The sequence below is a fragment of the Medicago truncatula genome, chromosome 3, assembly GCF_003473485.1.
Source record: "Medicago truncatula cultivar Jemalong A17 chromosome 3, MtrunA17r5.0-ANR, whole genome shotgun sequence".
Taxonomy (NCBI): Eukaryota; Viridiplantae; Streptophyta; class Magnoliopsida; order Fabales; family Fabaceae; genus Medicago; species Medicago truncatula.
This window is the reverse complement of record NC_053044.1, coordinates 11,745,203-11,812,461: the sequence shown is the minus strand read 5'-3', so window position 1 is coordinate 11,812,461 and position 67,259 is coordinate 11,745,203. Positions and strand designations below refer to the sequence as shown.

General features: G+C 34.4%; 2 protein-coding genes across 4 annotated transcripts; both read left to right on the top strand.

The window, feature by feature from the left end:
- Positions 1 to 50,171: 50,171 nt before the first annotated feature.
- Positions 50,172 to 56,720, top strand: LOC11408421 (putative disease resistance protein At3g14460). Of its 2 annotated transcripts, XM_024778397.2 has the most exons (6): positions 50,172 to 54,084; positions 54,596 to 54,711; positions 54,996 to 55,055; positions 55,474 to 55,620; positions 55,707 to 55,805; positions 56,055 to 56,720. In XM_024778397.2, the coding sequence occupies exon 1, from the start codon at positions 50,675 to 50,677 to the stop codon at positions 53,864 to 53,866; it is 3,192 nt and encodes a 1,063-aa protein (XP_024634165.1). In that variant the 5' UTR covers positions 50,172 to 50,674; the 3' UTR covers positions 53,867 to 54,084; positions 54,596 to 54,711; positions 54,996 to 55,055; positions 55,474 to 55,620; positions 55,707 to 55,805; positions 56,055 to 56,720. The 2 variants fall into 2 exon arrangements, with proteins under 2 accessions (XP_024634165.1, XP_024634166.1); XM_024778398.2 differs by lacking the exon at positions 55,707 to 55,805.
- A 4,636-nt stretch (positions 56,721 to 61,356) lies between these two features.
- On the top strand, positions 61,357 to 66,377 carry LOC11415446 (putative disease resistance RPP13-like protein 1). 2 transcript variants are annotated; one of them, XM_039832266.1, is made up of 4 exons: positions 61,357 to 63,311; positions 63,426 to 65,325; positions 65,771 to 65,885; positions 66,174 to 66,377. In XM_039832266.1, exons 1-2 carry the CDS (start codon positions 61,454 to 61,456, stop codon positions 65,282 to 65,284), a joined length of 3,717 nt encoding a protein of 1,238 aa, XP_039688200.1. In that variant the 5' UTR covers positions 61,357 to 61,453; the 3' UTR covers positions 65,285 to 65,325; positions 65,771 to 65,885; positions 66,174 to 66,377. The 2 variants fall into 2 exon arrangements, with proteins under 2 accessions (XP_039688200.1, XP_003599519.1); XM_003599471.4 differs by having other exon boundaries at positions 61,357 to 65,325.
- The last annotated feature ends 882 nt before the right edge of the window (positions 66,378 to 67,259 follow it).

Here is a 67,259-nt window from a genome sequence, read left to right as displayed (position 1 = left end):
CCATGATTAATTGCGTAGGATAGAAGTAACCTGATTGCTTCCAATCTTGCAACTGGAGCAAATGTTTCAGTGTAATCAATGCCTTCTTGTTGACTGTATCCTTGTGCAACAAGTCTAGCCTTGTTTCTGGTTACCTCTCCTTGTTCATTCAGCTTGTTTCTGAATACCCATTTTGTTCCAATAATGTTCTTCTGAAAAGGTTTGGGTACCAGATCCCACACATCATTTCTTTGAAACTGATTTAGCTCTTCTTGCATAGCTAATATCCAACCATCATCTGAGAGAGCTTCTTCAACAATTTTAGGCTCAATTATTGAAAGCAATCCTATCAAAGATTCTTCTTGTCTGAAGTGTGATCTTGTTCTTCTAGGACTATCTCTGCTTCCAATGATTAGCTCCTCAGGATGTGAAGATTTATGCTTGAATTTTGGTTGAATAACCTGCTGAGTGTTATCTTGAATGTCGTCAGAAGCATTTTCATTCTGTACTACTGGACTAGGTTCTGCTTCTGAAATAGACTCAGCTTCTGGAATAGGTTCAGCTTCTGGACTTGATTCAGTTTCTGAATTTTTTTCAGAATCAGAAGGTTGATCAGATTCTGATGCATCTTCAGAATCAGTTGTACCTGCATTACTTTCACTTTGCTCTGGAGTTTTACTTCCAGGCTCTCTATCATCAAATTTAACGTGCATAGATTCTTCAATACAATGTGTTTCTGAATTATACACTCTGTACGCCTTTGACCTTTCAGAGTAACCTAAAAAGATTCCTCTTTGAGCCTTGGCATCAAATTTCTTCAGATAGTCTTTAGTGTTTAGAATGTAACAAGTACATCCAAACTGATGAAAGTAAGAGATATTGGGTCTTCTTCCTTTAAAGAGTTCATATGCAGTTTTCTCCAACATAGGTCTGATATAGATCCTATTTTGAATATAACATGAAGTATTAACTGCTTCTGCCTAAAAATGTTTAGCTAAATTGTTTTCATGGATCATGGTTCTGGCCATTTCTTGTAAAGTTCTGTTCTTTCTCTCTACAACCCCATTTTGTTGTGGAGTTCTAGGAGAAGAAAATTCATGGAGAATCCCATGTTTTTCACAAAAAGATTCAAATGGCTCATTTTCAAATTCTCCACCACGATCACTTCTGACTTTCAAAATTTTCAATTCTTTTTCAGATTGTATTTGAGTGCAGAAGCTGCTAAACACTTCACATGCATAATCTTTACTTTTAATGAATTTTACCCAAGTCCATATGTTGTAATCATCAACAATGACTAATCCATATTTACATCCATATAAGGATGCAGTGTTAACTGGTCCAAAAAGATCAATATGGAGTAATTCTAAGGGTCTGGAGGTTGATACAATGTCTTTGGATTTGAAAGTACTTTTCACAATTTTCCCTTTCTAACATGCACCACAAAGTGCATCTGAATGATAATCAATGTTGGGCAATCCTTTGACAAGTTGTAACTTGCTAATTTTACAAATTAATCTCCAATTAGCATGTCCAAACCTTCTATGCCAAACCCACTTTTATCATTCATTGACAGAAGGCAAACTACCTTCTGATCAGCCAGATCAGAGAAATTAATTTTATAGACATTCTTAACTCTCTTTCCCTTAAATGTAATGGATTTGTCATCCTTGTTGACTAGTGTGCAGTTGGTCTTACTGAACATGACATCATACTCATTGTCACAAAATTGACTAATGCTCAATAGGTTATGCTTCAGACCATCTACAAGCCACACATTATTAATTGAAATGGAGGAATTACCAATAGTACCTGTACCAATGATTTTTCCAGTTTGGTTGCCACCAAACTTCACTTCTCCTCCATCTTTCATGGTAAGGGTAAGGAACAAATCTTTCTCTCCAGTCATATGCCTTGAACATCCGCTGTCTAGGTACCATGACTTTTGTTTCTCTCTTGCCCTTAGGCACACCTGCAGTTTTAATCAATTCAGATTTAGGTACCCATATCTTCATGGGTCCTTTTGGGTTAGTTCTGGAGGTTTTACTTTTCCTCCCTTGTACCTTGGGGTGAGTGCTGAGTAGCTTCTGATCATTCAAGACTTTAGGTTTAACACCTTTGGGTATTGTTTTCTCAGAAGCAGTAACTGCTTTGTTCTTCTGATCCTTTGGCTTTGGGATTTTAGATTCTGGTTTAATCAGACTCTGAGGAACAGGTTCTGATCTTTTCAGAATTTTAATCTTTTGAGTCTCAGGATCAGATTTTGTCATAACCTTAGACTTGAGGTTTTCTGGCTTTGATGTAATCTTAGCCTTAGAACCAAAAGCTTCAGGTTCTGACTGAACAGCAGTTACAGCATCAGTACCTTCAGGGACAAAGGTGGATTTCAATCCATCCTTGATACAATCACAGTAGCTCTTGAGACTGTACTCTTTGGATTTCTCCTCAGAACATTGAATCCCTTTGCCATTGTTTTTGTATGTGCTGTAGATCATAGAAGCAACTTTGCTTTTGTCTATGCCAGCCATAATAAAATCATCCAAGGCAATTTCATGTTTATTGCCTGAACCTTTATCACATTTTTCTTGTAGCTTCTGACAAAGAATCTTGAGTCTATCTTCATATGTTGTTGATATGAAGTTAAACCCTTTGAGTTCTTCTTCAGAAGCTTTCAGTTCCAATAGAGTTGTTTCTTGTTGTTTCATTAAATCAACATATTTTTCTTTTAAATCTGACAACTCATTGGTTCTGTGTTCAAATAGTGATAAGAGTTCTTTTAGAGAATCAACAAGTTCTTGTCTGGGAATCTTGGAATATACCTCATTTTCAATTCTAAATCTGATTCAGATTCTGATACTGCTTCTGATGATACTGTTGCCACTAACCCCATGGCTGCTTTTGCATCATCATCTGCTTCTTCTTTATCAGAACCAGATTCACTATCCAAATCTTCCCAGGTCGCCATCAAGCTCTTTTTAATTTGCTTTCTGAATTTACTGGAGCTGAAGCTTGGTTTCTTGGGTCTGCTTTTAGACTTCTCCTTCTGAAGATCAGGGCAATCAGCAATGAAATGACCAGGCTTCTTACAGTTGAAGCTCCCCTTCTGATCTTCTTTCTTGGAGTTCTTGTAGCCATTCCTCTTGCTCAAAAATTTCTTATGTTTCCTTGCAGAATACTCAAACTTGTTAGACAGCATAGCCATCTTCACAGAATGATCTTCATCAGAATCTTCATCAGGTGATTCTTCTTCAGATTCACTGGCCTTGTAAGCTTTAGAAGATTTGGAAGACTTTCCTTTAGATGGTAGAACAATAGATTTACTCTTCTTAGAGGACTCATGCTCATTCAGACTCATTTCATGCACTTTGAGGGAACTGACAAGATCTTCAACACTCAAAGTGTTTAGATCCTTAGCTTCCTCAATAGCAGTTACTTTGGGTCTCCATCTAGAAGGCAAGCTTCTCAGAATCTTACTAACATGATTAGAAGTGACATAGCTCTTCTTCAGTATTTGCAGTCCAGATACTAAAGTTTGAAATCTTGAGTACATCTCCTCTATACTCTCATCATCCTTCATTTTGAACAGCTCATACTGATGACCTAGCATTAGGGCTTTTGCTTCTCTGACCTTCTTGCTTCCTTCGTAGTTGCCACAGAGTGATGCAAACATTGCCTTAGCAGTGGATTTATCACTCATCTTCATGTATTCAGTACGAGGAATAGAAGCAACAATAATCCCTCTGATCTTGTGATGCTTTTTGTAAGTCTTCTTCTGAGCAGGAGTGTGTATTCTTCTGTCTATAACAACTCCTTCTTCATCCAAATCCAGATCATCAACTCCATCTTCAAGAATATCCCATAGTTCTTCATCCAATCCCATGATATAGCTATACATATTGGTTTTCCACCATGAAAACTCTTCTGGATCTCCATTGAACTTTGGAGCTTTTCCAGAATCTGATTTCCTTTCAGCAGTATCATAGTCATGTTTGACACTAGTGTATTTTAAGGATGTAGTTGATTCCTCTCCTCCAGACATGTTTTTCTTGGATCTTGATCTGTCACATGGTTAAGTGCTTATGATAATAGAGCAAGCTCTGATACCAATTGAAGGTGAGAAAAACACAAGAAGGGGGGGGGGGGGGGGGGGGGGTTGAATTGTGTTTTCTTTTTCTCTCAAAAAAAATACTTCTTCTGATAATACTTCAGAAGCAATTTGAGAATGCTTCTGATGTAATGATCAGAATCAGATATGCAGCGGAAAAGATCAAAGCAGAGAAAAGAAAAGCAAGACACAAGCAGTTATCCTGGTTCCTTCCACAAATCGGAAGTAGTCCAGTCCCCCTTGCACTTCCAAGGAGATTTCACTATAATCACAAAGATTACAAATGCTCAATACTCTCTAAGTATGAGACTTCTCAAAAATGCTCAAGCACATACGCAAGAGTCTTCCAATGCTCAAGCACTAAGCAAGAGTCTTCTAATACTCAAGCACGCAGGCAAGAGTCTTCTGATCAAACAAAAATACAATGAAATAAGTTTGACTTGAACACTTGATATACAATCAGTGGTGTTCACAATACAATACAATAAAGACTCTAGACTTTTGAATTTCTAAGATGTAGGAATAATAAAATGAAATAATAAACGATCACGATCATTAATGTGCTCTTCTTTTTGCGGATTTTGGTAAGGAATAATAAAATTGTAAAAGGTAATTAAGCGTAGGGTAAAACTGAAAGAAACAATCTTATAAAAAAATACAGTAATTTTTTACATAAAAGTCTAAAAATAAAGTTTTTTTTATAGTATATAATAATGTTACTATTATTGTAGATTGTTTCTATATTAATTAAATTGAACAAATATTTTTTAATTGATAATTTTTTTTGGTAAGTTTAAGAGTAATTTTTTTTTTGTCAAGTAGCCTAGTGGCTAGAGCTCACACAATTTAACTGTGGAGAAGTGGGGTATCCGGGATTCGAACCCCAACCTCTACATATAATATGCAATATCCCTAATAACTGATTTAAACACACGAGTATTAATTTTTTTTTTTTTATAATTATAAAGATTATAAGATAAAAGTCTTACCATGCATTGTATCAGCATGCAAACTCGTAATAATATATTAAAAAGAGTAAATTACATCTCCCACCCCTGAAAGATGCTGCTTTTACATTCCCCTCCCATTCTATATATTTTGAAACACACATTATCCTCCCTTGAAAGATGATTTTTGATACATTTTGATCCATTTTTTTATTCTTCCGCTATACCTGGATGTTAACCACCGTTAAATAAATTTAGTATTACTAAAATAGCCTTTATTAACAACTCTCTGTCATTGCTTTTTCTCTTTCCTTGATGTAAATCATTTATGTAATTTCAAATGTATGTAAACAAAATTAAATCTGGTTACATTTATTTTTCTCTCTCTTACATTTGTGCAGGAAATAAAAGTGGAGGAGGAAGTTTCATATTCAATTGAGAGAAACCTTAAGAACGAAACTTATCATTGTTTCTATTTGGTTCATCACTATTTTTAGTTGACTATAACAACATATTTAGAACTTTATTCATTTTACTTAACCTAATAATCGGATTCTTTAAATATTAATCTACTTTTTGACATATGTATGTGAGTGAATACAAGGACATATAATATCATGAATGAAATGCATGATGCATCGATCTTTATCATGCTCCCAAAAACAAGATTTATAGATTCAAAAAATTTGATCCTAAGAATTAATAGATTCAGTCGATTAATAAAAAGAGAAAGGGCAAAAAGGAAGAGGCAAAGTCAAAGATGGAAGAAATTGGGCATAAAAAAAATAACACTTGTATAGAAGTTTCAACCTTTATGCACTAGCCACCAGATTAGTAAGAAACGTTAAAGAATAAAAGTTAGGGCTTGCGATAGGTAGAAGAAGTTAATGAAATGAAGAGTAAAATATTAGACTGAAAGAAAGGATATTATTGTCAATTTAAACTTATTAAATAATATTTAGAAAGAAAAAAACTTCATTAACAATGTTAAGTTAAATGGATCCTTAAAAAAAATGTTAAGTTAAATGGACTAAGTTGACACTACCAAAAAAATGGATTAAGTTGTATATTTAATCATAAGAGGGGAGGAAAATGTAATATCATAATCTCTCATGGGAGGGGGTGTAATTTACTCTATTAGAAAAGATTTTTTTTTGATAAAAGAACAAAAACTATGAGGACATAACATCTAACCTAGTAATTTACTCTATTATTTTTTGATAGAATATTACACTCTTCTCGTAATTGATTAATTTTTTATTTATTGTATTTTAATATTTTTTGTAATACTTATTAGTTAAATTTAATCAATTTTCAATTTTAATTTTTAGTACATTAATTGTTATATTTTGCATCAAATCTATGATTTTACTGTGTTGTTATAATATTAATTTTAATAGATAACATCTTCATGAAATTATAATTTGGTTATCTGAAAATCGATCTAAACTTGACCAAATAATTAATCATATCAGGATATTTCTTTGAAGTCATCCAAACCAAACCTTGAGTATTTAAATTTTTTGATCAAATGCCTTTTTATATCTTACCTAATCCAAATCGTACAAACATATCTTTGTTTGCATATTTTTTTTGGTTACAATGCTAAGAAATCTTTGTTTGCATATGCTAGCAATAATAAAAATATTTTTTTTCCTTTAAAAAAGTAATAATCTTTTTTGAAAGGGTTCCTGCTTATGCTAGCAATAATTATTTTAATTAAAATAATTAAAATAATCTTAACTAACATGATTTAAAATTGATCGATTATCATCATTTGAAGGGTTCCTGCATCCAATTAAAATAATCATCATTTTTCTAACTAACATGATTTCAATATTATGTACACTTACGTTGGTTTTAAAGCACCTTTCAACATACTCCAATTGTAAAGGACAGAAGTGTTATGTGCAACAATTTATTACTGACATGTCACTTTGCAGGAAACAGAAACAGACAGGTGGATGTGGTTGCCGGATCAGATTTCTGGTTATACTGTTCGTGGTGTATATGATTTGTTGACATCACAGGAACAACCTCATGTTCATCAAAATATGGAGTTAATTTGGCATAAACAGGTTCCTTTAAAAGTTTCTATACTTGCTTGGCGACTGTTGAGGGATCGTTTACCTACTAAATCAAATTTGGTGGAACGTGGGATTATAGCTGTGGAAAATCGGTTTTGTGTAACGGGATGCGGGCAGGTTGAAGATGTGAATCATTTATTTTTGTCTTGTCCAATTTTTGGTTCATTGTGGCCTTTGGTGCGGGCTTGGCTTGGTGTCGACGGGGTTGATTCTAATACCATCTCAGATCACTTTGTGCAATTTATTGAATATGCAGGTGGTTTGAAATCGCGTCGATCATTATTTCATTTGATTTGGTTTCAATGTGTCTCGGTTTTATGGAAAGAACGGAATGATAGATTATTTCAGAATCATCAAAGTTCTATACCACTATTGTTAGATAAAGTAAAATCAAATACCTTGTGGTGGTTGAAAGCTAGTAACATAGTCTTTATTTTTGGTACACATAGTTGGTGGTCGAGCCCGCTTCTATGTATGGGCATTGACTATCCTTGATGTAATTTTGACTGTGTTGTAATCTTTATGTGATTGTTGTGGCACGTCTTGTGCTTCAACAATTACAGTGTTTATAGTAATATATTCCATTTTTGTTTCTTCAAAAAAATAAAAAAATTATTATTATTATTATTATTATGAGTCAGAATCCGTTGACACCAGGTGTCAACAAATTCGTTGAAACCAAATCACAAACCTTTATCTCATTTAATCCAAAGGCTCTCATTATTTCACTTATTACTGCACGTAAGCCTCACCTCCTATGTCAATCTCTCGTCTACTTTTGTTCTTTGTGGTTTTTCTTCATCTCCTTTTGGTTCATCTAATGTTCTAATGTGCTCATAAAAGTTCAAAACTCCACAATTCAACTAGTTTTATATTTAACCTATTATCTTTCAATGCCTTTTTTCCCCTTTCAAATGACGAAGAATCACAAGTTTTAATCTGCAATCCCTTATTCTTCTTTTCCTCCAAAAATCTATTGATTCTTCCTATTCTAATTTTGGTTATGATTATTGCTCTCATTAAGACAATAGAATCATAAAGATTCACCAACTCTCATAGCCAATTTCGTTAGGGTTTTCTCCATTGTTGTGGCGTTAGGGTTTTCTCAATTTTGTTTGATTATATTTATTCTAAAAAAATTAGTATGAATTTTAATTACATTAATCTAAATCCTGAAGTTTTAGTGGGATAGTATTGTTCCTGGTTAGATAAGAAATGGGTAGAATGGAAGATGAACAGAAAAATTGAGATCTCATTTTGGGAAATACCGAAGAATAATCTTGTAATAGTAGTTCATCTAACGCCCTCTTTGAATTATTTGATTTATTTGTTTGTTTTAATAGGTTTAGAATATTTTTATATGATTATGTGATTTATTAATTAAGTGGCTTATTTTAGTATTTAATAGAATAAGATTTGAAAATAGAATAAATATTGAGATGGGGGCTGTTTTGTGAATTTAGAGAGTTTTGTGGAATTAGAGGAAATAAGATAAAATAGATGGGAAGTGATAAATGGGAGAAACTAGGTTTAAAATTATTTTCACGTACAACCAGTTTTGGAGAAAAGGGAGAACAAAAGGAGAGAAGAACCAAGAGAGCTGCTGATCGATTTTCTTAAGGTAAGGGTGAGACTAGCATTCAATCTTCTTAAGTCTATGATTCTGATAATTAGATTTAACATGTTAGAGGTGTAGTTTTGGGAATTGAAGAATTAGGTTAAAAGTGAGGAATTGATGATTAGATGATGAAAAAGTGTTAGATTGATGTAGAAAATGTGTACAGACCTTAGATAATCCATAGGATGATAATTGGAATCAGTTTTAAGGTTAGAACCATGGGATTTGGTGAATTTTTGAGACAAACTGCAATCTGTCTGAGCTGAAATTCATCGCTCGCCCTCGCGAGCAGCATGCCTCGCCTCGCGAGGGATGAAGATCATCGCTCGCTTCGTGAGCATTCATCCCTCGCCTCGCGAGTAAACCCAGAAGTTGCTCGCCACATCGAGCAAGTCACTCGCCATAGCGAGTTGACCAATGAGGAAACATGATTTTGTGATTTAACTCCTTTAGTCGAGCTTTAGATGTTTTTGAGGAAACATGATTTTGTGATTTAACTCCTTTAGTCGAGCTTTATAAATTCTCTTTCCTTGATGTAAATCATTTATGTAATTTCAAATGTATGTAAACAAAATTAAATCTGGTTACATTTATTTTTCTCTCTCTTACATTTGTGCAGGAAATAAAAGTGGAGGAGGAAGTTTCATATTCAATTGAGAGAAACCTTAAGAACGAAACTTATCATTGTTTCTATTTGGTTCATCACTATTTTTAGCTGACTATAACAACATATTTAGAACTTTATTCATTTTACTTAACCTAATAATCCGATTCTTTAAATATTAATCTACTTTTTGACATATGTATGTGAGTGAATACAAGGATAATTACAAGAATAAATAAAAAAAACACCAGAGGTTAATGATTTCTCGCTACCCATAGAAATATACTACCCTTAGACTGAATAAAAATCTCCCCTTACCTCATTGTTTAGCAGCAATGGTCAATTCTACGGTTCAATCTCTCACGACACAAAAACACTAATCGTGATCGGCGCACGAACTAGAACATTCTAGCCCGGCAAGCCTATTGCTTCAACTTGGCAAACTATAAATTAAAAACAATTCCAATTTGGATTTCACTTTAAAAAAATATTCACTAAAATTTCGACAGTGTTTCCTTTGTATTTTCAACATTTCCAAGATATGAATCATGTTTTAAAAACTTGTTTTATCAGCCAGTATCTCAAATAACATTTTTTTATATTTATACAACTCAGAATAAAACATCTTAGACTACCAAATAGTTGTAGATACATCAATTGACACTGTAGTATATATAGACAAAAGTGACGCCAACCAAGAGGCCTACCAAAAGCGATACTCCAAAAACCGAGTCTGCTATCAATTTACTACTCAACTGCTTGCAAATAAAGAAAAAAAAAAAGAAGATTAACAAGTAAGTCACAAAGACTTAGTGAGAGACAATAACCACCACGAAGTATACCATGAAAATTCATAAAACTTTGTAAATTTATCAAACCAAATAAAACTATATCAAAATTCCAATGTCGTAAAGAGGTGAAACCAAATCAATAACTATAAAGGAAATATATAAATCGAGTATAATGAAAAAGGAATCAAACTCATCAAATTATCTTAGAATATAAAAATCGGATATGATGAAAAGGAATCAAAATAATCAACTTCAAATAGAATATAAAATCATATTCAATTTAATCATACCAAAATAATCAACTTTAAATAAAGTACATAAATTCAACTTTAGTGAAAATAATCAAAATTTGGTGAATCGAGAACTAGCTCCATCTCATTGATAGTTCTTTCTTACTAAGAGTGGTATTTCTCTTAGTGGTAGCTCCATCTAATGGATAGCTCTTTTCTCTCGACTCAAAACAAAACGTAAATAATTTTCAGTTAGGCAATTAAAATCTCATTGATGGCCCTCTCCTCCTAATGGTGACCTTTCCATAGGGGCATTTTCATCTAATGCAGTAACTCTACCTAACTGAAATCACATACTAGGTGCACCTAGTTCGTCGTTATTATAAGTGCGATTTTCAAAACACAATTCTCAAAATACATATCTAAAACCATCTTTCACAAAAAATCGAAACTTATGTCAAAATATTTACCGTCAAAACTCAATTGAAAATTTACTACTTATAATCATAAGTCCAAATCCAAATCCAATCCAAATCAAGTACATATAAATATCAAATTAAATCTTCGAAAAACACAAATTTCAAAACCATGCTTTACAATATATCAAAACTAGTCAAAACTAGTTTGAGGAACATATGAATACTAGTACACTCAATATGTGCAATCAAATCTCCATTTCAAATCCAATACTTTATAAATCATAAGTAGCCTCAAATATAATATATATTAACATCGATGACTTTGACAATAAATAATGTTGACGAGAAAAGTATTCAAAGGGTGTGTTCCCTATTTTGATAAATGTAACACCCTATTTCTATTAAAGCAAAAAAACATGCGAATAATATATTTATTCAAGAAATAGGTGCTATGACATCATTCAAAATTCAAACTCAACATGCATGCATATAAATCTCAACAGTCGCAACGGAATATAAACTAGAGTACTCCAAATATACATGTCATGAATCAAATTATTACATCAACATAGATGAATCTCAAAATCCCAACATACGGGTTAATCTCCAATCATGAACAAATAATCCAAAACAAATAATCTAGACTACGACGGACGCCTAGATCAGAGTCATCCTAGACTCTACAACACCGATACCGGAGATAGCTCCCGATATCCACCAAGCACAAAGAACTCACAAGAGCAACTAATCATGCACAACGTCTACTCATCCATACAGACAGGTAGGCGGTCAAAACCACTGGGGGTAAGTATTACATCATCATAATCCACATAACAATTAACATGAACAATTCAATTTAAACATCATGTACTTGATCAATAATAATATTCACATATATATACATATACCATCATTCCAATATTTCACATCAATTAATCACCAATCACATGTGTCATGAACAGTCATCAAATCACATTCATTCATGCACAATCACCAATCACATTTCACCAATAAGACTCATGCATGATGTGCACCTAGCCCGCCACATATATGCATGTGGTACCATTTCACTTCAAGGTCGTCACCTATATCTAGACCATCAAGGTCTCTGCAAGGCCGGAGCCCAATGATACAACAAAATATCATATCAAATCGCAACACGACTATGATGCATGGACATGTAACAAAGACTTGATAATGCGACATCAATCCACAATTTTCACCACAATATAGAGGACAACTTCCAAATATATTGATCATCTCCACAACATTTGCATTATCAAGAAAACATGTCCATACACAATCAAATCATAAGATTCATTATCACAACATCAACATGATCATCAATAATCAACAATGTCATTCAACATTAACTATCTCATATAGTTTTACCATTTCAAACATTTCTTACATTCTAAGTAAGAGAACATACACATCTCATGATATTCATCATATCCAACATACAATCATTCATTCATACAACCTCACTTAGTCATATAAGAATAGTCACGATAAATCTTAAGACAATTGACTTAAGGAACATTTCTGACTAAAAACCGTATCAAGTGGCAACCGGTCAACATTGATAATTCCCAAGACAAACAACATAGACAAATTGAAAGTTCTCAAACAACCTTAATCAATCATATGGTCGTGAACTTAAGCCGCCTCCAGACTATTATACATTAATCCAAGAATAACATAAGTTCGTACGAAAAATCCAATTTCACAATCTTTCACATTCCCACCCGAAATATCACTTTTGACATGATTAAGATGTTTGACTACTCTTACAAGTCTTACCTAAGTCTATATGAGCTGTAGGTTCAGCTTGTAAGTTCCATTGTTTGCAAAAGTTTGTTTTCGACAAAAGTCTAGACACTACTAGAAAAGTTTCATATACCGACGGAATTTAGAGACAGATTTTATTCCGTCTCTGATAGAGACGGAAGTTGAGACCGATATAATGAACAGAGACGGAATTTTATTTTTAACATCGAGACAGACTTTAGAGACGGATTGTACCGTCACAAAATTATTCTGTCTCCAATTCCGTCTCACACAGGTCAAATTTCTTTTTTTAATTAATTAAAAATAACTTTTTATCCATTCGCTGGGGCCATATCTCATTTTCACAGGCTCCAAAATCGAATTTCACTTGGCTCCAACCCAAAACCCCCAAGAAATTTACCTGCTTGATGGAATTTTTTTTAACAACTACTTGCTTTTACGATTTGGTTATTTGAGCATGAAACCATGTTAGTAGAATAACATAAGTCTATGTCTAAACAAGGATAAGAGTGATTGTAAGATCTTTGCTTCTTTTGCATTCATGTTACTATATGCACTGTTTTTAAAATATGACTTATAGGATAATAAAGAAAAATGTAATCCCTGTAACTTGTATTTCTTACTTGCTATTTGGTTTTCACTATTTGAATTTTTGGATATGTCATGAAATTCTAGCAATATTAGTTCAAGCTTGAGACCAACATATATTTTAAATTTTGCAGGTTGGTGGAAGTTATACCTTTTCAGCTTAGGTGTTATTCTCAAGCATATGTCAAGAGCTTGAGATAATGATAATGACAATGAAGGAGGGGACAATAACACAAATTTGGAGATTGGAAAGTTTTAGATTTATTATCGTATTAATATTATTATTAGGTAATGGTTAGTTTTACTTTCAATAATTAAGTTAGTTGCAAACTGCTTGTATTTTTTTTAGAGAACTTTTCTCATGACTGTTGACTAACATTAATATGTAGATCAAAATTTGTGTCTTTTCAAATAGTGAATAGCATAAAATACTAAATTCAGTCTTTTTTTTTTTTTTTTTTTAAATAATTAAATTAGAGACGGAATTTATAGTCTGTCTCTATTGTCACGGAATAATCCAAGCCACAGAGACAGAATTTTGTTTCTCATAATCCAACTTTAGAGACGGAATTAATAATGCTATGACGGAATATTTCTGTCTCTAATAGAGACGGAATCACTAAATCCGTCTCTAATTGCTTTAGAGACGAGGAAAACAGCCACGAATCTATTTCCGTCTCTAGTTCCGTCACCAAAGTGGTTAGAGACGGATTTTTAGTTTTTTAGAGACAGATTTAGCCCGTCTATGTATTGAATTTTTCTAGTAGTCCCAAAAACTTCCAAGTTAAGACTCAAATGGAAAATCTCAAGTTTAGGCAAGCTAATCGTGTTCCAGTAGGTTTAGGGGATTAAACAGTAGTTAAACATGTTGAAAGAATCATTTTACAAAGCTCGGATTGGCCCCCTAAGACCCGGAACAAAAGATTAAGGTGGCTGAAACTGGGCTTGTTCGCTTAAGCGACCACCTGGTTCGCTTAAGCGAACGAGTTCCAGTAGCCACCAGAAGTGTACGCTTTCTGGTCGCTCATCAGTTCACTTAAGCGACCACATGGTTCGCTTAAGCAAACGAGTTCCAGAAGCTACCAGAAAGTACGCTTACCAGCTCGCTCTCAGGTCGCTTAAGCGACCTGAGCCCAGAAAAACACTATGAATGCTTGCTTACTGGTCGCTTAAGCGAACCCTTAAGCGAACGTTCACAGTTCTGCAGAAAATGTTACCGGTTTCAACCCTCTTCACCCAAAATCCCCAATTTTGATCCCTCAACGCCCAAATGTGTTTCCAAATGATGTTTACAGGTCAATATGACTAATAAGACTCACAAAGACTCAACAAACATGAAAACAATTGACATTTGGACCAATTCACCAAACCACCAACAACATCTCATTTCTCAACAACAAATCATAATTCAACCAATTAAGCATATTTTCAACATATACCATTTTCTCAACATAAAATTCAACTAACAACAATTCAATTATCCATAACTTCATACATTCAAACATATCATCATTATTAGAGCACAAATTTCATCATCCATGAACAATTAATCAATTCACCTAATTAGCTCTTGTTAAAACCTACTTAAGATCACATTACCAATAAATAAAAGAATAAGATAAAACCCCTAATTTATTATATTCAGTGTTTGAAAGGGACTAATGAGAAACTAAAATTTTACTATCTATAATAGCTCCACTACTCATCCAATCAACTTTATATTCCATGAATCACAAAGTTTTACCTCATAGAGTCTCCTTTCCTAGAGCACTAACACTAACTCCAAAATATTATCACATAGCATTTGTATGATCAGATTACTTTTCTTAGATGTGAAATTGATCTCAAGAGTGTTTGAATTTTGAAGGAATTTGAAATGAGAATAAGAAATGGAGAAAGGGTTTGGGGAAGGTTTTTAGGGAGGCAGAGAAGAGAAAGGGAACCTATTATGAGTTGGAGAGACAAAGAAGCATGTGGATTGCTTTTAAGGCCCCCTAAAAATACAAAAATAACCTTTATAAGACATCTAGAACTTACATACAGAAGCCTCCGGTATATAGATACTGGTAGTTCATTTTTATTTTTCACATTTTGAACCTTCGATATGTACATACCAGAGGCACATTTTCAATAGTTTTGCTTAATTCAGTTCATGCATTTGCTTATTCATAGTTTTGAGACTACAGTTCATGCTTAATTCAGTTCACACCTACTAATCATGTTCTTGTTCAATTCAGCACATTGTAAAACCTTCATTTATAATATTCTCAGTTTAAACACAATAGGTTTGCTTACTACATATTTGACTGCCCTAAAGTTCTTGAACATGAACCACAATCAATTTGTAATTGCTAATCTGAGAGTATGATATCTAATCTTTTTATTCAAGTGGCATTTTTTCAAAAAGATGTATTAGCAACTCTGTTTACATCATGCCTGTAAAGAAACTAATAGTTTCATGGGGGAGGGGGGGTGGGTAACATGAAGGTTCAAATAGTTTTAGCATCAAAAGTTCAAACTATTAAAACAAATAACCAAAATTTGAAAATGTGCTTTCAGTACATACATACCGAAGGTTCAAAATGTGAAAAATAAGAATACACTACCGGTATTTTTATACCGGAGGCTTTGGTATTTAAGTAACGGACAACTAATAAAGGTTATTTTCGTATTTTTAAGGGTTCGGGGGGGGGGGTGGGGGGGGTCTTAAAAGCAATCCTCAAGAAGCATTGGTTGAAAAATAAAATGGGCCACGTGAGTTTTCATGTGTGTTGTGCTTGTGTAGTTTCTTTGTTTCAAAATAAATAAACGTTGCGCTTTAGAGTCTCTCTCCTTTACCTCTTTCCCTTAAAATTCTAGTTTTCTTTCGCTCTCTCAATTTTTTTTTTGTAAGACTAATTCTCTAATACACTTTTCTCGCATAATCTATAGACTGACTTGCTATCTGCACTTCTAGTCTGGTTACAATTTTTTTTCGATTAATTATGTTTTTAGTCACAGTTTTGTTTTTAGTCCTTACAAAATAAAATCACACTTTTTAGTCCCTATAAAATTTTCCATCAGCATTTTTAGTTTTGTAAAATTTTTCCATCAATATTTTTAGTCCTTGCCAAAAATTTTCATCAACATTATTGTTCCCAAAATGCTTAATGAAAATGTCACAGGACTAAAAAGTGTGATTTTATTTTGTAGGGACTAAAAACAAAAGTGTGATTTTATTTTATATCATGAGTTTGTTGGAGGTTCTGAATTCCATTTCTTCTTGTCTTTCTCATCTAGGCCATGCAAGGGTTTCTTTGGCTCATGGTTTGACTTTGGTGGATAAGAAGAAATCACTTTCTTTGGCTAGAAAGCATTAATTTCAAAGCAATTCAATCAGCAGGGTCTTTTAGCACCAACTTTGATAAATCTTTTCACACACATGATAATAAAGCAAAGATTGTTTCCGGTAAGGAGTTGATTGTTCGTGAAGGTGTAAGGGAAATGAAGAGTATTGAGTTTTGGGTATGTGGAGTTTTCTTGTCTTGTTTATATGGTGATGTTAAGCCATACATGGAGCTAAGAAAAATTGCTGGCGGGTTTGAAAATTCAATAGTTTCCATGCTTAATCTCAAAATCAGCGAAAAGCTAGTGCAGAAAACGCCATGCTTTTGTGAGATCGAAGAGATAAATAATTTTGTTACTCGCCTTGTTGCTGGTGATGAAATAAGACTTGATGAAGACAAGGAACTTCAGAGAAAGCTGTCTGAGCTAGAGAAGCTATTTGATTATCTAAGCAAGGAGGTAGATCATCTATTTGATGATGTAATGACTCAGAGAACTGAACTAGTTGGTGGATTTCGACACCAGAAATAGCAACAATAATCCATTGTTTAATTTTTTATGTAAATATCAACAGTTTGTAATTAATTACTGTTTTGTAATGTTCCTGTTTATATGTTTTTGCATAGGAAAATGATATTGATTATATTTAGTTTGTTAGGGGGAGGAGGAGTTTGTTAGCAACAGGGATGGAACCCTAAACATTCTTTTTAAAACTCCTACAGCATTCCAACTCATACGCCTTAAATGTATAAATTTCAAGTCATATTAATAGTAATACTCAATGATTTATTTGCTCAGTATTGATGACTTGTTCTTAATTAACCCAAAACATGTCCTTTGGTGAATCTAAAATTGCAAGCATCGTTATGAATACAAACAAGTGTAACAAGGTAGTAGATTGTACATAATTAAGATCGAAAGGAAAAAAAAAGTAACATTGACATGGTACAACAGGAAAATAAACCAAACACTGCGCTTATTAGAGTTTTTTTTTGTGTTACCGAAGGGTTATTGAGGTTTTTTTTTTTTACTGATTCCACCGGTAATTACTGAGGGTCTAAATCTCTCGGTAATACAATTTTGAATTGGTTAATAGTAAATTGGGGAATTCTTTTAGTGAAAGAAAAACAAAGCTGCTTTCACAGTTCAATAGGCCAAAACTTGGTTAAAGATTTCTTACTTGGGTGCCATACTCTTGTGATGAATATCAGCAGGAAACCTACATAACAAGCAGCAAGAACTATATATAAATATGTAATGAAATGAATATTTAGCCTATTTGTTGTAAGATCACACGCAATGCATGTTAAAATACCGATTAAGTCTGGACTTGAGATTGTTCAACAAAATCAAGAAAAGTACTACTAAGTTTTCAGTATTACACAGCAAGTTTGATCTTGAGAAATTTATTTTGAAGTTTGAAAATTGAAAAAACACAGTACCTCAATGTTGTGTCAATGCTTCCTTTGTCATTCATAATGTTGGCAAAGGTATTCTTTATTTCTATATATCAGGAGAGTGTAGGCGAAAACGACATCAAAATCCAATTAACGATTTAAATTTTACGCGCGAAATGGTGAAAATCGCACTTTTTGAGAAGCAGATTTCTGGACCTGATGCTGTGAAAACGTGTCACGATTTCGCATGCGTGTCACGATTTTGTTGGACGAAAGTTCAGTGGTTCTGGGCATAAAAACGTGTCACGATTTTGTTGGACGAGAGTGTAGAGTCCTTCTTATTTCACTATTTTTCACCCCTTTCCGCTTTGAACTGGGTTTTGGTGTAAACATGAAAGTTTTAGATAATTTTGTTAGCTTTCCAATGGCTTTGGTTTGACTTGAAAATGATTTTTTTTTTTGAGATATGATGAAAATACTCCAAGGAGGCCTTAGTGAAATCTTATGAAAATTCAGCATAACCGTTTCTAAGTTAATCCAAAACTTATGGAATAATTCCAAACCTCAAAACTAGAAGTACTATGAGTTCAATTAAGGTGTTTAAGAGTATTTAACCTATGTTGTGATGGACCTAATTTGGTTTGACGTGAATATCTTTGTTGGATAATTTGAGATACATTTATTATGTGAATATTGTATGATATAGAAATATTGTTGTTCATATCATTCAAGTTGTTGCTGTTAATGTTGTTATGATGCAAGTTGTTATTGTTGCTGTCATTGCTGTTCTTGATCGTGTTTATAATTTTATTGTCTTTCAGTGAGTCTGAATTAATATGAATATTGTTGTTGAATAATTTGAGATACATATATTATGTGAATATTGTATGATATAGAAATATTATTGTTCATATCATTCAAGTTGTTGCTGTTAATGTTGTTATGATGCAAGTTGTTATTGTTGCTGTCATTGCTGTTGTTGATTGTTAATATCGTTAAGTTGCAAGTTATTGCCAAAGTCGCTAAGTTGTAAGTTGTTGTTCTAAGTTATTGAAGTTGTCTAAGTTGTTGGTTTCTGAGTCCATGCATACTCATTAAAGTTGAGGGCTTGATGCCCTGTGAGCCTATTTGCTCTATAAGTTGGGGGCTTGATGCCCGGTGAGCCTATTTTCTTTATAAGTTTGAGGCTTGATGCCCTGTGAGTATATTTATGCTCTATATGTTGGGGGCTTGATGCCCTGGTTGGTACTACATGCATGATTAAGTTGTTGTAGTTGCATTGTCGAGATGATGTCGTTGTTGTTGCATTGTCGAGTGGATGTCGTTGTTGTCGGATTGTCGTTGTTATTAAGTTGTCATTTATCAATGAGTTGTTAATGAAAAACTATGTGAAGCATTAATATTATTAATCGTTGTTGTTTATGTTGTTATATGATGTTGTTCATTATTGATGAGTTATTGTATGAATGTATATGATGTGATGAATATGATGTTGTTTATGATTGATGAATATGATGTTACATGATGTTGTTCATTATTGATGAATTATTATATGAATGTTTATGATTGATGAATATGATGTTGTTCATTATTGATGAATTATTGTATGAATGTATATGTTGATGAATATGATGTTATATGAAATTGAGTTCTTATATGAATGTACCTGTTAATAACTATGATGTTATGTGATGTTATTAATGATTAATGTATTACTATATGAATATATGTGTTGATAACAATGATATTATGATGCAAAGTCGCTATTGTTGTCGTTGTCGGTGTTGTCGTCGTGTTGTCAAGTTGTCGAAATAATTAATGAGTTGTTATTGAGAAATTATGTGAACCATTGTTAATGATGATTTGAAGTTAATTGATGATGTATAGTTGGAATTATGTGAAGCACTAACATTGTTTAATTGATTTTTGTTTATGTCGATAAGTTCTCTTACTTAAATTACTGTTTATTAGTATTACTAATGATGAATAGATGCTGTCATGTATTGTTAAATTCTTTAAGAGAATTATATGCTTATTATTATTGAATGTGAAATCTCACCTCATCTGTTTGAATGTTTCCTCTACGTGGGTAACGTGTAGATAACCAGAATTAGCTGTTGATGTGAGTTGACTCTCTCACGCGTCGTCTTAGGGCCGCTTGATAGATATTTTAGTAAGTGTACTAAATACTATCGAAGTAGTAAAAATATCGTTCCCACGAGAACTGTATTAATCTCAATTTAGTAATAAGGTTAATACTTAGGATGTGTAAATTATTTTAATGCCCGAGGCAGTTGTTTTGGTTTGCATAAAATTAAATAAACAGAATATAAAGATAGTTTTGGAAAGAATAAGAGAGAGATGAGATCAGGTCTTTCGAATCATCTATGTTCCCCTAATTGGTATATTGCACCTATTCTTATGAATGATTTTCTTGTTCCACGATAGTTAACAAAATAGTCCTAATCAATCCCTTGAGTTAGAACCCTCTTCTCAACCTACAACCCCTAATTCCTTAGGTGGTCTAATAATTCTTGAAGGTTTTATGCACGTTAACCTAATATCACTAACAAGTGATTATCCATTCCTCGACTAACCATGTTTATTAGAACAATTCAATTAGGTCTAAGTCGAAAGCTATGGTCAGTAGTCATTCGTTCTCACTAAATCATGTTTATATTTGATCAGGATATAAAAAGCATTAAGAACAATTGAATTGAATAAAAACTAGATTGTCATTCACAATAAATAGAGTTTCACAGCAACATGATTCAATTAGGGTTACAAAGAATCATCTCAGACCTAATCTCTAAGAGATTTAGCTACTCATAATTGAGTTTACAAATAGCATAATCAATAGTGGAATCAAAACATACATGAACTGATAGAAGGTTGAAGAAATCGCCCTCCTAGCCGTCTTTAGGTCTCAAAATCGCACTTTGCTCTCTCCAAATCGCAACCCTTGTCTTTGGAATAGATTTCAGCTTAAATAGGCACAAAATTCCGCCTAAAATCGTGCCACGATTCTCCTTGAATCGCAAATCACTGAATTAGGGTTTCCTCAGATCGTGCCACGATTATGCCATCATGACACGATTTCTTCAATGTCGAAGCTTGATTTTGGTCTTCTAAAATCGTGTCACGTTTTTACCAAATCGTGACACGATTCTCTTCTTTGTTTTTTCTTCAGTTTTCTACTCTTTTGCTGCATAAGTTGCCTTGTGAACTCCAATTTGTGATCAAAATACATATAAAAAGACTCTAGAATTAGCGAATGACGGACTGTCATCACCACTCTGATACGTAACGAGATGCAGATCTTTGCATTGTTTTCCATTTGTTACGTATATTTATGAATTATGTTGATGAACCACCTAGAATGGAATTTTAATAAGTTGTTTATGTTAAGGCCGTAGTGCCATTTTGTTGAATAATGAAATGTTTTTCCGCTGCAATGTAATTTGAATTATTGATGAAAGATGTTTAAATAAATAGTAATTCTACTCTATTTATCTTTTAAAGTAGTGTGACGTCCTGTTTAAGTTGATTACTCTGATTATTATGTAAAAAATTTCAAGTTCGTAAAACGGGGTGTTATAGTTGTGGTTGAGCATTTGAAGTCTCTTGCTAGTTTTAGCAGTGAGCAATTGTAATCAGATATTACGTAGTGAACTCTCGTTGGAAGTGCAAGGGGGACAGGACTAACTTCCGGTTTATGGAAGGAACCTGTATAATTGCTTTATGTATTACTTCTCTCTCTCTCTCTCTCTCTCTCTCTCTCTCTCTGTTTTTATTCGCTGCATATAGTCCTGAACATCACTTCATAAGTAGAACTCTATCTTCTTCTGATCAGTGTTTTCATCTTAGGAGAAAAAGAAGAAAAAACCAACACAATTCAACACCCTTCTTGTGTTTTTCTCACCTTCAATTGGTATCTAGAGCCTTGGTCTGTTGTCAAAACACTTAACAGTGTAACAGAAAAAGATCTGAGAAAAACATGTCTGGTGTGAAACCTGAATCCAGTACGAGCACTGCTATTCCATATGATTATGGTAGCAATAAGAAATCTGACTATGGAAGAGTTCCAAAGTTCAATGGAGATCCTGAAGAATTTTCCTGGTGGAAGACCAACTTCTATAGTCATGTCATGGGTTTAGATGAAGAACTATAGGACATACTAGAAGATGATATTGGTGACTTGGTCCTTGATGAAGAAGGAGCTGTTATTGATAGAAGAAAACATACTCCTGCTCAGAAGAAATTCTACAAGAAACATCACACAATCAGAGGAGAACTTGTGAAAGCTATACCTAAAGCAGAGTATATGAAGATGAGTGACAAATCCACTGCTAAGTCAATGTTTGCTTCTCTCTGTGCTAACTATGAAGGTAGTAAGAAAGTCAGAGAAGCAAAACCTCTTATGCTTGTTCATCAGTATGAGTTGTTCAAAATGAAAGATGATGAAAGTATTGAGAAAATGTACTCAAGATTTCAGACTCTAGTTTCTGGACATCAAATACTGAAGAAAAGCTATGTTGCTTCTGATCATGTGAGAAAGATACTTAGAAGCTTACCTTTAAGATGGAGACCAAAGGTGACTGCTATTGAGGAAGCTAAAGATTTAAACACTTCAAATGTTGAAGATCTTGATAGCTCTCTCAAAGTTTATGAGATAAGTTTTAATGAATATGAACCTTCTAAGAAGAGTAAATTCATTGCTCTACCATCTAAAGGGAAGTCATCAAAAGCTCTTAAAGTTGTTGAATCTGAAGAAGAATCACATGATGAAGATTCTGAAGAAGATCCTACTGAGAGGATGACCATGCTTTCCAACAAGCTTGAGTATTTGGCCAAGAAGAACAGGAAGTTTCTGAGTAAGAGAGGTAGCTATAAGAACTCCAAGAAAGAAGATCATAAGGGATGCTTCAACTATAAGAAGCCTGGACATTTCATTGTTGATTGCCTTGATCTTCAGAAGGAGAAATCAAAGGACAAGTCAAAGAAGATAAGCTTCAACACAAGGACATTCAGAAAGCAAACCAAAAAGAGTTTAATGGCAACCTGGGAAGATTTATACAGTGATTTAGACTCTGAAAAGGAAGATTCTGAAGAAGATGCTAAAGTAGTTGTTGGGTTAGTGGCTACTGTGATTTCAGAAGCAGATTCTAAAGTTTAAAATGAGATATGCGTAAGAGCAAAAGTAAAACAAAAATCATGGTACCTAGACAGCGGTTGCTCAAGGCATACGACAGGAGAAAAGTCTTTGTTCCTCACCCTTACAAAGAAAGAAGGAGGAAATGTGAAGTTTGGAAGCAGCCAACTTGGCAAGATCTCCTCTATCTCTATTAATAATGTGTGGCTGGTAGATGGTCTTGAACATAACCTTCTGAGTATCAGTCAGTTTTGTGATAATGGTTATGATGTGATGTTTGAAAAGACCAGCTGCACAGTAATAAAAAAGGATGACAAATCCATAATATTCAAGGGAAAGAGAGTAGAGAATGTCTATAAAATTAACTTCTCTGAACTGGTTGATCAGAAAGTAATTTGCCTTCTATCAGTGAATGATAAGAAATGGATGTGGCACAGAAGGGTGGGGCATGCTAACTAGAGATTAATTTCTAAGCTTAGTAAGTTACAATTGGTTAAAGGGCTACCAGACATTGATTATCATTCAGATGAACTTTGTGGTGCATGACAGAAAGGGAAGATTGTGAAATCATCTGAAAAATAATATAATTTTAAAAATGAAAATACAATCTGAAAAAAGAAATGAAAATTTTAAAAGTCAGAAGTGATCATGGTCGTGAGTTTGAACTCCACAACAAAATGGGGTTGTAGAGAGAAAGAATAGAATTTTACAAGAAATGGCTAGAACCATGATTCAAGAAAACAATTTGGCTAAACATTTTTGGGCAGAAGTAGTGAATACAACATGTTATGTCCAAAATAGAATCTATATCAGACCTATCTTGGAGAAAACAACATATGAACTCTTTAAAGGAAGAAGACCCAATATCTCTTACTTTCATCAATTTGGATGTACCTATTACATTATAACAAACTCTACCTAAAGAAATTTGATGCCAAGGCCCAAAGAGGAATATTTTTAGGTTACTCTGAAAGGTCAAAGGCATACAAAGTGTATAATTCAGAGACACTCTGTGTTGAAGAATCAATGCACGTTAAATTTGATGACAAAGAGCCTGGAAGTGAAACTCCAGAGCAAGATGAAAGTTTTGCAGATATACAGGTCACTGAAGACATTTCGGAACCTGATCAGAAGGCTAAATCTGAAGAAAGTCCAGAAGCTCAACCCACTCCAGAAACTAAACAAACCTCAAAAGCACAAAATGAAAATGCTAATGATGTAACTTAAGATGGCTCTCAGCAAGTAATTCAATCCAAGAATACATTCAAGCACAAGTCTTCACATCCTGAGGATCAAATCATTGGAAACAAAGATGGTCCTAAAAGAACAAGATCATACTTCAAACAAGAAGAGTCTATGATAGGATTATTATCAGTGATTGAACCTGTCACAGTTGATGAAGCACTTTCAGATGATGGATGGATATTATCTATGCAAGAAGAGCTCAATCAGTTTCAAAGAAATGATGTGTGAGATCTGGTACCCAAACCTCAACAGAAGAACATTATTGGAACAAAATGGGTATTCAGAAACAAGGTGAAGTAACCAGAAACAAAGCTAGACTTGTTGCACAAGGTTACAGTCAACAAGAAGGCATTGACTACATTGAAACATTTGTTTCAATTTCAAGATTGGAAGCAATCAGGTTACTTCTATCCTATGCAGTTAATCATAACATAATATTATATCAAATGGATGTCAAGAGTGCATTTCTCAATGGAGTCATTGAAGAAGAAGTGTTTGTCAAGAAACCTCTTGATTTTGAGGATCTTAAACATCCTGACCATGTTTATAAATTAAAGAAATCACTATATGGATTGAAACAAGCTCCCAGAGCTTGGTATGATAGACTGAGTAATTTCTTGATTAAAAATGATTTTAAAAGAGGTCAAGTTGACACAACACTATTCAGAAGGACTCTTAAGAAAGACATTCTTGTTGTGCAGATATATGTTGATGATATAATATTTGGTTCTACTAATGCATCTCTTTGCAAGGAATTTTCTAAGATAATGCAGGATGAATTTAAAATGAGCATGATAGGAGAGCTGAAGTTCTTCCTTGGAATTCAAATCAATCAAAGCAAAGATGGATTTTGTGATGCTGATTATGCTGGTGACAGGATTGAAAGAAAATCAACCAGTGGTAACTGTCAATTCCTGGGAGAGAATCTGATATCCCGGGCTAGCAAAAGACAAGCAACTATTGCTATGTCTACAGAAGAAGCAGAATACATCTCAGCTGCAAGTTGTTGTACACAACTACTTTGGATGAAACATCAGTTGGAAGACTATCAGATAAATGCTAAAAATATTCCCATTTATTGTGACAATACTGCTGCTATTTGTTTGTCAAAGAATCCAATTCTACAGTCAAAAGCCAAGCATATTGAAATCAAACATCACTTTATTATAGATTATGTTCAAAAAGGAATTTTAGATATACAATTTGTTGATACTGAACGTCAATGGGTTGATATATTTACTAAGCATTTAACAGTGGAAAGATTTGAACATGCACTTTGAATAAATGAGAGTTCCAAACAAATAGGCATAGGCTCAAATTTGATGTATTGAGTGGTGACCTACCAATGGCATGGCTCCACGGATTTTTTTTGAAAATTTTGGGAAAATGGTAAACGTAATGGGAAGGATACATTGAACACAATAACCGCTATTCTCCATAACAACTTTGAATGCCAATGTTCCGAGTCTTTGATCTGCAGATGCTTCGAATCGGATGTCTTTTGACAGCCGGATGCCCCAAGTGGACTGTGCCCGACCGGATGCAGTTAATTTGCCTTTTGATCCTTAACTTTTGCATAGATCGCCCTTTCGGGTTTTCAATCTATCAGGATAATCATTTTTGTTCATGTCTCTAATTTTTGCCTAGACCACCCTTTCGGGTTTTCAGTCTATCGAGACGCTCATTTTTGCCTAAGCCGCTTTTTCAGGTTTGCGACTTATCGAGCTTTTATTTTTTGACAGAGTATTTCTTGATTGCACCGGCATTCATAGGAAGTGCAAATTTGTCACCCTCCATAGTTGTAAAAGTCATTGCACAATGAACCTTCATAGTTAGGCGTCCAAAGTCTCTTTCTTGAATTTTGCGGGGACGAACCTTCTTGTTGGAAATTTATTTCAACATCTTTTGACATGGTTGTACAAGGTCGTCATGCATTTTAAGTTCAAACAAGCTTGGACTTCGGCAAAACTCCTATTGTCGGGACTTCGACCTCCACAGGAAGCACGACCTTCATGTTATATACTTGAGGGAAGGAGGGGGTTGCCCCTGTTGAAGTGTGTACTACCGGACAATACTCATGAATTGCAAGTGGTAGCACCTCGTGCCAGTCTTTGTAAATGAAAGCAATTTTTTGGACAATCTTCATTGATATTTTGTTTGCAGCTTTGACGGCTAAGATGCCCCAGTGGGCGAGAGATCTTGCTAGGAGTCTCTTCATTCTCCTCTTCTCCATCTTCGGTCACAGAGAACTCAAAGTTGGGAGAGAGTACATGGTTATTGTGTTCAACGGGTTTATTAATGCATGATTTGATTATTGATTTTGACAAGTAAGTACAAGCTATGATTATGCAGATATATGAGAATGATTATTATCTTTTTGGGTTTTTTGTATTACCATTTTTCAAGAAAAAGCACAAACTAAAAACAAAGTCGGGATCAAAACGACCTTTTTATTAATGATGACAAATACTTAAAGCAAAAAGCCATACACAAGATCACTTTCCTCTCGGGCGGGACGAAAGGATTTTTTTTTTTTTTTAAAGCGAAAAGCAACAAACAAACATTAATTGAACAAAAAGTAGCGGATACTTCTCTTTTTTGTTTGCACGAGTGTTGTAGGTGCAAGTTGACTTTGGACGAGGACAGTTGGGACACCTTTGAGATGGATTTGACCTTTAGTAGAAAAGACACAGTGTAAGACTTAGGAAACTGCAAGATGATGCATGATGCTAATGCAAAAATAGACACATTTTTTCGAGGGACTTGTCAAAGTGATTTGTAAACATTGTAGAACAACATGGAAAAATTATAAAGGTATTGCAAATGGTTACCTCTTCAAAAGTAAGAACGAAACCAAGGAAAAAGTTCTTAACAAAAGCTAAAGCTTAGTTAAGATTTTTGAAGTTGTATTTCTTAGTGTTCCTTCTTGCAAGGACCATATCTTTGATGTTTACAAGAACTTATCTAAGTCCTTCGATATTAGTGAGAAAAAGGTGTTATGAATGAATGCATGTATGCATGATTATGCTAAAGAACATGGAATGCATGGTGAGATTAAGTCCATAATGTTGGAGCTTAAGGATAACAATGCCATTTGGTAGGGACTATGGTTTCAAATGTACCTGTATCACGGGTTCTACCAAGTTCCCAAATTACAACTTCCCTTATGAACATATCGGTGTATAGGACCGCTCCTAGTCCAATAACATCCATAAGTAAGTCTAGTTTGAGTGTAGTACCGCGTGTCGACCAAAGTCAAGACTGCTCTTGGTTTAGCCACCGCACTACATCCTAAAAAGGCCAAGATGGGTTAAAGGTGACTAAAGTTTCTCAACTTCGACGGTCATTCAAAAATAATAGCGCCAATCACGACTGCTCATGGTGACATCATATTACTTTGAAACCTCCGTTGAGTGGGGTTACACCACATGCACACATAGCACAGGACCGCTCCTGGTATGGAACTATGGTTGTACCCCGTCCTATCTTATATTTCACTCAAGCCCAGGTGTAGGACTTATCTCACCACTCACGTTTAGAAAAAAGAAAGAAGAAGGAAGAACATATATACACGTATTTCCATCTTTTATTTTTGTTTTTGTTTTAAGCAAGTTATAGCACAAAGAATTAAATAAAGCCAAGTTAGGCTCAACCCTCTTAGAGGGTCCCCAGTGAAGTCGCCATTTCTGTCGCACCATTTTTTGGAGATCAAGGCTATTTGATTAGCTTTTGACTCACTAATTCATTTAACGACTGAACATTTTTATTTGTTTAGGAAAAGGGAGAAAAAAAAATTCAAACTACCCCATTTTGAAAAGATTTTGGGTTCGGGGGTTAGTTACATAAAGGGAAGGTATTAGCACCCTTTATGTCCGTAGTACTCTACGGGAACCTCTTGATTTTATTTAATTAATGTGCTATAACTTGCTTGCTTATTTTGAAAAGAAGGAATTAAAGTGGAAAAAAAATAAAGACCTAATTATCTACATTTTTTATTGATTTGGAAGGACATGGTCCTCTGCCTACGTACCCGTGAGGGATCAAAACCTCGTAGTTTGGAGTAGAAATTGACGTTTGATTGGTTGATTGTTTTTTATTAGTTTTGAAAAAGGTTTTAAAATGAAAAGCCAAGTGGCAAATGAGTATTTGTTTGTGTTTTTTAATATTGAAAAAAGAGACTTAAAGTAAAGTTAAATTGATTGAAGTTTGATTAAGAAAAGAAAATAAAAATGCGGTCACTTGATTTGGATCAAGGTTTATTATGAAAATATTTTTGTGATTTTGATTATTTGCATGTTTTTTGTTGTTTTTTTGGAATATTAAATTAAAATTAAACTAACGGAGCAATAACAATAAAAGCGCGTGGATTTTTGTAGTGACGTTGGATCACCACAAAATCCCTAATCTAATTTTTTTGCATTTTTGGATATATCTAAGGCGGTAAAGAAATAAAAGGACACACACACCCACACACCTTTCTCATTTATATTTACATTGGACCTAAATACATTCTAATTGCTGGAAAATAAATAACAATAATTATAAGGGTCCCTCTAATATGGTCCTTTTGGTTAAGGGTCCAACCATGGACCTCTCCCATTTACTAGCTATAGCCTGTTCAATTTATTCAACTTTTATTTATTTATTTATTTTCTGCTTCTATCATCTCGAAGAAATCTCAGGTCCAACTGATACTACTACTAGTACTTTTCTAGTTTTGATAAACATGTTTCTTTGTTTAATAACTATTAATTAAACAATATAAACTTTTAATTCAGTTTTTTGCATTTTTTAAGTTCTAATTTCCGTTCGATTAACAACTATTGAAAATTTGTAAATCAACTTGATAAAAACTCAAAAAAGTGATTTAGTACCTTCCATTCTTAAATCAGCATGCTATTTCAACCATGTCAAAAACAAAAACCTTCTTATTTTTTGAATAATGCTTGTCAAAGCAGCTTGATAAAAAATGATTCCTCGTAACAGTGAAAATCAAAACTTTGAATGTGTGGTTTGGAGAAAGGGATAGAGACAACGGTGAAAGGGATACAAGAAAATGGGGTTTTATCATTTTTATTTTTATTTATAAATAAATCAGCCGGTTACATTACTTAGTGTGGCAGGTAGAAATTAAAGGTCCATGGCTGGACCTTTTTCTAGAGGGTGCATATTAGAGGCTCCCTAATTATAATGCTAAATAGAAATAAAAAAATGGAAAAATGCTAAAAAGAAATAAAATGCAAGAAAGTAAAAGAAATTGACAACCGAAGGGACAAAAATTACCGAAGGGACTTATTCCGAAGGGACTTTTCCGAAGGGACTTATTCCGAAGGGACAGAAAAAAGAGGGAGAAGAAAAGAATAGCTCGTCAACACAAGCTAAAGAGGGAGAAGAGAGAAAAGTTCTTTGACAACTCGAGAACTTTTGGTGTGTGAAATTGTGTGGAATGAGAGCTCTATTTATAGGTGAGGAGGTTGATGAAGAAAGGAAAATTGGTTTAATGGAAATGATGGACAATTATGGTGAATTTTGAAAAAGGAATGTTAAAGTTGACACTTGACTTGAATTTTTTTTAGACCTTGTACATTTTATTTTGGACCTATTGACACTTTGTTTTTTTTTTTGGGCACTAATTAATTAAAAAGAAATAAAATAAAATAAAATAAATCTAATACGAAATAAAATAAAAATAAATTAAACTAAATTATTTTAAAGAAAAATAAAATTAAAAGATGGAAAATAAAAATTAGTAAATATAAAAAAAAGTAACTAATCTTAAAATTAAAATTAATAAAAAGATGGAAAGAAAATAAAAAGAGAAAAGAGGGTCCGACTCGGAATCAAAAAATGAGGTATTTTAAAATACCTTCCTGTCGAATTTTTTTACTGAAAAATCAGAGATCGATCAGAGTCGAGTGACATGTGTCAGTGGGGCCTTAGGTTAAAAATTGGGGTATGACACCCGTTGTTTATGATGCTTACTCTGATAAATGTTTTAAGAAATTTTTATATTGGGAATACGGGTGTTACAGTGCCTCTGTAACACATCCCTCAATCCCACCATTCTCCAACTTGATGAACAATTTGTTTCTTTATCCTTAACCAATCAAAACAAACACTTTGCTATAGCGGCTGTTTATGCTTCTACTTCTGCCTATTGAAAAAAACAATTGTGGTCCAAACTAAATACCTTACAAGCACAATACCAAATACCCTGGAACTTTATTGGAGATTTTAACACTATCCTAGGAACGCATGAACACCATGGCTACTTCCCACAAGCCAGACCACCCATGATAGATTTCCAGAACTGGACTGATTCTTTTGAGCTGCTGCATCTTCCAACTAGAGGTGCACAATTTACATGGAATAATGGTAGAAGAGGTAGAAGACATACTCAAAGAAGATTGGATAGATCTGTTTGTAATCAGGCATGGATAGATATGTGTGCTGTAACACCCAAGGCTGAAGAGGGCGGGGAGTGGTCGCCGGTGCACAAGGTACGACAATGAGCGGCTCCCGACAGCTTCTAGAGGAACCGAATCAGCCGGAATGAGAGGGATCCTGAGGCCTTGTAGGTATGGGACTACATGGTTGAAGGAAGGCTTATAAGAATTGTTGGGTACTACCTATATCAACAAGATGCATCTTCTTTTCGGTAGCTCATTTCATAAGAACTCCACAGTTAAGCGTGCTTGACTTGGAGCAATTTTGGGATGGGTGACCTACCGGGATGTTTCCCGGTAAGTGTGTGAGTGAGGACAAAACACGCTGAAAAGACTCGTGTTGGTTTGTGGGGTCAGTCGACAATGCTGAAAGCAGTCTGGGATGTTATATGTGCCTCAATCTCATGCTCTACTCTCATTAAAGTAACATCTGACCATTACCCTTTGCTTATAAACTTTGAAACTTCAGATGTTTGCTATGCTTCTTCTTTTAAATTCCTCAAAATGTGGTCTCTGCACTCTAATTGCAAAGATTTCATTGCATCTTATTGGTTAGAAAACATTGTTGGCTGCCCAATGCTTATTCTTTCAAAAAAATTGAAACTTCTAAAAACCAAAATCAAAGTTTGGAATAAAGAAGTGTTTGGTAATGTTCATCAATATGTTGAGAATGCTGAAATTTTATTATCCCTCATCCAAAACCGCATTCAAACCTCTGGCCCCACAGATACTCTTCTAAACCTTGAGAAAAGTGCACAAAACGACATGAACATAGCCCTTGAGAGACAAGAAAGTTTATAGAGAGAGAAAGCTAAAGCTAAGTGGCATGTGGAAGGTGATAGGAACACATCATATTTTCACAGACTTTCTCAAATCAAAAACAAAACAAAGCTTATTACTAGCTTGAGAGTTGATGAGAATTTACTTACAGATACTAATCAAATTTCGGAACACATTGTCAATTATTTTGAAAATTTGTTTTGTACTAACCCTATTTTGCAGGATTCATTGCTTGTGGAAGAGGTCATTCCAAATTTGATTGACGACAACACCAATAATCTGCTAACTATGCTCCCCACACATGCTGAGATCAAAGCTGCAGTCTTTAATCTTGATAAAGATGGGGCACCTGGACCTGATGGCTTTGGTGCCTTCTTTTTTCAAACATAATGGGAGATAATTCAAAAAGACTTCGCTGATGCTATCATTCAGTTTTTTGTAACAGGCTGGATTCTTCCAAACTTCAATGCTAATACCCTGATTTTGATTCCAAAGCACCCTCATGCTGACAGTGTGGACCAATACAGGCCCATTGCTATGGCCAACTTCAAATTCAAGGTGATCTCAAAAATCATTGCAGATAGACTTTGAAGGCAATTTGTTGGCCAAAAAAACTTATGGAGGCAATTTAGCTTTGAAGATTGACATTACCAAAGCCTTTGACACTTTAGATTGGGGTTTTCTGCTGAAAGTTCTCAGTTGTTTTAGTTTCAATCAGATATTTTGCAAATGGATAGCTTCAATCCTCTCTTCTGCTCATCTTTCCATTTCTATCAATGGAGTTCAAAAAGGATATTTCAACTGCACCAGGGGGGTCAGACAAGGAGACCCTGTGTCTCCTCTTTTGTTTTGTTTAGCTGAAGAAGTTTTAAGTAGGGGCATCAACGAACTAGTGGAGGAAGGAAAGGTCAAGCTAATATCAGGCGCCATAAACACATTCATCCCTTCTCACTGCTTCTATGCATATGATATCATGATTTACTGCAGAGGTAACATTGAAAGTTTAGAATCTCTAAAAAACTTATTCACTATATATGCTAACTCTGCTGGCCAAGTAATTAGTGCAAGGAAATCTACCATCTTTGCTGGTGGAATATCACATACAAGAATCCAAAACATCATCAATCTCTTAGGTTTTGAATTTGGCACCACGCCTTTTAACTACCTTGGAGTGCCTATTTTCAAGGGAAGACCAAAGGTGATCTATCTGCAACCGATAGCTGATAAAGTTAAGGCAAAGCTAGCAGCTTGGAAGGCTTCCCTTCTTTCCATAGCTGGAAGAGTTCAGTTGATCAAATCAGTAATCTTCAGCATGCTTACGTACTCTATGGCTATCTACTCTTGGCCAATCTCTTTATTGAAGACTATTCAAAAATGGATTAGGAATTTTTTGTGGAGTGGTGAGATAAATGATAACACGTAAAATGCACTATTATTTTGACTCATCTTACACATTTTTTGATTTTGATTTTATAAATTTTTGCAATGTTATGTTGGTAGTGTGTGTCTATTTCAGGTATTTATCGGTTAAAGGTCTCCGCGCGTCAAAATGTTGAAATTCGGCGAAAAAAGGAAAGAAAGGGGAAAAATGGAAAAGAAGGTTAAAAAGTCAGAAGTCAGTGGGAAGTAAAAGCCTGACCTATTCTTTCCCCACGTTTCAGAAGCAGTTTGCCCACTTTCTTCATTTTCTCCACTACTTGAGACATGATCAGAAGCACTTCAGAGCAGATTTTTCCCTATAAATAGACCTGAAGAACTCAGTTGAAGACACCAAGCTTTATGCAAAGAAATTTAGTGATTTAGAAACTGATTATTTTTTTTCACGTTATTGTAATCAAGGTTTTCAGTTTCCTTTTTCATTCAAAGCTTGTGATTATCGCATAACATTAACTTTCAGAACCTGTGTTCTATTTTCGTTCAGCAATCCAATTTCTTATTACTTTCTTACTCAATTCCAATTGTTATTACTTATTATATTATATCGCTGCACATTATTACTCAACCCGATTTTATTTTGCAGCACTTACCAATCCAAATTCCCTTTATTTTCAAAGCTGCTGCTACGTCCCTTTTCTTTCTTTTATTTAATTAAATTGAATTGTTGTTGCTGGGCTGAGTATATAACAATTGTTATTGCTGAGTACGTGTGCCATATAATCCATATATTTTCATTGTTTGCGCTACTGTTTGGTGTTTGGTGTTCGATTTCAATTGCAGTTATGTTTCTTGTACTCAATTAAAGACTACAACTATAACAGGTTTCGTTTCTTTTCCTTTTACCTTTAATATGAGTTCATTAGAGTTAAATTTAGATTATAATTTAGTTATGTCTGAGTAGATTTTCATAGAGTCCGGAATGTGATGAATGTCGTACCAATGGTGCTCTGTTAATTTGTATGATTATAAATTGTAACAGGAATTGTTTTTAAGTCTGAAAATTCTGATTTTTAACGATGAATATTTACGGCGAAAGCTGAAATAAAGTGATACCGGTTTCATATCGAAAGAGTGAAACCTGTATCTGACTGTAGAATTTTTAGGAATTGATTTTGAAATACAGTGAAAGCGTTTTCTTTAATTAATTTAGAAATTTTTAATTTTCAAAAAGGCTATTTTAAACTTGTGGTCGTACATGCGAAAGCTGGCGCTTGTGAGTTTAAAATACGGTATCGGGCGCGCGAAAGCCGACGGTACCTTTAAATTAAAATCTTTACTAAAAATAACTTTTCGCGCATAAATTGATTAGTTTTCAAACGGAGTTTTGAAGTTGTAAGGCGTACACGCGAAAGCGGTTGAATAGATTACAAAGTCAAAATTCGGTGTCGTACACGCGAAAGCTGACGACCCCTTTAATTTAATTCTTTTTACGCTCGAAAATATTATCCTGTTACAATAATAAAATACAATTTAGCAAGCATCAACGGACGACACAAATTACATTCCGGACTCTCGTCATTTAAAAAGTAATTAAAAACAAGTTATTTTCTCAATTTGCAACCAAATTAATCTGCGTCGCCTTAGATAAACAACGTAACAATTAATTACGGTACTTGACATTGGTCTCTGTGGGTTCGACAATCTTTTATACTAAAACCGATATTTCCGTGCACTTGCGGACCTATCAATAAACACAAGGAAGCTGGTCACATTGTCTTGGAAAAAGGTTTGCAAACCTTATGATGAAGGTGGTTTAGGGATTAGGTCTCTAATTTGTTTGCATGAATCGTTCAACCTCAAGCTTTGTTGGGATCTACTTCACTCTCAGCAAGATTGGGCTCTAATTTTGAGACAAAGAGCAATCAGAAACAACAACAAAATCAGGTACCACATCTATTCCTCTATTTGGACCAGTATCAAAAATGAATATGACACAGTGAAAGGGAGTTCTAGTTGGTTGATTGGTAATGGCACTCAAGTGAAGTTTTGGGAAGATGGTTGGTGTGGAGCACCCCTCCTTGATTCTTTTAACTTAACACTCAATGATATTTCAACCTTTCCAATTTTGGTTAAAGACTATATCAGGAATGTTCACTGGATTATTCCTGATAATATTATTACTCAGTATTTCAATCTTTCCTATTGAAGATTGTGGAGACAGGCTAATTTGGAATCATAATTCTAATGGAGAGTTGAGTTTAAATGATGCTTATAATTTCAAGAGGCATGAGGCAGCGAAAGTGCAGTGGGCTCCTCTTCTTTGGTGCAAAGACATTCCTCCTTCAAAATCACTTCTAGCTTGGAGATTGATTCATGATAAGGTCCCTACAGATGAGAAACTTGCAGAGAGAGGTTTACACTTTCCTTCTATGTGTTCTTTATGCTACAATTATACTGAATCTACCTTCCATCTATTTTTTGAATGCACTTTTGCTTACAAACTTTGGTGTTGGCTAGCTTCAATAGTAAACTTTACGTTACAATTCCAGTCCATCATTGATATTAGGTCTTTATGCAATAGAGGCTGGTCCCCCCAAGGTAAAATAGTTGTACAGGCTTCAATTGCCAATATTATTAGTAAAATTTGGTACTCTAGAAATCAATCAAGATTCAGGGACGTCAAACCTAACTGGAGACTGGCTATAAACTCCATCATTTATGCGGTAACACTTTCAGGAAACAACAGCCTAAAGCCTTCAAAATCATCAGTCAGTAACCTCGTCATGCTCAAAAAGTTTGATATCATTGTCAGACCGCCTAAGCCTCCTGATATAATAGAAGTCTTTTGGTCACCACCTTTAGGTGACTGGATTAAATGTAATACTGACGGTTCCTCTAGCTCATCATCTTCATCTTGTGGAGGTATTTTCAGGGATTCCAACTCGGTTTTCTTGCTTTGTTTTGCTGAGAACCTAGGTGGTGGCACTGCCTTTCATGCGGAGATCTCAACAGTTATGAGATCTATTGAGCTGGCTTACCAGAGAAGATGGAAAAAGCTTTGGATTGAAACTGACTCATCTTTGGTAATTTTAGCTGCTTCCAACATGGACCTTGTCCCTTGCGCTTTAAGAAATAGATGGAAGAACTGTCTTGCCATTTTAAGACAAATGCAATACATCATCACCCACATTTATAGGGAAGGAAACAACTGTGCTGAAAAGCTTGCTTTCATAGGGCTTAGTCTTCAAGGTATCACTATTTGGTTAGAAGTCCCTAACTTCTTAAACAGCCTCTATGGTCATGATAGGCTAGAATTACCAAATTTTAGGTTTGTAAATTGTTAGGAGGTTTTGGTTTTTGTCCCCCTCCTTTTGTTTGTTTTCCTTCTCCATATATATAAACTTTTGAGGTGGCAGTTCTTTGCTGCTCCTCCTTTTTGGTTAAAAAAAAATAAATCAACTATCATTATTTATTCTCTATCAAGTGGGAGAATTCTTGCTATGTATTGTGTAACGTGATGGACATACCCTATCGGTATGATATTACTTAACATAATCATCATTTCATGGGTAATAAAAATATATTATTAGTTTAACTACCATTCTCCACCAAGTGGAGAAAATATTATTCTCTAACAAGAGAGGACAAATTCTACATGTCAATTAACTATATCTTATAAATAAATATATTATTTGTTTCATAACTGTAGATATAAAATTGTTGTAGAGACTTATATTGAGGATATTAATTATAGTCTTTTCTCATAAATTATTATTCTCATAAATTATTACACACTTCCATATCCTTTTGTATTATTGTAAACTCATTTTGTAAAAGCAATATGTCAAAATCCTAACATTCTTAACAACTTTGTTAAGAAAAATTTATTTATACCACTATTCTAAATAATTATAAATGGTATATTTAGACATATCTTATATTATTGCTATTCTTTAATACTTATGGAAGTTTATGACTATTTTCTCTTATATCCTCAATAATAATAAAGTATAAGTCTCGTGTATTTCTGCTACGTGTAACCTAGTTTTTTTTCTTCTAAAATGTGTGTAAGTATTATTTTATCATTTGAGTTTTGAGTGAGTCACTAAAATTGTGAATAGAGTCTCACATCCTATTTTATAGCACTAGAGACTTATGTCACTCATATGATGATAAACCTTTTTTTTATATAATCATCATACTCTATCATATAAAGGTTACTATATTTATAAAATTCTTTGGAATTTTAATTGTGAAAAGGAGATCTTGTTTTATAAAATTCTTAAAAGAAAATTTACATTCTCTTTAATTCTAAATGCAGAATATGTGGTTAACTACGAAACTCAATTCTTGATAATATCTACCATTGATAAATTATATATTCATGGGTTTCGTACTATCATTAAGTTACCGCTTGTGTTAATAATTCTGCTACAGTCATGTGCAAAATATGTGGTTGATTTCATGAAACACTATTAGTTAAAAGAGTAATAATATTTGAACAACCATTTGATACAACTTTTGTGACAACTTCTTTTTTCTCTCTTTTCATTGGTCAAAAACAATGTTGAGAGAAAAAGGAAGAGAGAGAATAATATGAGTATGAGAAAGAAAGTTGTCAAAAAGTTGTCACAAAGTGGTTGTACAAATATCAATTCTCTAGTTAAAATTATATAACCACTTATGTAGTTATGTTGATCATCTTGCACTAGTAATTAAGTATCCCACTGTTGAATATTACATTACAATAATATTTATACATAAGTGATCATTAATGAGAAGAATCCCACTTATCATTAATGAGAAGAATCTCACTTACTCTTGTTTATATATATGTGGGATCAGTGGGAGTGTGTACACAACACTATATATTATGAGCTCAAATTAGAAATCTCACTCTTGTTTATATATACGTGAGATCAAGAGAAATGTGTACACAATATTATTCACGTCATTGCCATATACTCTTATAAGAGACTTTAAACATAGTCTTATTCTAATATATTGAGATATATATTAAAATTCTTTTTATCTCAATAAGCATCATAATTAGATGTTTAAGTCAATTTTGTTGGAATATGCACAATAACCTCTGAGCATGCAAATAAATATTGTGCTTCTCTTTTACCAACATTCCACATTTTATGAGGTAATAAATAATAAGTACAATGTACAATATCAATACTCCTATCGAGTATGATATTGTGTTCTTGAAGTACTTAAAAACTAACCATAAATGTTTGTTCATTATAGACATTCTAGTAGCCACATTAATCCACATTTTATTTTCTTTAAACTAAGGGTCTATGTTGATCCATTTCGGAGATTCTTGAATTTCCTATTTTCTTATGGATTTTCATAGTCATATGATTTGCTAAAACTTGGATTAATTGAATGTCAAAGAACATTATTGATTTTGACTAAATATAATTACTCTTTCTTTATAGGCTATCCCTATCAGTAATTACTATTTTTATACATACGTGGATATATGACTTTTATAAAATTGAAAACCCATTGGCAGAACCACTAACCACAGACTTATATATATGAGTATAATTCATAATGATTTTGGGTTAGTGGGAGTTTGTTATAGCATTTTTAAAATGCTTGGGCCATTCTTTAATGACACATTCTTTTTAATTCAAATGTGTCATTATAAATTCATCATTTGTTAGAAAAGTGAGTCTTTGATCTGTATGATTTGTTTTCCCTATCGAATTCAATTTCTGCAGCATTAAAACTTACTTCTCTTTTCAATGTTTAGTGCTTCAACCAAACATATAATTTTAAAACTTAAATTCTCTATGACAAGTGAAATTTAGTATTCTTTTAGTAATTGAGTATTGTCATCCAAGTGAGAGATTGTTGGATTAATTATTTGATTAATCAATTATGGATTGACAATAATCAATTATTATAAGTTAATGTCATAATATAAATTATGGTCTATTCTGATAAGCACTAATTAGTTGATGAATATGTGTGATTGAACTATTCTTTCTAAATGGACCGTGATGGGTTGGAACATTTCTAATATATGGGTTTTAATGAAACGGTGCGTTTCAGGAAATTTCTAAACAAACTACTAATCAAAGATAAAGCTAAAACTAACTAAACTGAATTACTAAACAAAAAAAAAGCAGCGTGAGTTAAGTCACGCCACCGGCCAACGTAGTGTAAGTTAAGTTACGCTGGCTTATAACACACGTGAGTTAACTCACGTTGAAAGTACCTAGCGTGACTTAAGTCGCGCGAGGGTGCTTTCGTCCATTCAGTTGGACATGAGCGTTTTTTGTTGGGAGAAGAACATGTTTCCAACTTTTGGCTGACTTCTCTCCTTTGTATTGTTGGACTGCCAACATGAGTATTATTGAAAAACTATTACTTTTCTCACCTTATAATCTTCTCGCGCGTCCTATATTTTTTATTTTAAATTACCCTTTGTTTGGATTTTATAAACCGAAAGGTGTTTCTAATTACAGAATCTGAAAATAGTTAAAATTGAAGTCCAACATTTAACCAGACACATTTTATAACAGAGTTGTTAAAAAAAACTTTTGGATTATATAAACCGAAAGTTTTTTTACACAATTCGGAATATAAAATCCGAAATATGATCTGAATAGTTACCTTTTAAAAAGCTGAAAAAGTTTCGGATTATATAATCTGAAACCTTTCAAAATCTAAGTTTTGTCTAGAATCAAGTAGAAGTTCAGCGCCTTTAGCAGAAGTCCTGCAAAAGCACATCATTTTGGACGAAAACATGATTTGGAGTAGCAATCTGGTCATCAAAGGTCGTTAACAACATCATTTTCGTCTGGATGCAAAGATAATGTTCAAAGGTAGTGTTTTGATAGTATACCATTGATTTTATTTTGATAGTAAAATCTTGAAGACATCTATTATGACAGTTCAGCAATATTAGTGTGATCAACGTTGATAAAATACTTCGTGAGGTATCAAATGTATTCCAAAATCTTATATTGTCGATATATACTTAATACTTATTATAATATAGATTGTGAGTCCAAATATTGGTATTTATATACACTTCTTGAATTGATTTCTTTTATTGTTAAATTTTGTTTACTGCCTTGCATGTGATTCTTGAGTCATCCAAGGAGTTCAGTCAACAAAAGAAAGCTTCACAATATTATTATAATCACAGTAATTGTAATTAATGTTATAAGTTATTGATATTACTGCAACTTGTTTTCATGCTTTTAGGAAAAAGCACTTATTCCAACTATCTCACATGTGCTTTATTGTCTCATCTAAGTCTCCCTTACTATAGTTACTACCACTTACCAAACCCTCATTTGTTTTTGTTGCGAATTCGATGAAAATCACATTAATAACAACTTGATGTGTGGAGTAAGGGATAATCAAGCAACCAAAATCAAAGTGTATGGAATAATTAAATACAAGCCAAAAGTAGAAAACAAAAGAATTTGTTGACCCAGTTCGGCCCAAATTGACCTAGTCTGGGGGAGAGAGCAGCCCTCCGTTCCACTATATGATGAGTAACGTTACAAAAGAGAAATCAATGGGTTACAAGAATAAGTCTCCCGCCTAATTCTACCTAAAGTCCCAGCCTCTTCCCGTAACCAAGACACTCAATCCTAATAGTGTTTCCCAAGGTGAATCAATCCGCAAACCCTAGTGTTTGTTCCAAAGAGACAAACTCTATACAAACCCTAGTTTTGTTGTTGCCTTTCTAAACCCTTGTTTCAGCCCCCTCTATCTCAAAGTTTGCTCTGATACAAGGTCTATATTTATAGTAAAAGTTTCGCTTAAAATTTGGAACAAATCTGCACCCAAAAATATGTTTCTGTTATTCGCCGCCAGCGCACAATCGAGCCACGATTTTTCCAGTGCCTTGCCTCAAAAACCGAAACCTCCATCGTGCCACGTTGCCCAGCAACCGTGCCACGATTCCTGCAGATCTTGATTTTAAGTTAACTCTCACAATTCTCCACCTTGACTTCAAATCAATGATGATGCCAATCATCAACCTCCTTGCTGCTCTTTCCCTTGCTTCCCACTACTCTAAGTAGCTCCACAAGTTTACACCTCAACCTCTTCAGCCATCGGAATGTCTTCCGCCTTCATGAAGATGCTTGTAGTCCAACTACGCTAGGAATTTCAGGTAGTTCTACAAGACTATACCATAACCTCTTCAATACCAGACATCTCCCGCTTTCCTTGAAGATCTACTTGTAGCCAATCACCCTTGGCTTTTAGAGTAATCCACAAGTATACACTTCAACCCCTTTAGCCATCGGAATGTCTTCCGCCTTCTCGAAGGTCCTTGCAGTCCAACTACACTAGGAGTTTTAGGTAGTCCCACAAGCATTCACCATAACATCTTCAACACAAAACATCTCCCGCTTCCTTGAAGATCACCTTGCATCCAATCACCCTTGGCATTCTTTTAGAGTAATCTCGCAAGCCGTGCTATACATTCTTCAACTTCATGAAGAAATCCCTTGCTCACCATAGAGCATAGCACCCAAGCTCCTTCATAGCCGTACCATTACCGGTGTGTTCAACTCCACCTCACGTTGAGTGTACTCTACCTCAACTAGAAAATGCGTACATCCCACCATGTCTTCAACCTTGAAACTCCACCGCAACAGGTAGATCATGAGTATTCTTACCACCGCCTCTCCAGGCTGATGTTGAGTGTTTAACGTCTCTCCAGACGACCACCGCTCCACTAGGCATCAATCCCAAGGTGAGACATATCACCTTCTTCATCCTCCAAACAACACCACACCATCAGAGCTCCCGCATCCTCATAACCCTCTAAGACAATTTGTGCGGAGTTACCATTAATCTCCGGACAATCCTTCTTGAAGTGACCCATCTTGTGACAGTTAAAGCATTCAAACCTTGACTTGTTACCACTCTTTCTCCGGTTACCTCTACTTCCACCATTCCCTATTGAGACACTTAGGCCTTCACCGTGTTCATGAGTCAAGTCCTTGGACTTGGTCAACTCCTTGGTTCTCAAAACCGGTTGAACTTCTTCCAAGGTAACAGTGCCTTCCTTGCCACAGAGCATGGTATCTTTGAATGATTCAAAAGATTTCGGTAGAGCACACAACAAGAGTATAACTTTATCCTCATCCTCAAGTTGCACCTCAATATTCTCCAAGTCATCAAGGATTTTGTTGAACTCCGTAAGTTGCTCCATGATGGCCTTTGACTCTACCATCCAGAATGAGTAGAGTAGTTGCTTTAGGAATTGCCGATGAGCCAAAGACTTTGTCATATACAAAGATTCCAACTTTGCCCACATCGATGCTGCGGTTGCTTCCTCTGCTACTTATCTCAAAACTTTATCCCCGAGGCACAAGACAATGGCACTCCTAGCCTTGTCCACCATCTCGGTCTTCTCCGCTTGTGACATGGTGACCGGTAACGAACCTTCACCCTTCAAAGCTTTCTCACACTTTTGCTGTATTAACACTGCTTCCATCTTTACCTTCCATAACCCAAAATCGTTAGCTCCGGTAAACTTCTCAATATCCCACTTTGAACCCATGGTACTTAATTATCCTTTGACCCTTGCCCCACGGTGGGCGTCAATTGTTGCGAATTCGATGAAAATCACACCAATAACAACTTGATGTGTGGAGCAAGGGATAATCAAGCAACCAAAATCAAAGTGTATGGAACAATTAAATACAAGCCAAAAGTAGAAAACAACGGCGAGAAGAACAAAAAGAAGAGAAGAACACAAAAGAATTTGTTGACCAAGTTTGGTCCAAATTGACCTAGTCTGGGGGAGAGAGCAGCCCTCCGTTCCAATATATGATAAGTAACGTTACAAAAGAGAAATCAATGGGTTACAAGAATAAGTCTCTCGCCTAATTCTACCCAAATTCCCAGCCTCTTCCCGTAACCAAGACACTCAATCCTAATAGTGTTTCCCAAGGTGAATCTGTTGGAACAAAATGTGTTTCACAATGAACCTTAATGAGTTTTGATGATAACAAGGTATTAAAAATTGTCAATTGGTTATTGCTAATAATTGTTCAAGTGTACAGGACCAAAGGCTAGTCAAGTAATTTCAATAGGTCTTGGAAGAACAATGGAGAGCAAAGGAATTCGAAGCATCTGAAGCTAAAGTGCTTCTGAAGCTGAAGTGCTTCTGAAGTGATGACGTCATCAGAAGCAGAAGCTCATCAGAAGCAGAAAGTCATCAGAAGCAAGGTTTTCATCAGAAGCGATATCATCACTGTAACACCCCGTTTTCCCAACGTGAAAATTTCATTTATTTAATCAGAGTAATTCACCTAAACGGAATGTCACATTCTTTTCTTAAAATCATAAACTGTATAAATAACTATTTATCCTTTAAAATTCAATAACTAAAAAGTCTTTAATACTTCGCAGCGGAAATTATTCAATAATCAAAACAGTCTTTGGCACTAAAGCCTCTTTACAATTATGTCATAAAAATCCATTCTAAAAACATAGTCATAACTCTTCAGAAACAATACGTAAGGAATAGAAAGCAATAACAAATTCTCATCCCGTTACGTATCAGAGCACCTAAAGACACTTGAGCCACCACTCCTACTAATCATTAATACCTGCAAGTTACTCATACGAAGAGCAACATTTTCAAGCAGAAGGGGTGAGATTTCACAAAACAATAATATCAAGCATATAATTCAATAATTATATTTAACAACACAAATAACTTCATCCATTAGTAATAATAATTCTTTATGTAATAATTCTTAATAACTCAACCAACTTCTAGTTATCATTTAACACATATTAACCAAATCGTAACAAACATAGATCATCACATCATAGTCATAGTTCATATATAGCATAACAACATCTTAATCCTAATTCATATACAACATAACAACATCATTAATTCATAATAATAATTATTCATCAAACATCTCATTATCAATTCATTAATAAAAGACAACTTATCAATTTAACATAAACATCATCAAGTAAACTTAACAACTCATAGATATCATCATGTAATCATCATCACTAATAACTTTAAAACAACACAATATAATCATCTCTTATTAATAGTAATAATTATCTACATCATAACATAAACATCTTCTTATAATAATATAACAACAACGTAACATGATATTCACTTAGTAATAATAATAATTATATATACATCATCTCGTCATAATATAATAATATAACAACAACATAGCATGATATTCACTTAATAATAATAATAATTATATATACATCATCTCGTCATAATATAATAATATAACAACAACATAGCATGATATTCACTTAATAATAATAATAATTATATATACATCATCTCTTCATAATATAATAATATAACAACAACATATTCATCCTCTTGTATTAATATAACAACAACGTATTCATCATCTTATGAAAATATAATCAACACATACTAACACCAAAATCAACATCATAAATCTTCAACATAAACATCTTAAACAATATCATCTTAAACATCATAGCATCTTTGATAAACAATTACCAAGTAATCACAACATTCGATCATCATCAATAACATAACATAATATTCATTTAATAATATTAATCATATATAGAACAACATATTCATCACTTAATAGTAACAATTATACACAACATCATAACAACTTAACAATATCATAATCATTATCTTAAACAACATAGCAACGTAACAATATCATAATCAATATCTTAAACAACGTAGCAACATAACAGTATCATAATCAACATGTTAAACAACATAGCAACATAACAATATCATAATCAATATCTTAAACAACGTAGCAACATAACAATATCAAATCAACATGTTAAACAACATAGCAATATTTTAGTCAACATCATATAATTCACATCGTATAATCTTTGTAGGTACTTCTTTAACAACACATGGGTAGAACACAACTCGACAAACTCATGGATGATAATTCATCGACAACTTAACAACTCATGGATGATAATTCATCAACAACGACCTTGAATCGACATATGCGACAATGCAACTTAGACACTTATATGCATGTGGTACCAATCGTCATCATAAGTATTAATATACTTTTATCGTGCGGATGACAAAGCTCCTAAAACGTGCGGAGGACAAAGCTCCTAATCGTGGTGAGGACAAAGCTCAATGAAATGCTATGCATGGACTCTTAACAACAAAACACCGTAATCATCGTAATCAACATATCATCATGCATCCAATAATTTGGAGCTAAACGTCATCATTTCATAATATATATATAGACATCATGCACTTAGTTAAATAACAGCAGTAGCACAGTCAAATCACACAACAATAGAGAGATATCAATATATCAATTGCAATTCACAACATAACAATATTAATGTGAAGCATCAACAACTTAAACATCAAACATCTTCCACATAAGGCATATAAATATTTCACATAACCAACAACAGCAACATAGGCGACACATAAACATCTCAGGATATAACAATATCAAATGATAATCAACAACAACTCATGTAACTTAGTTAAATAACAATAGCAGCATAATCAGATCATATCAACAGCTTAATATCAATTCATTTTCAACAACTTCCTAATCATTCAATAATAATTCAAGTAATGCAATCAATCAATAAATCACATTATAAACACTTGGCATTTCAATATAGTTTCACAAATAACAGTTAACATCTTAGATAGGTCTCATTAGTACCTAAAGTTCCATTCCTAATCCATTCAAACGACTCAGGTCTCAAATTCCTCAAAAGCACTCAATTCTGGATGTGCTCGCGAGGCGAGAGTTCTTACTCGCCATGGCGAGTACCACTCATCTCCCAAACTAGTGTTGTTTTGGGTTCAATCTGATCCTACATTCAATCCTAATCAATACTAGGTATGTTCAGGCACTCTAAGGCATCCAAGGTCCAACTAAAAAGGTCGAAACACAAAATATGACATGCTCTCTGCCTGAGCTCGCTATGGCGAGTAAGGTTGCTCGCAATGGCGAGCAATACCAAAACACTCGCGAGGCGAAGGGGAAGGCTCGCGTGGCGAGCGATGAATCTAGGCTCGGACATGATGCACTTTCTACACGAAAATCATCATCTAACAAGGTTCTAAGCCTAATTTCAATTCCATAATTCATCTAAATCATTATCTAAGGTCTAAGGACAGTTTCTACATCTTTTTAACAAGTTTCCACCATTTAATCATCAATTCTATCAATTTGACCTAATTTCCGATTCTTCTTAAACTCATCCTAATTCATGTTAAACTTAACCATTGATTCACATACTTAATAGAATTGAAAAGTTAGTCTCACCCTTACCTTATAATCAGGAAATCGCAGCCCCTCTAGGTCTCTCCCTCTTCTCTTGGCTTTTCTCCCTTTTCTCCAAAAGCAGTCGTACGTACGTTATGTTTTTCTAAACTAGGTCTCTCCTATTTATATAAATCTTTAACCTACTTATTTTTCTCTTAAATCCAAATATTAATATTCTATTCTAATATATACATATATATATAAAATATTTCTATAACAATAATAAATAACAAATATATCTCTATAACATATATATATTTCCATAACAAATCATTTATATTTCCATAGCAAATGACATATATTTCTACAACAAATCATGTATATATTTTTATAACAAATGACATATATTTCTACAACAAATCATACATATTTCTATAACAGATTATATATATTTCTACAACAAATCATACATATATATTTCTAAATCAAATAACATATATATTATATTAATAAATATATAACATATATCATAACAAAATATCACTTATCAAAATAAATCATATAAATCACACAAATCATATAAGTATATTCTAAACTCATTTAAAATAATCAAATAATTAGAGAGGGCGTTACAATCACCGGAAGCTACATTTGATCCGCAAATTCAAACTGAAGATTCAAAGTAGCTGTTTAACATTTCAACCTCGTCTAAGAAGAACGAAAAATTGAAAGGGAGGTATCAACGGTCATTTGAAGTGCACTGAGTATTTGTCCTTCGTTAACAGAGTTGACAAAGTACAAGTGTACAACCACTACCTCCACTACTCTGTTCTTGTCCACGCTACAAGACAAGACAACAGCTATGCCTACAGAATTTTTGCCTTCAAGATGGGAATGAATTTGAAGCTAATTCTTCAAAGGACTACACCCAAATTAGGCAAAGGATTACTGGTGGATGATCAAAGGAACTCAACGACTCTTTAGACGTGCTAATCCTCTCAACGTCTCTTTCACGCCTCTATATAAGGGAGTGAAGACTTGAAGATTGTAGATAGAGAAATACAAGTTAAAAAGTGCCAAAACTCTGTCAATTTAATTCTACAAAGCACACTGAATTTCTGCACTGATTTGATACATCTTAGAAATTCACAAGTCTAGAGTCTTTATGGTATTATATTGTGAACACCACTGATTGTATATCAAGTGTTCAAGTCAAACATATTTCCCTGTATTTTTGTTTGATCAGAAGACTCTTGCCTGCGTGCTTGAGCATTAGAAGACTCTTGCTTAGTGCTTGAGCATTGGAAGACTCTTGCGTGTGTGCTTGAGCATTTTGAGAAGTCTCATACTTAGAGAGTATTGAGCATTTGTAATCTTTGTGATTATAGTGAAATCTCCTTGGAAGTGCAAGGGGGACTGGACTACTTCCGATTTGTGGAAGGAACTAGGATAACTGCTTGTGTCTCGCTTTTCTTTTCTCTGCTTTGATCTTTTCCGCTGCTTATCTGATTCTGATCATTACATCAGAAGCATTCCCAAACTGCTTCTGAAGTATTATTAGAAGAAGTATTTTGGAGAGAAAAAGAAAACACAATTCAACCCCCCCCCCCCCCCCCCCCCCCCCCCCCCCCCCCTTCTTGTGTTTTTCTCACCTGCAGAATCAATCCACAAACCCTAGTGTTTGTTCCAAAGAGACAAACTCTATACAAACCCTAGTTTTGTTGTTGCCTTTCTAAACCCTTGTTTCAGCCCCCTCTATCTCAAAGTTTGCTCTGATACAAGGTCTATATTTATCGTAAAAGTTTCGCTTAAAATTTGGAACAAATCTGCACCCAAAAATACGTTTCTGTTATTCGCCGCCAGCGCACCATCGTGCCACAATTTTTCCAGTGCCTTGCCTCAAAAACTGAAACCTCCATCGTGCCACGTTGCCCAGCAATCGTGCCACGATTCCTGCAGATCTTGATTTTAAGTTAACTCTCACAGTTTTCCACCTTTTTTTTCCTGATACATCTCAAAGCTACATCAACATTCAGCAAACAGATCCACTGAGAAAAGATGGCTGCAACTTTGGTTGGAGGTGCATTTCTATCTGCTTCTATTCAAACCATGCTTAACAAACTAACTTGTCAGGGTGCAGGGTAGTAATATTAAGTTGAAAGCAACCTCTTGGAATGCATTTCTTTGTATGACTACTCATCATATATGAAGGGATTCCATGTGAAAACCTATACAGTTGATTATATAGAATACATGTGTTGTATTCTCTTCATTCTTTTGAATTTTCAAAGGATGATTCAAATCTCTACCCAAGGTATAACACACTTCAATGCTGACATTTTCGAAAAACTTTCAAGAATATAATTTAAACCCAACATCTTGATGATACCAGATATATTTAGGGAGAATGTGATGTAATGTAGATGAAATAAAATTGTGTATTTTTTGAATTAATTTTATGTACTTGTGCAACTTAATCGAATTTATTCAGTACGCAACTTTATTCGAATTTACGTTGGGTATAATTAGTCTTCGAAGACGTTATATTATTTAGATGCGAAAATCATAAAATAAATGAATATATATATATATATATATATATATATATATATAAAAGAACAAAATTGATACACATAAAATCTCATTTTATTATTATATCGATGCATTTACAATAAGGTATGTTTCTTGCCTAGCGAAGGGGGATTGAGGTAAAACTAAATCTGCTTCAGAAGAATATGGAGGTGATGAGGGTTAAAGCTAAACTAGAAAGAGACCTTTATGGTCAACATGACACCCAGACAAACCACACTTGTTTGCAAAGAGTGAGCACGAGAGAGTGTGAGATGAAGGTGTGAGAAATGGTGAAGGTTGGAAGGATATTTATAGGGGGAAAGCCTTACATAGGTTATAACTACACTAAATGCAGTCAAAAAACGTGTAAAATCAAGTTTGAATAACTGACTACCGTCTAAAAAACGTGTTTTATGTGCTCAGACCACCAGCCAAAGCAGCGTGAGTTAAGTCACGCCACCGGCCAAACTAGCGTCAGTTAAGTCACGCTGACTTATAACACGTGTACTTACGTCCATTCAGTTGGACATGAGCGTTTTTTTGTTGGGAGAAGAACATTTTTCCAACTTATTGTTGACTTCTCTCCTTTGTATTTTTTATTTTAAAATACCTTTTGTTTGGATTTTATAAACCGAAAGATATTTCGGATTATAGAATCTGAAAATAGTAAAAATTTAAGTCCAACATGGAACCAGACTCATGCTTGAACAGAGTTGTTAAAAACAATTTTCGGATTATATAAATCTAAAGTTTTTTTACACAATTCGAAATATAGAATCTGAAATATGATCTAAAAAGTTACCTTTTACAAAGCGGAAATTTTTTTAGATTATATAATTTGAAACCTTTCAATATCTAAAGTTTGTCTAGAACCGGCAGAAGTTCAGCGCCTTTAGCAGAAGTCCTATAAAAGCACACCATTTGGGAAGAAACATGATTTGAAGTAGCAATCTGGTCATCAAGGGGCGTTAACAACATTATTTTTGAATGAATGCAAAGATAATGTTTAACGGTAGTGTTTTGATAGTATACCGTTGATTTTATTTTGATAGAATAAAAAAATCGATGAACTTGTAAAATCTTCAAGACATCTATTATGACAGTTCAGCAATAGTACTGTGATCAACGTTGATAAAATACTTCGTGAGGTATCAAATGTATTCCAAAATCTTATATTGTCGATATATACTTAATACTTATTATAATATAGATTGTGAGTCCAAATATTAGTCGTTATATACACTTCTCAAATTGATTTATTTTATTATTAAATTTTGTTTACTGCATTGCATGTGATTCTTGAGTCATCCAAGGAGTTCGGTCAACAAAAGAAAGCTTCACAATATTAATATAATCACAGTAATTGTAATTAATGTTATAGGTTATTGGTATTACTGCAACTTGTTTTCATGCTCTTAGGAAAAAGCACTTATTCAAACTATCTCACATGTGCTTTATTGTCACATCTAAGTCTCGCTTACTATAGTTACTACCACTTACCAAACCCTCATTTGTTTTCCCCCTTTTTTTTTCTGATACATCTCAAAGCTACATCAACATTCAGCAAACAGATCCACTGAGAAAAGATTGCTGCAACTTTGGTTGGAGGTGCATTTCTATCTGCTTCTGTTCAAACCATACTTGACAAACTATCTTCAACCGAGTTTCGTGATTTCATCAACAATAAGAAGTTGAATGTCTCACTCTTGAAGCAGTTACAAACAACGTTGCTGGTTCTACAAGCTGTGCTGGATGATGCAGAGGAGAAGTAGATCAACAACCGTGCTGTCAAACAATGGCTTGATGACTTGAAAGATGCTGTCTTTGATGCCGAGGATTTGCTGAATCAAATTAGTTATGAATCACTGCGATGCAAGGTGGAGAATACACAATCCACAAACAAAACTAGTCAGGTGTGGAGCTTCCTTTCTTCTCCTTTTAACACCTTCTATAGAGAGATCAATTCCCAAATGAAGATCATGTGTGATAGCTTGCAACTTTTCGCACAACATAAAGATATCCTTGGTTTGCAAAGTAAAATTGGTAAAGTTTCTCGTAGAACCCCTTCAAGTTCAGTAGTTAATGCATCTGTCATGGTTGGTAGAAATGATGATAAAGAGACAATAATGAACATGTTGCTATCAGAGAGTAGCACTGGCAATAACAATATAGGCGTTGTTGCAATTTTAGGTATGGGAGGTGTCGGTAAAACGACACTTGCACAACTTGTTTACAATAATGAAAAAGTTCAAGATCATTTTGATTTCAAAGCATGGGCTTGTGTATCTGAGGATTTTGATATTTTATCTGTAACTAAAACTCTTCTTGAATCTGTCACTTCAAGAGCTTGGGAAACCAATAATCTTGATTTTCTTCGAGTTGAACTAAAGAAAACTTTGAGCGACAAAAGATTTTTGTTTGTGTTGGATGACCTTTGGAATGACAATTATAATGATTGGGATGAACTTGTAACTCCTTTGATTAATGGAAACAGTGGAAGCAGGGTCATCGTCACAACACGCCAACAAAAAGTTGCAGAGGTTGCACATACATTTCCTATTCATAAATTAGAAGTTTTATCTAATGAAGATACATGGTCTTTACTCTCAAAGCATGCATTTGGAAGTGAAAACTTTTGTGACAATAAAGGCTCAAACCTAGAAGCAATTGGTAGACAGATTGCAAGAAAGTGTGCTGGGTTGCCCATAGCTGCAAAAACACTTGGAGGAGTATTGCGTTCGAAAAGAGATGCCAAAGAGTGGACTGAAGTTTTGAACAACAAAATATGGAACTTACCAAATGACAATGTTTTACCTGCATTGCTTCTGAGTTATCAATATCTTCCCTCCCAATTGAAAAGATGTTTTTCATATTGTTCCATTTTTCCAAAGGACTATACACTTGATAGGAAGCAATTGGTTTTGTTGTGGATGGCAGAAGGCTTCCTTGATTATTCTCAGGACGAAAAAGCCATGGAAGAAGTAGGTGATGATTGTTTTGCTGAATTGTTATCCAGATCATTAATTCAACAACTACATGTTGGTACCAGAAAACAAAAGTTTGTCATGCATGACCTTGTTAATGATTTAGCTACAATCGTATCTGGGAAAACTTGTTATAGGGTTGAATTTGGTGGTGATACCTCCAAGAATGTTCGTCATTGCTCATATAGTCAAGAAGAGTATGACATTGTGAAGAAGTTTAAAATTTTCTACAAATTCAAATGCTTGAGAACCTACCTACCCTGTTGCTCTTGGAGGAATTTTAATTACTTATCTAAAAAGGTGGTTGATGATTTGCTACCCACATTTGGAAGGTTGCGTGTGTTGTCGTTATCAAGATATACTAACATCACTGTACTACCTGATTCAATTGGAAGTTTGGTGCAGTTGCGCTATCTAGATCTATCTTACACTGAAATCAAAAGCTTGCCTGATACAATATGCAACCTCTACTACTTGCAAACCTTGATTTTATCATATTGCTTTAAATTCATTGAATTGCCAGAACATATTGGAAAGTTAATTAATTTACGTCACCTTGATATCCATTACACAAGAATAACAGAGATGCCAAAGCAAATTATTGAACTAGAAAATCTTCAAACTTTAACTGTTTTCATAGTAGGCAAGAAAAATGTTGGTTTAAGTGTTAGAGAGCTTGCAAGGTTTCCAAAGCTACAGGGGAAGTTATTTATCAAGAACCTTCAGAACATCATTGATGTTGTGGAGGCATATGATGCTGACTTAAAGAGCAAAGAACATATTGAAGAATTAACGCTACAGTGGGGCATGGAAACTGATGACTCACTTAAGGAGAAAGATGTGCTTGATATGTTGATACCCCCGGTAAACCTAAACAGATTGAACATTGACTTGTATGGTGGGACAAGCTTTCCAAGTTGGTTGGGAGATTCTTCATTTTCTAACATGGTGTCACTTAGCATAGAAAATTGTGGATATTGTGTAACACTTCCACCACTAGGACAACTATCTGCTCTCAAGAACCTAAGTATAAGAGGTATGTCAATATTGGAGACAATTGGTCCAGAGTTCTATGGCATTGTTGGAGGAGGATCCAATTCTTCATTTCAACCTTTTCCATCCCTTAAGAATTTATACTTTGATAACATGCCAAATTGGAAGAAATGGCTTCCCTTTCAAGATGGCATGTTTCCTTTTCCTTGTCTTAAAACTCTGATTTTATATAACTGTCCTGAACTGAGGGGAAATTTGCCTAACCATCTTTCTTCCATAGAAACATTTGTATATAAAGGTTGTCCTCGTCTTTTGGAATCACCACCTACTCTTGAATGGCCCTCAATAAAAGCTATAGATATTTCGGGAGATTTACATTCTACAAATAATCAATGGCCGTTTGTTCAGAGTGATTTGCCTTGTCTTCTGCAATCGGTATCAGTATGTTTCTTTGATACAATGTTCTCCCTTCCCCAAATGATTTTGAGCAGCACATGTCTTCGATTCTTGAAACTCGATAGCATTCCGTCTTTAACTGCATTTCCAAGGGAAGGTCTACCCACTTCTTTGCAGGAACTTCTTATTTATAATTGCGAGAAGTTATCATTCATGCCTCCGGAAACGTGGAGCAATTACACGTCGCTTTTGGAGTTGACTTTAGTCAGCAGCTGTGGCTCACTTTCCTCCTTCCCATTGGATGGTTTTCCTAAGCTCCAAGAGCTTTACATTGATGGTTGTACTGGTCTGGAATCCATTTTTATTTCAGAAAGTTCTTCCTATCACTCCTCAACCCTCCAAGAACTTAACGTACGTTCCTGTAAGGCCCTTATATCACTACCTCAACGGATGGACACCCTCACCGCTCTTGAAAGATTGTATCTCCACCATCTTCCAAAACTAGAGTTTGCACTATATGAAGGAGTTTTCTTACCTCCCAAATTACAAACAATTTCTATTACATCTGTGAGAATAACAAAGATGCCGCCATTAATTGAATGGGGTTTCCAAAGCCTTACTTATCTTTCAAATTTGTATATTAAAGATAATGATGATGTTGTTCACACCTTGTTGAAGGAGCAATTGCTTCCCACTTCCTTGGTGTTTCTGTCAATAAGTAAACTCTCTGAAGTGAAATGCTTAGGTGGAAATGGGCTTCGACACCTCTCCTCTCTGGAAACACTTTAGTTTTCGAAATGTCAAAGGCTTGAGTCATTTCCAGAACACAGTCTCCCTTCCTCTCTAAAGTTACTGAGCATTTCTAAATGCCCTGTTTTAGAAGAAAGGTATGAAAGTGAGAGAGGGGGGAATTGGTCCGAAATTTCTCATATCCCTGTGATAAAAATAAATGACAAAGTGACAATATGAATAATGGGAATGGAAGGAGGCGTGCCACCTTGTTTCAGGTATGAATTTCTTTTATGTTACTAGTCGAGAATAATAATTTCTCATGATTGTTATTGTGTTTATAAGCTACCAGAGTATTAATATATGAAAACCAACAGTCCAATGCTTTGTTAGTTTTTGCAACATGAAGTATAAATAAATGGAACAAGAACAAGTAGATAAACAAGATTCCATGTTAATGATCTTGTTTCTTAACTAAGATAATCTCATTTCATGTACAATGTCATTTATATGAATTCAATTACATTCATGTGCACTGACCAACATGGTCCTCTCATTAGAGGCCGGAGAACTTAATTTTTATTGCTTTGAAGTTGATTGAAGAAAATTGATGTGTATGTATTAATTTTTTTATTTAAAATAATTATATAAATTTGAAATACACAAATTTCTTTGGAAAATTAACTGATTTGCTTTATTCTTATTCCAATGTTGATCTTCCAGCATCTCTTATCTTGAAATGAAATATGTCACTAGTAACTTGGTCTTTCTACCTATATCATGTTACAGATTGAAGAGATCAAGTGACTATTTTTCGCTATCAGAACATGTGATCCCATCATATCTTCAGTTTCGCAAGCATTATAAAAGAGAAAGGAACTTCGGAACACAACATTGAGGCATAGGTACTGTGTTTTTTTCGATTTTCAAAGTTCTAAATAAATTGCTGAAGATCTTGATGGTCTATACTTGCTGTGTGATACTGAAAACTTACTAGTACTTTTCTTGATTTTGTTGGACAATCTCAAGTTAGAGTTCATAGGTGTTGTAACATTCATTTTATTACATATTCGGTATATAAATAATTTTATTATGCGGTTGTATATCTTTCACTTCCTCGTAAAATTATTCAAGTTCCACCACTGCTCTTTCGCTTTTCCTGGCCTCATACTTGTTTCTTGTTGTGCAGGTTGCTTGTTGATGTTCATCTCAAGAGTTTTGGCATATTGAACTGTGAAAGATCTAAATTGTGAGCTTTGACTTTCGTTGTATCGAATTACTACCTACACTTGGTGTAATCGGTCCCTTTTATTTATAAACTTTGTATAAATCTGTAATAATTGAGGTTTTATGTAAGACATATCTGCTTATAATATAGTTATGTCATTATAAGATTTGATTCACAATTGGAAAAAAAATAGGTCTTCCGACCAAGATTTGAATCTTTATTTGATAATCGTGAATGTTTCTTTTTAAACACCCTGCTGTGTGCAAGTAAATCATTGAGTATTACACTTGACTAGAAAATTATATACAATTTAAGAATCAAGCAATGGATTATTTTTTGCTATTTAACAATGTAAGTAGGAGTAATTTTCTTTACTAATGAATGATTTTCCTTTAACGTATTTTTACTGAAAACAACAACAACCTTCTTTCTGTAACAGGGAACCTCGTCGTAGCAGTGATTTTTCAGGCAGGCAGTCAAGTTTGTTCCGCAATTCCTGATCTACCATTTGACCGACCCCATTTTTTTCGACACTGAATGGAATATCAACGCAGTGCTGGATAACAAATCGCGCAAGTTTAAGACTGTTAGCACGCTTATCTTAATCTCCTTTTCTTTTCTTCTAATTTTTCTGCTTAGAACTATTCTTAAATATGGTTTTGGTTTAATTAGATAATTACCGCACCTAACAAGGTGCAGTACACCACCAAAACAACTAAGCTTAAGGAGGCATCCTATTATGCTTTCAATCGGAACCTCGAGGGTGGTGAGGTGGGTTCTTCTTTGTTATTAGATTTGATTAGATTATTAGATCATATGATATGAAGTAAAGGCAATTCTCAGAGTAGGCATGTCTCGGTGTCTGACACCTGTCGTGTCCGACACGACACCGATACTTGTAATTACACTACACTGAATTATGTAAATTTTTCAAATTATTAGCGTGTCGGTGTGTCCGTGTTTCGTAGATTATATGGTATTTATTTATTTATTTAATTATTTTTTATTTTTTTTTACTAGTCCCAAATCAGGAAAATCAGTGAGGTTCTGAAGAAGATAACCGAGGCTGTGAAGGTTGCTGAGAGTGAATTAGGTGATTCTAAACTTGTGCTGGAGATGAAACTGCTATCTTCTCGTCAAGAGAAACTCAATTCACTACATATCGAACTCAAAGACTTGAATATCAAGATTTATGATGAAAAAAAGAAACAGGACACTTGTGGTGATTCTTCTTCTTGAATAAGAGTTTTGCAAATTTGTCAACTAACATTGATAATTTAAGTGAGAACAGAAAAATGATATAAACTTTGTTTGCTCCTAACTCCCTTTGGTTGACAATGTGGTATTGGTTTGTTTAGCTAAGCTACTTAGAGTTTGTTTAGATTAAGGTTGTGTGTCGATTAATTGATTTTAAGAGTTCACGGCTTGTATAGGCATGTTCATGTATACAAACTTCAAAAAACATGGAAAATTGTCACGTTGAAAACATGAATATAGAAACAAGTGGGTCAAAGGTGCTTATACGTTTGTGTTGAGTGACTCAAGTTTAGACTAAAAACACGCATAATTGGGTCCACTTGGGACATGCCTTGAAGTAGAAGATAGATCAATGAGACTTGTCATGCTCGTGTTCTTACTAAAATTAGCAACAAAAAATAAACACTATACAAACTGCATTGTAAATTAACAGGATTAATACTTACTTATAAAAACTAACCTTCTTCGTATTCTCTCCCTTGTCTCTTCATATTCTCTCTTCCTCTTTCTATTACTGGTAGCTTCTCTCTTTGCAAATGAAACCATTCTTTTATATCTGCTGTGTGGGATTGGCCACATGTGCACTCACTAATGAAAAATCAAATATTTAACAGAAAGGACAAGTTTGACAAACAAAGATAAACTTGAGGGACTAAAACGGACGTTTCAAAAGTTATCAGACCAAATAAAACAAGAAATTATAGTGCTTCTTGGTAGTCTAAACGAAGTTTCCCTGCATAATTTGTGCTTCTTGGTAGTCTAAACGAAGATTCCCTGCATAAAGGTACCTTACCAAACTTGTTTTCACCTTTCAAGCTATATACCTTGCCTTCGTTAATCAACATTCATCAAAACAACCCCACTTTGAAAAGATGGCAGCAACTTTGGTTGGAGGTGCATTTCTCTCTGCTTCTGTCCGAACATTGCTTGACAAACTAACTTCAATAGAGTTTCGTGATTTCATCAACATCAAAAACTCTCCTTGAATCTGTCACTTCAAGAGCATATGAAAGTAACAATCTTGATTTTCTTCGAGTTGAGTTAAAGAAAATTCTGAGAGACAAAGATTTTTTGTTGTGTTGGATGACTTATGGAATGATAATTATAACGATTCAGATGAACTTGTAACTCCATTGATTTATGGAAAAAGTGGAAGCAGAGTGATCATCACAACACGCCAAGAAAAAGTTGCAATATCTTCCCTCTCATTTGAAAATGTATTTTTCTTATTGTCCAATTTTTCCGAAGGACTATGAACTTGATAGGAAGCAGTTGGTTTTGTTGTGGATGGCTGAAGGATTTATCGAACTTTCTCAAGGTGAAGAATTAGCGGAAGATGTTGGTAATGAATACGTTTCTGAAAATTGGTCTAAAATTGCTCATATCCCTGTGATAAAAATAAATCGCAACGTGATAATATGAGTCATGAAACGGAAGGAGGCTTGCCACCTTGTTTCAGGTAAGATTTTGTTTTCTGAACGTGATTGTGTTTATGATAAAGTAGGAGTATAAATTATTGAAAACCATGAGGTCCAATGCTTTGTTAGTTTTTGGAGTAACAAATGTCCCTCTTAAGATAATCTCATTTCATGTCCCATGTCCTTTCTAAATTAGCTTTTTCTTTGCGATGGACCGTCTGAAGATCTTCATCATGTTTTCTTTGATTGCTCTTTTTTGGTGCAGGTGTGGTTTAGAGCAGGGATTCGGGAGAAAGTGCAACGTGCTTGTGCTAATTCTAAGTGTGTTGCCGACTTGATTTTTCTTTTGGTACAGGATCTTTCATGCGATGAGAGTCAACATTTTGCTGCCCTTTTGTGGAGCATGTGGAAACATAGAAACTTAAAGCTCTGGCAAGGCGTGTCGGAAACAGTTGCGTAGGTTGTGGACAGGGCTATTCATCTTGTTGAGGACTGGAGCATGGCTAATACACCTTCTACAACAGCGCACAATATCAAAAGCCTTTTTGCAGAAGCAAACAGCAGTAGCGCTCTAGCTGTAGCAGCGAATAACAACAATTCTGAGATGAATAGCTCTCGTGTGTAGCCATATGCAGCAGTTGTGTGTGTCGCATTTGTTGAACACTCTTTGTCATGGCAGAGGCCTCACCAAGGTAGAGTCAAGTGTAACGTCGATGCCACATTTTCGAATGAGTTGAATATCACAGGTTTGGGCATGTGTATCCGCGATGAAAGGGGACTTTTTGTGCTTGCTAAGGCTATTCCGTTGCCGATTATGCACGCTGTCATGTAGGGGAAGCTATGGTCCTTTACTATGCTTTGGAGTGGCTAAGTGATATGAGATTCGATAATGTAGATTTTGCCTTGGACTCAAAGACTACAGCGGATGCTTTTAATAATTCTCACCCAGATGCCTCTGAATTTGGGCCCATTATCTCCGCTTGTAGAAGTCTCTTCGACTTGAAACTCACCAACTCAAAGGTCAAGTTTAACCGGAGACAAGCCAATGAGGTAGCTCACACGCTAGCTGGGGTTGCCACATTATCAGCTAGTCCCACTATTTATTCTTATGTACCTTGTTATATTGAACATCTGATTATTAATGAAATGCTATAAGCATCTTTTATTAAAAAAAAAATGGCTCCGCTTCTTTGAATTTATTCTTTTGCCACTCTTAAATCTTAATGTTTAAATAACGTTTTCAAAGTAAAATTTGAATTGCAATGCAATATTATGGTTTGACTATGTCCCAACTAAAGTATTTCAAACTAACTGATCTCTGAGGTTCACAATTGGGATGTCATCAAGTAGTGGATTTTTCTTTTAACGTGTAATTTATCTTCGAATGTGTAACGAGTAATCCCAAGTTTAAAATAAAAACTTTCCAAATTTGCTACTTTGATTTCTTTTGTTTCTTGACGATTTGTATATTTTTCTAAACATCTTTTAGCTACAAAAAATAGATAAATCTATTTGTTTAAAATTTTTCGACGCATAGAATTTTTCTAAACATCTTGTCGTACTATTTTTTCTGAATTTTTTAACATGATCAATCAAAGGTTCATCGTATTTTATTATTTATTTTAGTTGTGATATTTATTATTGAATTTAAGGTTAATAGGCTTTTACCCCCCTACCATTTGGGGGACTTTTGGTTTACCCCTCTAGGAAATTTTTTTTTGGAGATTCCCCCTTGCCATGAGAAGATTCTTTGATTTTCAACCCTCAGACAATCTGACTGGATTCATGAGCTGATGTGGCACGTTAACTGTGTGATGATGAGTGAAGTGGCACTGACACGTCATAATTTTTTAATCTTTTATTTTTAAAAGTATGTTAAAAATGTGAAATACCCAAAATACCCATAATGATAAATTAAAAAAATCAATTCTTTTTTTTCTTTCTTTTCTTCTCCAGCGATCCATCCTTTTCTCTCTTCTTCCCCCACTGTTCTCCTTCTCTTCTCCAGATCCCATCCTTATTTCTTCTTCCTTCCAACTATTTTTTTGACAAAAATTATGTTTCTATTTTTGTTTATTCCATTCAAATTTCTTTTAATAGAAAAAAAAACTCATCCTTCTCTTCTTTCTTCTCTCCACCGTACCCTTCTTTTCCTCCTTCCTCTTCTCTTCATCCTTTTCTTGTTCTTCAACAATTTCCCTCATCTTCTTATTCCTTCTTCAACCCAACCCAAAATCTTTGTTCTTTTCTTTTCTCTTCATCTTTTTAATCTCATAAATTTAATCCAAATCCAAAAATTTGTTGAATATGGAAAAAAAAATTAAAATTTTCTAGATCGGCTGTGTTGTTGTTGTTATGCTTAAGTTCTGCGAAATTGGGTGTGAAATAAAAAATGAGGATGAGGATTTTTCAAAAGTTTTCTGTTGTTGTATTTCTGGGTTAAGTTTTGGCAGCCCAGGTTTATTTGTTGATGATTAGGGAGTTGTTGTTGATGATAGATTTGTTTGTTTTGGAAGTGAAGTTTAGGTTTGTTTGTTGATGATTAGGGGTTGTTCTGATAGGTATGTGTTTGTTGATGATGTGTTGAATGAATTTGTTAAAGAATTGTTTGTTGAGGAGGATTGTTAAATAATGTTGACAAGGTGAAAGTGGATTGAATGTTCATGATGATGAATGTGGGTTGAAGGTTGCGTTGTTGTGCTGGGTTCTGTCGCGCTGGAGAAGAAGAAGAGAAAATTAATTTGGATTTTTAATTTAACATTAAGGGTACTTTAGGTATTTCATATCTTAAACATTATTTTTTGTTAAAAAAATTATTATAAGTGCCACGTGGAATTTAAAAAAAATCAAAACTAAAAAAAAATAACACATCAGCGTGCCAAATCATCACATTAATCCAATCAGATGACTTGGGGGTGTAAACCAAGGAATCTTCTAATGGCAAGGGGGGATCTCCAAAAAAAAAAATTCTTAGGGGGGTAAACCAAAAATCCCCCAAATGGCTGGGGGGTAAAAGCCTATTAACCCTTGAATTTAAGCAAGGGTCCATTTGTTTCAGAATTTTTCTAAAAAAAATTATTTTTTCCCTTAAAAAATTTACTTTTTTCATTTTTAAGTGTTTGTTTAGGATTTTTAGAAAAATCATTTTATGAAAAAAAATCTATTTTGACCCTAAAATGAAAAGCTATTAGGGTTAGCTTTTCTCAAAATCCATTTTTTTCAACAACAAGGAGATAACACATGTGCATGTTAGAACTCATTTTTTTTAAAAAAAAAATGGATTTTTATGGTTAGTAGGCAAACAAAAATAATTTCAGATTTTTTTCAAAATCTCTAAAAAAAAAAATCTCTAGATTCTTTTGACACAAAATCTATTTGTCCACTAAATCTCTCGAGGGTTACATTTTTTTAATTGATTTATTTATTTATTAGCCAACATCAGTATGTAATATAAAAACTTTAAAATAAAGACTTCGGTGGTTCTTGTAGTTGGTGAATAATTGTATGAATTATTATATTTTTCATTGCCGGCCTAACTTCAATGGTTTACAGGAATCAATATCTTTATTATATTATTATATTTGTATATTTGTTTGCTCCTTAGCACATTTACTATACTATTATAATTTGTTTCCCTATAATTTGTGCTCCTTAGTTGTATCAACGAAGTTTCCCTGCATAAAGGTACCTTACCAAACTTGTTTTCAACATTCGACATTCAGAAAACAATTTCACTTGAGAAAGATGGCTGCAACTTTGGTTGGAGGTGCATTTCTCTCTGCTTCTGTCCAAAGCATGCTTGACCAACTAACTTCAACTGAGTTTCGTGATTTCATCAACAACAAAAAGCTGAATGTCTCACTCTTGAAGCAGTTACAAACAACACTGCTGGTTCTTCAAGCTGTGCTGGATGATGCTGATGAGAAGCAGATCAACAATCCTGCTGTCAAACAATGGCTTGATGACTTGAAAGATGCTATCTTTGATGCCGAGGATTTGCTGAATCAAATTAGTTATGAATCACTGCGATGCAAGGTGGAGAATACACAATCCACAAACAAAACTAGTCAGGTGTGGAGCTTCCTTTCTTCTCCTTTTAACACCATCTACAGAGAGATCAATTCCCAAATGAAGACCATGTGTGACAACCTGCAAATTTTTGCACAAAACAAAGATATCCTTGGTTTGCAAACTAAAAGTGCTAGAATTTTCCATAGAACACCTTCTAGTTCTGTGGTTAATGAATCATTCATGGTTGGTAGAAAGGATGACAAAGAGATAATAACGAACATGTTGCTATCAAAGAGCAGCACTAGCAATAACAATATCGGTGTTGTTGCAATTTTAGGTATGGGAGGTGTCGGAAAAACAACCCTTGCACAAATTGCTTACAATGATGAAAAAGTTCAAGAACACTTTGATCTCAAAGCATGGGCTTGTGTATCGGAGGATTTTGATATTTTAAGAGTAACTAAAACTCTCCTTGAATCTGTCACTTCAAGGGCTTGGGAAAACAATAATCTTGATTTTCTTCGAGTTGAACTGAAGAAAACTTTGAGAGCCAAAAGATTTTTGTTTGTGTTGGATGACTTATGGAATGACAATTATAATGATTGGGATGAACTTGTAACACCTTTGATTAATGGAAACAGTGGAAGCAGGGTCATCGTCACAACACGCCAACAAAAAGTTGCAGAGGTTGCACATACATTTCCTATTCATAAATTAGAAGTTTTATCTAATGAAGATACATGGTCTTTACTCTCAAAGCATGCATTTGGAAGTGAAAACTTTTGTGACAATAAATGCTCAAACCTAGAAGCAATTGGTAGAAAGATTGCAAGAAAGTGTGTTGGGTTGCCCATAGCTGCAAAAACACTTGGAGGAGTATTGCGTTCAAAAAGAGATGCCAAAGAGTGGACTGAAGTTTTGAACAACAAAATATGGAACTTACCAAATGACAATGTGTTACCTGCATTGCTTCTGAGTTATCAATATCTTCCCTCCCAATTGAAAAGATGTTTTTCATATTGTTCCATTTTTCCAAAGGACTATTCACTTAATAGGAATCAATTGGTATTGTTGTGGATGGCAGAAGGCTTCCTTGATCATTCTAAAGACGAAAAACCCATTGAAGAAGTAGGTGATGATTGTTTTGCTGAACTGTTATCCAGATCATTAATTCAACAGCTACATGTTGATACTAGAGGAGAAAGGTTTGTCATGCACGATTTTGTTAATGAGTTAGCTACACTCGTATCTGGAAAAAGTTGTTACAGGGTTGAATTTGGTGGTGACGCTTCCAAGAATGTTCGTCATTGCTCATACAATCAAGAGCAGTATGACATTGCCAAGAAGTTTAAGCTTTTCCACAAACTCAAATGCTTGAGAACCTTCCTACCCTGTTGCTCTTGGAGGAATTTTAATTACTTATCTATAAAGGTGGTCGATGATTTGCTACCCACATTAGGAAGGTTGCGTGTGCTATCGTTATCAAAATATACAAACATCACAATGCTTCCAGATTCAATTGGCAGTTTGGTGCAGTTGCGCTATCTAGATCTCTCTCACACTCAAATCAAAGGCTTGCCTGACACAATATGTAACCTCTACTATTTGCAAACCTTGATCTTATCATTTTGCTCAAAGCTCATTGAATTGCCGGAACATGTCGGAAAGTTGATTAATTTACGTCACCTTGATATCATTTTCACAGGCATAACAGAGATGCCAAAGCAAATTGTTGAGCTAGAAAATCTTCAAACTTTATCTGTTTTCATAGTAGGCAAGAAAAATGTTGGTTTAAGTGTTAGAGAGCTTGCAAGGTTTCCAAAGCTACAGGGGAAGTTATTTATCAAGAACCTGCAGAACGTCATTGATGTTGCGGAGGCATATGATGCTGACTTAAAGAGCAAAGAACATATTGAAGAATTAACGCTACAGTGGGGCGTTGAAACTGATGACCCACTTAAAGGGAAAGATGTGCTTGATATGTTGAAACCCCCGGTAAACCTAAACAGATTGAACATTGACTTGTATGGTGGGACAAGCTTTCCAAGTTGGTTGGGAGATTCTTCATTTTCTAACATGGTGTCACTGTCAATTCAACATTGTGGATATTGTGTGACACTTCCACCACTAGGACAACTATCTTCTCTCAAGGACCTAAGTATAAGAGGTATGTATATATTGGAGACAATTGGTCCAGAGTTCTATGGCATTGTTGGAGGAGGTTCCAATTCTTCATTTCAACCTTTTCCATCGCTTGAGAAGTTGCAATTTGTGAAAATGCCAAATTGGAAGAAATGGCTTCCCTTTCAAGATGGCATATTTCCTTTTCCTTGTCTTAAATCTCTGATTTTATATAACTGTCCCGAACTGAGGGGAAATTTGCCTAATCATCTTTCTTCCATAGAAACATTTGTATATCATGGTTGTCCTCGTCTTTTTGAATTACCACCTACTCTTGAATGGCCCTCCTCAATAAAAGCTATAGATATTTGGGGAGATTTACATTCTACAAATAATCAATGGCCGTTTGTTGAGAGTGATTTGCCTTGTCTACTGCAATCGGTATCGGTATATTTCTTTGATACAATATTCTCCCTTCCCCAAATGATTTTGAGCAGCACATGTCTTCGATTCTTGAGACTCAGTAGAATTCCGTCTTTAACTGCATTTCCAAGGGAAGGTCTACCCACTTCTTTGCAGGAACTTCTTATTTATAGTTGCGAGAAGTTATCATTCATGCCTCCGGAAACGTGGAGCAATTACACATCGCTTTTGGAGTTGAGTTTACTCAGCAGCTGTGGCTCACTTTCCTCCTTCCCATTGGATGGTTTTCCTAAGCTCCAAAAGCTTGTCATTGATGGTTGTACTGGTCTGGAATCCATTTTTATTTCAGAAAGTTCTTCCTATCACTCCTCAACCCTCCAAGAACTTCACGTAAGTTCCTGTAAGGCCCTTATATCACTACCTCAACGAATGGACACCCTCACAACTCTTGAAAGTTTGAGTCTCCGCCATCTTCCAAAACTAGAGTTGTCACTATGTGAAGGAGTTTTCTTACCTCCCAAATTACAAACAATTTCTATTGCATCTGTGAGAATAACAAAGATGCCGCCATTAATTGAATGGGGGGGTTTCCAAAGCCTTACTTCTCTTACAAATTTGAAAATTGAAGATAATGATGATATTGTTCACACCTTGTTGAAGGAGCAATTGCTACCCATTTCCTTGGTGTTTCTGTCAATAAGTAATCTCTCTGAAGTGAAATGCTTAGGTGGAAATGGGCTTCGACAACTCTCCGCTCTTGAAACACTTAATTTTTATAACTGTCAACAACTTGAGTCCTTGGCAGAGGTCATGTTACCTTCCTCTCTCAAAACACTTTCTTTTTACAAATGTCAAAGGCTTGAGTCATTTCCAGAACACAGTCTCCCTTCCTCTCTAAAGTTACTGAGCATTTCTAAATGCCCTGTTTTAGAAGAAAGGTATGAAAGTGAGGGAGGCAGGAATTGGTCTGAAATTTCTTATATCCCTGTGATAGAAATAAATGGCAAAGTGATAATATGAATAATGGGAATGGAAGGAGGTGTGCCTCCTCCTTGTTTCAGGTATGAATTTCTTTTACGTTACTAGTCGAGAATAATTTCTCATGATTGTGATTGTGTTTATGAAGTATAAATAAATGGAACAAGAACAAGTAGATAAACAAGATTCCATGTTAATGATCTTGTTTCTTAACTAAGATAATCTCATTTCATGTACAATGTCATTTATATGAATTCAATTACATTCATGTGCACTGACCAACATGGTCCTCTCATTAGAGGCCGGAGAACTTAATTTTTATTGCTTTGAAGTTGATTGAAGAAAATTGATGTGTATGTATTAATTTTTTTATTTAAAATAATTATATAAATTTGAAATACACAAATTTCTTTGGAAAATTAACTGATTTGCTTTATTCTTATTCCAATGTTGATCTTCCAGCATCTCTTATCTTGAAATGAAATATGTCACTATTAACTTGGTCTTTCTACCTATATCATGTTACAGATTGAAGAGCTCAAGTGACTATTTTTGCTATAAGAACATGTGATCCCATCATATCTTCAGTTTCGCAAGCATTATAATTGAGAAAGGACGTTCGGAACACAACATTGAGGCAGAGGTACTGTGTTTTTTTCTTATTTTCAAAGTTCTAAATAAATTGCTTAAGATCTTGATGGTCTGCACTTGCTGTGTGATACTGAAAGCTTATTAGTACTTTTCTTGATTTTGTTGGACAATCTGAAGTTAGATTTCATAGGTGTTGTAACATTCATTTTATTACATATTTGGTATATAAATAATTTTATTATGCGGTTGTATATCTTTCACTTCCTCGTAAAATTATTCAAGTTCCGCCACTGCTCTTTCGCTTTTCCTGGACTCATAATACTTGCTTCTTGTGGTGTAGGTTGCTTGCTGATGTTCATCTCAAGAGTTTTGGCATAGTGAACTGTGAAAGATCTAAATTGGGAGTTTGTTTTTCGTTTTAATGAATTTCTACCTACACTTAGTGTAATCATCCCCTTTAATTTATAAACTTTGTATAAATCTGTAATAATTGAGGTTTTATGTAAGACATATCAGCTTATAATATAGTTATGTCATTATAAAATTTGATTCACAATTGGAAAAAAAATAAAAAAATAGGCGATAACGTTGAGAGAATGCGTATGGTGGATATCGGCGACGGTGAGAGAATGCGTATCTATCGCCGGATGGTGTGTGTTCTGCGATGACGTTTTTTTTTCTAATTTTTTTTTATATAATTATTTAAATATAAAAAATCCAAATAAAACTAATTTCAGTCAAAGGATAACTAATTATTTTGATATTTGCTACCATTACATTCTCTAGCACAGGTATCCTAGCATATCATATCTTATATTTTCTTGTAGTGAGGTCTTCCGATCATGATTTGAATCTTGATTTGATAATCGTGTTATTGAATGTATCTTTTTAAACACTAGACTAGAAAATCATTGAGTATTACACTAGACTAGAAAATTATATACAATTTAAGAATCAAACAATGGATTATATTTGCTATTTCTTGAGTTGAAAGCCATCAACTAATTCAGTTCTGAGTCATCACAACCTCCTTGCTTATATCATCAAATATCATCCCTATCTCGCACAAATTTCTCTGAAATTCCTTGGTTGCATCATCTTTTACTTCATCACCAGCAACAAGGCGAGCAACAAAATTCTTTTTCTCTTTGATCTCACTAAATCATGGCATTTTCTTCACTACCTTTTCGGTGATTTTGAGATCAAGTGTGGAAACTATAGAACTTTCAAAACCACCAGCAATTTTTCTTATCTCCATGTATGGCTTAGTATCAACATATAAACAAGATAAGAAAACTCCACATACCCAAAATTCAATACTCTTCATTTCCTTTACACCTACCCGAACAATCAACTCCTTACCATAAACAATCTTTCCTTTACCGTCATTGTGTGGAAAGATTTACCAAAGTTGCTTTCATATGCT

Bases quoted from the DNA above. Each gene is read 5' to 3' on its own strand.
- LOC11415446 (XM_003599471.4), top strand. From the start codon at position 61,454: ATGGCTGCAACTTTGGTTGGAGGTGCATTTCTCTCTGCTTCTGTCCAA.
- LOC11408421 (XM_024778398.2), top strand. From the start codon at position 50,675: ATGAAGATCATGTGTGATAGCTTGCAACTTTTCGCACAACATAAAGAT.